The sequence below is a fragment of the Opisthorchis viverrini genome (assembly GCF_000715545.1).
Source record: "Opisthorchis viverrini unplaced genomic scaffold opera_v5_424, whole genome shotgun sequence".
Classification (NCBI taxonomy): Eukaryota; Metazoa; Platyhelminthes; class Trematoda; order Opisthorchiida; family Opisthorchiidae; genus Opisthorchis; species Opisthorchis viverrini.
Window position 1 is genome coordinate 327,962 of NW_008752084.1, and position 62,293 is coordinate 390,254.

Consider the following 62,293-nt stretch of genomic DNA (forward strand, 5'->3'; position numbering starts at 1 on the left):
ACCACCCATGCTGTTTCTTCGTCGCTTACGGTCTCAACCAGTGTCACTCACGCAAAAACACTCCACTCTGTTTGGCATGTGAAATTAGGAGTGTCTTGTTTCATAACTTTTGACCTAGCACTTGACTCGGGTTGGAAAAAAGTAGGTCGATTTTTTGTCTCTTGTCAGATAACCGAACTTTCAGTTCGGTGACTGAACTAGGCGGATGTAATGAGTCTGACCTTTTAGAGGTTGTTCCGGAGGGTTTTGGTTACTTCTGAGAATACAGACGTCCCGGATTAGTGCGCAGTCAACCGCCATTGACTTTTATTGCGCTGATCCAGACTGTATTTCTTACCCACCGCCTGAATTAGCATCATGGGTGATTCACACAGCTACTTGTGTCCTTTTGAGTGAAGTGTGCAAAGCTGTAGAATGCGGTCACTAAGTCTTCTAATTTTTTTATTGTCGGCTGACTTCCAGGAGGATGCGTCTTACCCGATTCTGACTGGTAGTGAGGTTTTTAATGCATTTGACTGCTTGGCTAACTAGTCAAAGTTATTTTGGGAGGGCATCCTCAGTGAGACGTTTTCAGTCTCTCGCCGGACATTCAGTAACTCCGGCAAGAAATGGAATGGATGATCCTGGTAACGTCACTTGAGGCGAGGCTGAGCGATGTTTTAAGATATGGACCATATGCAACCAGAGATTCTAGTTGTAGTAAAACTATTGAGGGGTGCGGAGACAAATTTTCAAAATAAACTGGTTTCACTCACCGTGGCTTGACATTGCAGTCCGGAGAATGCTGTCCTTTGAACAGTTCAGATTCACAAGTGGACTTAGCCTCGTTATATACCAGAATGGAATGTCATCTACTTCCGGTCTTCCAATGCAAGCGAACAAACTGGAAGTAACTTTACAAGATCGGACTTCAAAATGACGTGTACATCCGGAATATGGTGGTAGTGTTCCACAAAATAGTGCAAGAGACCACATCGATGGTCAGGAAAATGGAGCACGAAACGCTTACGCGCATTAGCAAGATAGACCTTATTTCGGGACATGCGGTCAGCTAACATTGTTTGCCTCCCGACTCATCAGAATTTGAAACTGCTTTTATGCACTCTAGTTGTCTGTTGTGCTGTGTAATAGTCCGTCACTTCTGCTTTTAAGATACTATCTTTTGGGGTTCGACTTAAATAATTAAACTTGTGTTGGTTGTTAACTTCAAGTTTACTAGAACTGCTTACCACCCTGTTCTCACCAAAGCATACGCTGTGTTCCCCGGAGGGAAGGCATAGTTAGGACAGTAAACGGCATTTCGTCATCAACGACCAGCTGAGTCTCCCTGTAGCTGATTTCATACTTCGTCACCAAGTCATGTTTTGGCATACCCTGGCTCGTTTCCAGTCTCTTTATGATAAAGGATGTCAGTCCATCAGCAACTAAAGATGGTTCACCTATCTTGCGCAAGTTGCTTTCTCCGAGCAGTAGTCGGTAATTTCCAGTATTCCTGATCTCATTTTCTCACCCGACCAGAGCAAGGTTTCCGACGCACCAATGACCAAGTACTCAAACCTTTCAATGCTTACAGCTGGTAATGACCAGCCTTCTGATCCATTTGGCTTGTAGCACTCGACTGTTCGTAGATATGTTGATATCAAATGCATGTCACAGATTTTGCAGTTAGCAGACCGCCTGACCTTCTCTAACAGGAAGTCATCTTCGACTCTAGATAGATAACCCTCGCTGATCTCCAAGTATGAGTCTCGGGCTTCATCCTACCTAGCCTTACAGGAGCATTTGACTGTTTCAGGCATAAAAAGCACGCTAAATCTCCAGGTAAAAATAGCTGCATTATTTGGTTCTGTGCACCTTTCAACCAAATTGAATATAAAGAAGGTTGCATCGTGTGAGTGATTGACAGTTGTGACCGAAATTCCTAGGAGGGATTACGATATCACAGGCGCAAAACGTTTGGAGTGAGTCCAAAGGATCGTGTCGACGATAAAGCCATACACAGGAGGTAACAGGAGACAGAGTTGTGTGAAGCCCCTAGATTGAGTGAAATTAGTATGGAACTTGCCACCCAACTACAGCTTTGTCGTTTAGGCCTTTAAGAAAGGTCTAGGTAACATCCCTTCACCATAATCAATGTCGTGGTTCCCGATCCTCACCAGAGTCAAAGACGTTTCTGAAATCAAGAAAACGGATCAACGTTGGTGGGTGGAACTAGTGCCGCTGTATCGGAATCCGTCGGGGAGTGTTTCTGAGAAACTCAGCTTGATTTTCACTCATTTGTCTCCTTGCGTGTTCAGTCAGCCTGCAGAAAATAAGGCCAGGGAGCATCTGGGAAGTCACAGACAAAAGATTGATTTCACGATGGATTAAACCCAGTGCATATGCACCCATTTTGAAATACGAATGATTGTTTTCTCTTCTATTTTCCTTCACTCCATACGTTATCAGTGAGCTTTCTCTGGTAAGTTATCAGATCTCGATATTTACTGAAAGAGACTGGATATGGACCGTGCAGGTCGGACCCTTTTTCGCACTTTAGAATAAATTTCAAGGCTTGATTTTCCCGCATACGACTATGGTCTGCATTTTATTCATAACCTGGTTTTGAGATGCCGACTAAGTTGATCTTTAAAATGCTGGGATCACTTACCAAACCTCCCTCTCAACTGTGCTCTTGCTGGCGGCAACATTCCTTTATCTGGTTGAGAGAAATAGACGAAGTAGGATACAGGTATTTCCTCCGACAAAAATCATCGTCTTCTTAACATTCCCTCTCCTTCAGGAAGCTAGCTTTTTCCTCGGGCTTTGTGTCTGAGGTATCGGTGTGCATCTTAGCTATGATGGTCCAGTAGTACGAAAACTCTGGAAAGCATCAGATCCAGCGTCTCTTGCTTACTGAAGTATTCCGGATAAATCTCGCTAGAAATTATCTTCCGCAGCCTCAGTAAGCAGTCTGCCGGAGCAGCACACTACGAATGAACTCTGGTTTTGACGTCGAGGTTACAAAAAGTTTGGGTGATGTCAATCCAACTTACCCTTCAGATGACCGCTTGATCCTGATTACACATAGTTGGAGACGCTGTAAGATATGGCTGAAAATCGATGTCAGTGGCGTTTTTCTTGTCAGTTTCTATCCGCATTCCTTGAACGAGTGTCTGGGGGTGCATGAACCTCGAAACGATTGAAGTAAGCCAGCACCAAGTCCATCTTTATTCTTTCAAATAAACCATGATGATACGGCAGCGCGGCATCATTGTCATGCTGCCCATGATGATGATGAAGACGTTGAGTAGCACTGAGTTTGGTTGATCTGGATAGTCAAACGAAGCACTGGAAGGAGGATTCGCAATGAAATTCAGAGAAACTCTAAATCTACGTGTACACTATGCACCATCGCTTCTGAATTGTCAAACATTCATAATTATTTCTAGGTGCTTCAAGTTGAATGATCAAATTGGAGACCTGTATACGTGTTTGGGACATAAATTCGGGTGAGTCTAGGGAGCTTGACAGCGTTGCATGATTTTCAATTCACCGTTGAGGACGAAGTTTGAAAGTTCCTACGCAAAAATAATATTTTGGACTTAGTAATGCCATATTCTGGCTTATGTCCCTGAGCAGCGGGTTGGATAAAGCACATTCGCCACATAAGTTATACTTAAACTATCCGACGAAGCTTTAGTGTGAGACAAGGACATTTCGAGGATGGACAGCGATGAAAGAAGAACCATGGGTGGGAAGTGATATTCGCCGTTCGACCAGGCCACCAAAAGGGGCTTAGCTGGTGTACTCCATTTGGAGCGGGTGACTTAAAAGGACGACTCAGGCCGCAGTGAGAGATGGAAGGGTGGTTTCAGGAGCCCTGCCCGTAAACTCTGAAGAATCTTGTGAAAAAACGCAGACGCAATCGTCCGGTCTGCTTGGCTCTAGGATGGCGGACTAGCCCAGAAGTGCACGAAATAGAGCACAGATCTCTCACTCTTGCACCCCGCGGAGGATTTTGGAGGCTAACCGGACTCTTGATAGGTTGACCGTATCGGAAAATTTACATTCGAATAAGTTCGGTGGTTAGCACTCATTTGTAGTCCTAAGCACACCTACGTACCATTATCGATCACCGCACCTCAACTGACCAGACGGATAATGTTTGGAAAAGTGTTAGGCTACGATACCTCCATCACAATCCTTTGGCCTGACAGCCGGACACTATAGGGATGGTTAGACCGCGGATGTAACGTCAAAATGCTACGTTACCACGCAGCTACGAAGAAAGCCTTATCATGCTTGGAAGCAACAATATTGACCCACTTCGGCAAGCCACGTACTGGTTTTCCTGATTCGGACATCTAGATAAGAGGAAACCCCATTTTGACATGGCCTCCCTACCAGCTTAGTACAGCTAGCCTGCACCTTATGGACTTGTCTGATTGTAAAATCGCGTATACCTTAAGGTAACTAGTATTTTCGTGAGGGGGACTATTGGACTAACAAGATACCACTCGCCATTAAACTGGAAAGAAAAAACATCCTGTTGTAGACAACCAAATAAAGGTAGGCTATTTCGATTATGTTCTGCATAACTCAGTGTTTAAGGCGTGAACATAATGACAGGCATCTGGTTTGAACCCAACATCGCCATGTCGACTGCACCCGTCTAGGCTTTGGCAGCCTGGCAATATCCTAGCGTTCTTCCGGGTAGCAAGGCAGCTGGGTACCGAAAAGACACTAGAGCTGAATGGGTGTACTTTATTTTGGCTATGTAACCCAGACTGATTGGTTTCTAGCACGTGGTGTGACCTTCATCCATAAGCCAGGATTCTTCACTTCGTCAGTGGCAATTTCGTCCACAATTGAAGTCAACCGATGCTGAAAAGCCTAGAAGACTTGTGCAGCTGCACTGTCACTGATGGGAATCGTGGTTAGTACAAATCTGACGAAAATCCAGCTGGTGGTTTTCAATTAATGAACTTCCAGCTTATGGTTTCAACACTTAAATGAGTGTCCGACCAACAGCATGATTGATTCGTAGGTAACAACCGTATAGTGCTTCTCGACTTTTCAAAAGAGGCTGGCTTCACCGAAAAGACGGAATCCTAAACGAGACTTCCCCAAACTCTTCACTCTGTCAACATTCTTTTCACTTTGGTTTGTCATAACTCCTGTCAGTAGGTTGTTAAGAGCTGAGATGCCCGTTTGTTGAATGTTTTCTGGATGCGTTAGAAAAAGACTTATCAGCACTCATTGCCAAAAAGTGATTTCGGATGGTGATGATGATGAAGACGATATTGATGATGATGATGATGATGATGATGATGATGATGATGATGATGATGATGATGATGATGATGATGATGATGATGATGATGGTGGTGATACTGATGGCCCTGGGATGCAGCGGCTTTACTGGGATATTTTGTTTTTAAACCCGAAAACTAACACCATGGAATCTTCTGCAGGTTAAGACTTCGCGAAGGTCCCCTTTACAGCCAGAAAAAAATCAACCCCGGTTTACTCAAACAATAAGAAAGATGTATATGTCTATCTTCAATTTAAAGGTAATACAGCTGCGCACCAACCGATTGCGCAGAGGAACAATTATGTTAAACAGGGCCGTGGGATTATGCCTTCACGACCGAATTACGTCGTATTGCATCATGTGCCAGAGAAAGGTCAAAAAGGGACACAGAAAGTGGCCAAGGCACCCCGTACACAAGCGCACAGGCGGCCATCTATGATCAACCGATACAAAGGAACAACCACCCGAGAACCAGTGTGGCCATGCAGGAGACACTGGTTGGTTGACAGTGGATCGATCATCAAATACGGTGACAAGTGAATCATATACGTAGAAAGTTGTAATTGCCTTAATGCACAGTTCCTTCTGGTCGCCTTCTTGTCTTCTGACTATAACCAAGTAGCGTCAGGGAAGGTGAAGAGATACAACAAAAGGCGACCATTGGAACGCACATCAGCATAAGGCACAAGCTCAGTTCTGCAGTTAAACGTGTTTCGGATGTACTTAAGCTACGTCTGATACCTAGCAACAGAGGATTAACTCTGCAGAAGTCTCAGACTGGGCTATTCACTCTATCTGCCTCTAGTTCGGTCTACCCATCAGCTGAACAGGCGCCTTTATCCGCAGGACCCGAGCCACGTGATGGAACGCATTCCAGTTATTGTCAGGAAAAGTGTTTGATTGGAGGTCAAATCGTAATCCTGCATTGCTAGTAGACAGGTATTTGTTTGGCACTGGCCACTAGATTGACCCGATCGACTCTTTCCGAAACTTGTCGCGCAACGTGAACCCTAAGGTTTTAGCGTTAAGCGATGGGCTGTTAATCAAATCAAGCCAGTCCAGAAACAGAAAACAGTTGGACCAGACGATGTGGTAAACCCTGGTGTCGAGTGGATAGATTTCAGAAGTCAGCGGGTAAGCATCCGTTCAAGACCGTTTCTATCAGGTTATACGTGAGCGCCTGAAGAGCGCAAAAGAAACTATAAGATATCTTCTGTCAGTTCTAAGGAGAAGGGTGAACCGAAAAAATTGTTTCAGGTAGGAATCAACTGATAGGCACCCCTTCGTTTCCCCATTTGTAGTAATACCTGACGACTCCTGGCTCCTACACTGATGAATGCGAACTTTGGTGGATGAAGTCATTCCAGAGCAACAGTCAGGATCTACCAGCCAACCGAATATCATGGTTTGAATTCCCCTAGTGTCGTACGTTCAAGAGGAATGCATCGAAAGCAAACAAATACTATCGGTCCTATTTGTTAACCACGAAAAAGCCTTTGACTCAGCGAAAATAGATGTGCTTCTTCGGAATTCAGGTTGCCCGAAAAGATTAGGTAACCACGCTGAGTCTTCTCACTGTGGATAACGGTTTGCGGAAACATTTCTACACGGAGTGAAATAAGGCTGCCCTGTAGTATCAGTCTTATAGACGATTCGAGATGTTTCGAAACTCAAAGCATGGTTCAGCTACTCAGCTGCGTGTGGATGGAAGCGCGTAGTTAATTCAAAATGAATTTAACCCAGACAATTTGAAGGCTCGTATGTGGCGTTCACTGAAGATTATGCCCTGATGATCATTTCCGAAGCGGAATCTCGGCAAAATCTCGCTTCGGGTAGAACCTAAATACCGTTAGCCTCCAGCATTCTGTTACGCCGTCTCTGTAGATTCGGCACCAAGTGTTACGAAACACACAGCTGAATTGTACGGGAACACGTGTCGCTCAGATTCCTGCCAGCTGGACAGCACCGTAGTCACGGACATCTCAATAATGGGCTACACCAGCCACTGTTGAACGCTTGACGAGATTTCATACCAGAGTAGGTCTTCGTTCATAAAATGTGACCTGCCACCTGGACCGGTGGATTTCCTTCTGTATAACGGGAATCCATTATCGAATCCGGACTATTTAGAAACCCTTTGGTGACCAAATCAAAATGCACGTATTCAGAGTTAATTTCTTCGCAGGAACTGTCAACATTCACCAGTCATCGAAACGCGCCACGTTACAACACGCGACTCTGAATACCCATCTGTGACCAAGGAATAAGTAAGAACTGGCGAAGTTGTATAAATTCACATACTGTTTGCATACTATTACCGGTAAATGAGATTTTGGGCGACATCTAATCACCCTTCTTCACGCAGCAATCGCAGCAATCGCAACCGCATTCGCATCCTTTGCACTGGCAGTGACCAGGCGAACAGCTGCATTTCCCTCCCGCTTTACAGCCGTCACAACACACGCATCCGTCACCACCACAAGCTGAAATGTGAACAAGATATGAATGAAAGCCTAACAGTAGGATGCAATTATCCAGTGACAATCAAAAGCGAACTCAACGACGGACTCCACCACTCACGTTTCATGTCACTCGGGGAATGTTTTTTTGATCAAGCATACAATAAGCGTGAAAGCATGACTATTTATTGACTAGGTTATTCCAATGTGAAAATAATGTGAATTGTCATAACCCTGTTATTGTTTCACATTAGGCCAAATAGTTTGGACTTGTTTTCTCACGGATCACGGCTTCATGTGGCAAGCTGGTCACCTGATCAGCAGATACGTGTGGCAGCTTATTGGTCCAGAAGAATAGCTCTAAGGTCTGAGCTCCTATTTCCGCCACGTTACAGAATCCTGACCATGGTCCATTTCGGTCAACCTTTTGGTGAAGCTAGCTGATAAATTACCCGAATGAACTAAATTTAAACTTTGTGCAAAGTTCAAAACCCTTTCGATTTTCGTAGTTTTCAGTATGTTCTTTACTCCCTTTACATCTTTGCACACATGAACGGTAGTCCACCCAGATCACGCTTCAATAGCAAACTCCTGAGTCTTCTGAAACAATCGCCGTCTCCAGTTAGGGCACCCTCCAACCTCTTACAGTGTCAGCGACCTCGCTCTTGAGATCCGGCAAACCTCCGAAGAAACGTAGTGTGCACAAAAAGGTAGCTGGGGTTGGGGAAGGTAGATCAAAATTATGCATATTTTTTAAATGGAGGATGACACCTTCGAACGGTGCAAATTTGGGATGTCAATAACCCGGTTTGCTCTTGTAAAGTGCTCTAAATTCAGGATACACTGACTAGACCAATTATGATCTGGGATCTCCTCCTGGTTATTTATTACTCGGTGCAATTACTCTAACACTGTAAAGGACGAAACGCAGCCAGAATTCCCTTTACCATCAACTGAACTTTGAGCTCCTCGATCCTCGGTCTAGCAAGCTGAAGGAAGAGTTGTACATTTCGCCTATGGTGAGCTCATGAGTATTTGACGTTTGGCCACAGGTACTGGCGAAAAGCTCAAGCGTTTCTCGAACCCCGAGAAAAAACGGCCAAAGAAACAACGTTGAATCAAACGGCTTGATTGAATCGCGCTGAATTACACTTATTCCTATACGAATACAGTCACGCTTTCAAAAAACACTCAACTGAATCTCTAGTTTATGATCTTCCTCAAGTGAATGTGCTGCACAAATGTTGCCTCATGTTTCAGTTGGTACTATATTCGAGATATCGAAGTATAGCTTCATAAACGAGAGATTCAGTTGTGTCTCTCGTGAAAACCCAGTTGATAGGCAAATGGGCGTAGTTGTCAAAACCCGTCCAATTTTGGTTCAAGTAGAACATAAGGTCGATGAAAACACGGAGACTCTGCCTATCTGATGAGTACTAAGAGGGGTGAAACTGGTCGTAAATTGTCGAAGATTTTTCAGCAACCTTCTGAGTAGTTCCCTTCTGGGAAATATACTGATTCCTGTTCCTGTTCATCACCGCATTACCGACAAGTGCTGTCGACCTATCAGGCGCTTTGATCTTTTTAGCCAGTACGGTTCTGATATTCCAGCCGGGAAGGTTAAGTCGTTAAGTGACAATGCTGTTTATACAGGTTATTCTCGTGTTGCTCAAGTTTTGGAAGACCGGCTTGTGCCCCTACTACCAAAGGTCAATCTGGATTGATTTGAAATAATCCATCTTGGCATCCTGGAAGGAGTAGCATGACAAAAAATGACAATGGTTTCTTGAAGAAACCTCTTTGAAGCCAAGGTTCCGGAGCTCTTGTATACTTGGCTGTGGGTAGCAAGCCCCAAACGAGGGCCCTGAGTGTAGGGATTGCGTCTGTTAGGCTTGGACCTGGCATGCACGTAGGTTGCATTGAGCCACATCAGTCTGCTCGTTTTTAGAAGAATTTCAACCGTATTAGTTAGCAGGTCAGCGAACATGGCCAAACAGTAGGTGACTAATGGAGGGGCAGATTTATCGGGCAACCTTTCTCCAGGAGAGGCGGCATCGCCGATCGCGTTAGTGAGAAAAAGGCACTTTTCCCTCACAATTCTCTAGACTGCACAGTTGCATGACCAGCCAAATCAGGAGGTATCGCCGCTGTTCGTCTACCTGTTCAACACCAATCGTGAATCCCAAGGAACAAATACTCAAATCATTTCAGCATCCAAGCCCGAAAAGTACGAAAAATTAGGAGTCCTATATCGGTTGTTTTGCATGGTACAGTTATCCTACATTTACTTGACTTGGCTTCGTGTTGGGCTGGATACTGAATCATCATCGACAGGAGTATACTCGTGGTAAAAACTGAGACCTAGCTTCTTTGCGTAAATAAACGTCTGACTCAAGAGTAAGGAGAGGAAAGTAAAGGATAAAGCAGAAATTCTTGGTGTTCTGTGAATAAACTATCACGAACAACGTGCTAACATCGTTTCAGAGGGGTTTGGTAAACAACCAACCTAGTTACTCACTCACTTGGCTTGACGAAGCTTTTGTGTCAAGAGCGAAACGTTGCTTAGCATTTAATCCACCGATTGTTTACCAAACCCCTCTGAAACTATGACTTCCCAATCGGTCCAAAACATTTTCCAATTGATTGAGAACGTGCTTACATCTCCAAGCAGCAAGGAAATCTGAGGATCACACTGTAGTAAATCGCCATCACAAAGAATGACTCACCAAATTTGAAAAAAATTGGGACCGATTGAGAACTTATCTTTTCATAAGAGCGTGATAAACAATCGGCAGTTTTTTTTATTCGGGTTACGTTTCGTGTCTGACACAAAACCTTCATTGGGCCAAGTGAGCAGGTCACCAAATCGGCCAGGTTATCAAACAGACGGGGAAGTAATCAGTTAGTCCTCTCCAGATTATCACAATAGATCAGTGTTGGGTGTCAATTAACGGCTCTTGTCGGTTAGTGTGGTTGTCAAAATCTTGTGTTAGTGGATTGGAGGAGTTTCAGATTAGTTCTGATCGGGTTAGGTTCCTTAGTTTTCCAGCTCAGTTGATGAATCACCTCGGGTGCCACTGGTAGATTTTCCTTTGTCTTTGTGGGGTTGTGGAATCGATCACCTACAATGTGCTGTGGGGTTTTGAACCAAGCGAGTTGAGGCCTACATGATCCTAAGTCAGGAAAATGCACATTTTGTCGTGTCAAGATTGTTCTCGACAGACTACCTACGTAAACTTTCACCATTTACATGGTTGCACTATGAAAAAAATCTTCTGAACTTCGGAACGAGCGATTGGATCAGCCCTCAGAACAAACTGTCGACTTGAGATCTCGTTCCAAGACCTCTGGATTACTAATCAGCCGTTTCTACCATACGACGAGAGCGCCTGAAAAACAACGACGGTTTGTCATTTGAAGGTTCTTGATGACTATGGTTGTTAGTGGTAAGATTTCTGAACTATGCAGACGTAGGGAACGCACCGTGGTGTCGATGGTGTCTGATGGTATGTCAACGACCTTGTTATAGTAAAAAGTGCACTAGCTTATCGAGTCCAAACGACTAACTCGTCTTCCTTCAGGCAGTTGGGACTTACTCCACTGAACATTCAGATCAGCGGGTCAACTGCATCAAACTGGGTACCGGAAAGTGAAACGATATGCTTTGGTTCGACGGTAGTTCGATGATGATGATGATTATGGTGATGATGATGATGATGATGATGATGATGATGATGATGATGTCAACGGATCTTCTTGACTCTCTCAGAGAAGGACGATCCAACCGATCCGGGCATGGAAAGACTTCTCTACACCGGCATCACGACAGCACACAACCAAACACACCCAACTTGGACCAAGTAATAAATTAAAGCAGTGAATCTACACACTGTTTACAGACTGTCACCGGTAAACGAGATTATTCGCGATATCTGATCACATTACACGGAACAGTCGAAACATTCACTCGTGTACGTGCTCTTACATTGACCAGGCGCACAGCTTAAAAACAATGTGAATTCTCATGACCTTGTTATTTTTTCACATTAGCACGAACCTTACGTGTGCGTGGATCACATCAAGTCAGATCACTAAGAGTTTCACGTGCGACGCCGGTCAGCGGATTAAGTAATCTTTCCGGAGCGGTTTACTCCTGGTTGTTTTGGTTAATTAACCTGCTAACTCAGACTTCAAAGGTCATCAACACTTCATTCTCTTAGGTCTAGCGCTGATGCCAGCTGATGTATCGCCTGACTGGGTTCACCCTTTGCGGTGTCCAAAACTTGAGGATTTCCTTGTTGCTCATAGGCTTTTTTCTGCGCGGAAAAGCGCTAATCTTCTCATCCCGTTCTCTATATCGCTATTCAAAATGCCACTGAGAGCAGCCCCATCTAAATGCAAGTAAAGATGAACACCTCGGTAGGTGACCCATTTGTTGTCCATAATTAAATCATAGAGTGATATGCACTTTCCTTTCCTCATCCCTAGAGTGAACTCTGTTGATGCCCCTTGACGCACCTGGACGGACAAAATTTGTGAACGACCACAAGAAGAATATTCCATTGGGTGTCCTAGACAAAAAAGTAAGGTCACGAAATCCGAGTTCAACATGAAGACAACCCCCCTCCCTAACCAATTTATCATAAATACCAGTCATCTCCACAAACCACCAAGTGGGAACTTCGAACAGACACCCAGCGCTGATCAGTTCGGCTGGTCATAAGAAATCCCCGGATCGGTTCCCTGACTCCCTTAGAACTCGATCAACCTGATAACTTACTCACTTGACCTGACAAAGCTTTTGTGTCGAAGGCAAAACGTTGCCCAATAACAAATCCACCGATTGTTTACCAAGCACCTCTGAAAAGAAATATTACCCATTTCCGATTCATTAAATTGTAGTATCCTTCGTGCGGCTGCTCCTAGTATAGCTGACTTCCATCGTCAGTCGTTCTGCTTTCAGTCCACCCATCATACCTACTCTTCTGGTTCGATTATGTATAAACGTTGACACGGTAACTCACATGTTTCTTACTGGATTCTTACTCGTATCCGTTTAACGGAAAGACTGACACTTGAACATACGGGAGTCTAATGATGATCATAGAGGTCTTGTGGCGAGCTATTGTTTGTTACCACTTCGCCGCCTGGACCATCTACGTCCACCGAAAATCACTTACTTCTCTTCGTCATTTTCGGATTTGAGTTGGTGGTTCTTGTTCCGACGGCGAATAACCCCGAAGCCCTGTTGGATGCGTGCGCTTTAAGTAAAACTGACCATAAATTTTTTTCAATAAGGAATTCATTATATGGATACATAAGGGTCTCATCAACGGACATCTTCTAATGCTGCCTGGCCTAATTGGCACCTTCCTCGATGGTGTCAGCCACTAATTGTTCGAACTACTTAACTTTTTCATGCTCAATCAACTCTCAATACAGTAAACAGACTGGCAATCTCAGAATCCTGAACTCATCCATAGCCCCCTCCTGAAATTCGTCACCACATATGTCCTCCCACAGTACATTTCCTGAGAATAATTATTTCTTTAGTGTGAAGTCCCCGAAGCACTTTTTTCTATGGAATTTCAAAAGATGAGACACTCAGCGTTGGTAAGCAAGTACAAGAACGCCTGTTATGCGTTCTACCTGAGAACTGTAGTGGATAGCCAACCCCTCCTCCATCATTTTCTATTCGGGGTCAGAAGTCATCCTTACCAGTTATATAGCCTCGCACGACTCAGTTCTGCCATACGCGGAGCGATGTCTAGTTCATGTGGACCTTTTTAATAGGACAGGCACAGACAGTCATCCTGGGTTTGGTAGTCCCCATTCGACACCATATTACAGCATAACCCTGTCTTTTATCTTGTTTTTACACGCTTGTCTGACTCTGTTGTAAGTTTCTAAGCTGGAATTTCTCCGTTAGTCGATAACGGAAGCGCATACCTCGAATGACACACATGAGTTAGCAGGATGCCTAATTAGAGTGCCAAACATGAAGGTACATTCGACAATCATATCATAAAATTTGCCTTTAAAACGCCTCACACGCAAGCTACCGTTTAATAGGTCCCCTATAAATGAAATCAACTTTCGTTCCGCATTCACGTCCCTAACAAGTTGCTGAACAACTGGGTTCTTAAAGTTGATGAGAAGCGGGAAAAAAGGACAAATTACGGCACTGTTGGCACTCCGGTGGAACTGAATGCACTCATTGGTCGGGTTTTCAAAGTGAAGCCACCTATAATCCGACAAGTCCGAGTTTAGGAACAACCTTCATTTCCTTTTGGCGACCCCGGTGATCAGGGAATGAACGCCCACCGTAAGGATCACGGCGTATCAAGTAGACGTCGTGTCATGTCGATATCTTCCGTGAGAGAACGTTCGCGTGGTGGACCCAGGAAGCAAACTTCACAAACTAAATCGAGTTTGGCGGTTCGCGATGAAGTGCCGCATGAGTGCCGATTCAAACAGATGCTAGTTTCATTGAAAATTTATTTATCCATACGTAAAACCGTTTGTGTTCTGCAGACCTCTCGTGTCTAGCAAGGCGAATCCCATAACCACTGGAACCTACTTCTTTACCCCCTCCTAACGACAGTGCATTTAAAAGACGTCGCGCTTTTTTTTATAAATTTGTTATGTACTATTGTGAAAAAATGACAAAAAATCACAGCTTTTACCGATGTCTATTTGCACTCGGCGCAACATGCGCAACCACAACTGCATTGTTTGCATCGGCAATGACTCGGTTGGCAAGTGCATTTCCCTCCCGTCTTGCAGCCCTCGCAGCACACGCACTTCTCACCACCGCAAGCTGGAAAAGGAAAACAAACGATTGATCGAGGCAAAAAACACCACCATTCAACATAAATCAACCCCAAAATCACGACCTCTCAACTCACGTTTCATGTCTTTTGTCAGGGAGCCTTTCTGCAAAAGCATACGGCTGTTAACACATCACGCCTATTTATTGTACACGTGGATGCAATGTGAATTCACAGTGTGATTTCACGTATCCGTGACGGTGTTCCGCTTTGGCTTGTGTTGTATCGGACGCCTAGGTGACCTGTGGTAGACCTCGTGACCTTTTGAAAACATCACGAACATCTGGTCGGATTAGCGAAGTAGAACATAGGTCAAATTAGTCCGGTGAGGACAGTCACGTGACTTCAACTTTGAGCGGTCTGTCATGCAACGAAATAGCACAATCCACCATCGCTGATGTCTGCAGTGGGGGGAATTTTGAACGTCACACAAAAAGAATTGTCAGTTAGCGACCGTAAAAGCACTGGGTTTGAGGGCAAGTTCGGTCGGGCTAAAAGTGCCCAAAATTTTGATCCGAAAACTAGAAGCTGGTTGCTGTATAACTCTTTCCACAACGTATGCGTAACGCCACAGCATTTGTACTCCAAGCTACCAGTCACTAGGCGATAGATTATAATCAGTTTCCCCAGAAAAGCCGAAGATCCTAGTTATATCTCTCGATGATAGGAGACCACCTGTTACGCTGTAGCACTAAAAATGACCCACCGGGAACGGAATTCCTTTTTTAATGCACTCGTCTGGCAAAAACGTCCCAAATGCGCCTATGAATCTTTCAGCCAGTCGGCCACATTCAGCGGTTCTGCCTTAGAACTCGAGTAATGTCTATCTTTGTAATGTACTACTCATAGGGTTGCTGAAAATCCGCCGACAGCCCACGACCGGTTTCGCCCTTTTCGGGGTTCATCCGGTAGGTGCAGTCTCCGGGTTTCTGTCAACCTTATGCTCTAATTGAAACCAAATTGCACGAAATCAGCGAATATACACTCATTTGCAAACTAATTTGGGTTTTCGAGAGACTCACCTGGAACCCAGATGAAACTCTCGCTTGTGAAGTCCTCAGGCAACTGAATGTGCTGCGAAACCGGTCCTGGGCTGTCGACGGATTTTCAGCAACCTTATGAGTAGTACATTAAAAAGATGCACATATATCGCGATATCTCAAGTATCGTAGCGACTGAAATAGGAGGCGGTCTGGTGCAGCACATTCAGTTGCCTGAGAACATCATAAACGAGAGATTCAGCTGGGTTCCAGGTGAGTCTCTCGAAAATGAGTGCATATTCGCTAATTCGAGTAATGTCTGTTTAAAGATGGAGGTGAAATCCTCAGTTGATGTTTCTAACTTAGAAGAGGATATCTTTCCAAACAAGTGGGAGGAGACGAAATTGAGGGTAGCAGTCAAATAGGGAATCACATGATTTTCAATCTAGATTTCGCCCTAATAGTGAAGCCAGCCCATGATAAAAAGCCGCGAATCAGTATACAGTTATTTCATCTTTGTGGGGAGTCATCGTTAGTGTGACCCTCAAGAGTCTCAACGTTTCTTACACGCGACCACCCGGCTACTGGTTTAAAACCAAACTGTTCGAGTCCTCTACTTACGTGTCACGGTGTCTAAGTGACATTCCAATACCTCGTAACAGATTATTTTCTCCCAACAAACGCATTCCTGAGGCTCTACCATCCGAGGATCACAGAAGTCCACTTTAATAGAACGGGGCTAAATTTCCTCCCCCAGCTTCGTATACGCCACGAATTCCTGGATGCATCTTACTCTTAAAGAATGTTGGACTAAATTCAGTAAGTAGTCTATCCCATTCCAATTCGCCCTGCACTTCCAGCGACTGAGGAGCATCGGATGAGGTTGAATGTTATATTCTTGGATCATATGTAGGGGATGACGCGGCGATATTGTTCCAAATGACAGCTTCAAAAATTCCAGTGAAAAAGTGCTCTCTTAGAATTCAACCGGTGTTCACCGGTTCGACTCGAGGATAATTTTAACCCCAGTATCGCAGAGACAGACGTGTTCCTTTGCAGTCGAGTAGTTTCGTAGATAGCGCACCCTTTCGCCATTCTGCACATGATTAATAAGTTTGTAAGAGCTAGTAAAGGAATTCTCAGAACATGATCTCAGTTTGCGGCATTTTCCCTGACACGACCGCCCTCATAATTCTGATGAAAGGTGTGGACAGGCCATCAATACTTTCCATATTTTTGTGGCTAATCAATTAAGTTCCGTAGTTGATGTCCAACTCAGGCTAGTGCCTATGTAACCAGATATTTTGCCATACACAGTGCCATTGACGGTAAAATCAAGTGAATGCCTCGTTTCTAACACGCTGCTGAATTTGCAAACGGGTTCTAGTGGACAACTCGTTCTGCAAGTGAAGATGCCCTCTGCTGAAAGAAAAACAGAGAAGCATTTCACAGCTTCCTCATCTTTGTGGAGATCATCAGTATTACGCATCTCACGAAACTTCAATGTGTTCCTAACCCGCGACCTCCAATCTAGTATAATGAACACTTACCGGTTCTGCCGCTGGTGGCTCATCAACTGTGTGATCACATTTAGTTCATGTCGTCACTCATTCATGAATCACGGGATCCACGTGACGTCATCACACATGCTGACTATCTCGTCAGTCAACTACTCCTCAATTTGAAGTTTCACTGAAGGCAAGAATTTCCTTATTATTACCCCATCCCTCACTCCTTTCGTCCCAAGGGAAAAAGTCTTTGTTTTGGAGAAATTATAATGAATGATTCAAGGTTAACGAGCACACCCTTCGCAACACTTGCATCCACACGGACAGTCTTTGCATGTGCACTGACCAGGTTGACATGTACAGTCTTGACCTGTCTGGCAGCCTTCACAACAGACGCATCCTTCAGCACCGCAAGCTGAAAACAGGAAAAAAGGGAGAACTGTTGAGCAAGCACGTTTCAGATAGTGGAGGGCATCCACAAAAGGGTTAGTGTAGATAAGCAGGAAGTCTGGATGGGGAATGTTTCGCGAAGAACGTACCTGTCATACTTCCGCTTAGCCAATATGTTTGAATCGGTTGTCACTCCGTACGCAACCATTTATTTACAACCGACATGTGAAAGCAGTTATGTGAATTCACATAACGTTAAGTGCGGACGTATCAGGTCAATCCTCGGAATTATGCATGTTCGGCGAAGGCCACGTGAACGATTTGAGTGGTCACGTGCTGTCAGTCGAACCGTTGACTTGCCAAAACAACAGAAGGCATGCAATCTTCTAACCGGGCGTTATGTTGTCATGATGGTATTCTGGGATTGTTTCTTCTTTGGGGGAGAGACTAAATGGAACCACATAGGCATGTATCACCCTGGCGAAAATCGAGTATTTTAAACAGACATTAAAGGCCTGTGGTGGTGGAGTATAGCGCTCGCACTAGAGTAAAAGTTCCCGGATATGTGGAGAAGTATAGTTTCGTAATGCAATACTCATAAGGTTGCTGACAACTCCTTAACAGCTCAAGCCGGCTTTGCCCTTTTTGGGGCTCATCAGGTAGGCGCAGTCCCCGAGTTTCCGTCAACCTTATGTTCTACTTGAAACCAATTTGCACGGAATCAGCGAATACACACTCATTTGCAAACTAATTTGGTTTTTCGAGAGACTCACCTGGAACCCAGCTGAATCTCTCGGTTTCGATGTGGCCTGGCAACTGAATGTGTTGCACCAGGCCGCCCCATGTTTCAGTCGCTACGATATTTGAGATATCGCGATACATATATTTTTGTAAAGCACTACTCATTAGGTTGCCGCAATCTCCTCGGCATCCCACGACCGGGTTCACCCTTCTTGGGTTCATCAGGTAGGCGCAATCCCCGAGTTCAGTTGCCTGGAAACATCAAAACAGAAATTCAGCTGGGTTCCAGGTTAGTCTTTCGAAAAACGAAATCAGTTTGCAAATGAGTGTATGTTCGCTGATGTAGAGACAGTTTCACCCTTGACATCTAGGTCACTTTACCGCTTCAAATGAGGAGTAATTACTTCTGTACCAGGCTAGCCAATCACACGGGCAACGGCAGTTTTCCATTCTCTCAAAAATGGGTCCACACCTACCGCTATTGCAGAAGTACAGAGGTCGGATCAGTATGTATAACATGCCATTGGGATGAGGTGTAATTTCCCCCTTTTGCAGCGCTGTACGTACAGACATGCGTACGACAGTGGGGAAAGCATTGCGAACAATAGCCAAGATTTCGTAGGATAATCATGTCCGTCGACCAGTATCACCTCAGCGCGACTGAGTAGTACTCGACGATACGTCATGAACTAGAGGGTTGTCCCAAACAGGATAAAAGTGCATGCTTGTTAGGGCAAGCGGTGACGCGTACGGTATGAGGCCCAAAACAGATGACTAAACTGCTAGATCGATCGACCGAATAACAACGAATCCGCGTGTAGATCTGTTGGATAAAACTAAGACACTAAGCATGCATGCTTAGCGTCATTCGAATCGCCTCAATTTCGCAATTCATATGGACATTCAGAGAACTTGTGTGATAAATTAATGACACTTTGGTTTTTCATCGCAAAGGCGGTCCCGCTAACTCTCAGTATAATAATAAAATGGCTGCATGACAACACCATGTTTCACAATGACGAGGGGAACCGTTAGTTTGCTTGTTTCTGAGACAGTCCAAGGATGTCGGATGAATGTAAGAGGACTAATGTTTTAGATGAAATTATCAGAGCAGAGTGTACCAGAATCCGCACGTTTAGGGGGCTTCAGAGAGCCGGCATACGGAATATTGCAATGGGCAAATTCCTGGACCCTTTCAGCGAGATGGGATAAAAAGCTTACAACGAATAGCCCAGAAGACGATGTGTGTACGATGGTATCCTTTCGAAAACTCTTGTCAAGTGCTGTAAGCATCATATCAGTATAGAAGAAAGGAACGTCCAAAGTGGTATTTGAAAGGCGGAATTCCAATTCTAACTGGAAAGTGAACAATGCGCAAACACATCACGCGGATCAGGCTACACGCCACGCCCAAATCAGACGTTTTTGTAAACAAAGGCCTGTCTTAACTCAGCGAAGCTTCAAAATGGTTTAACAAATGCGGTCTCGCACGTGCATTAATGATATAAAGAAATTTCAACCTACTGGCCATAGTTCACAAGATGGCTGCTGAGAGAAAAGAAATTCAGGACAGCGGTTACTTGATATGAACGTGTTCTTCCACTCGTGACTCAAGTCGCATTCCAATTTTTCATATATTGATGTTGTCAGATATGCGCAAGTGTTACTCAGGCACTTCAAGGAAGAACGTCTAGATCCGGTTATATGAGCTGACAGGTGGGTGTTCCTCTGAACAGAGGTAATGTAGCACAACCCTCAGCATACACCATCAATCGATCGATACGCATGAGAACCAGTTATGAGGCGGAATTCACGTGAATTAGTCAAACGGCAGCCCTGGTAGACTGGCTAAGCGTACACCGCACAGTATCTAGTTCCAAAAAAATATCTTTAGAATGCTATGCAGCTCATCAGAAGTAAAGCCTCTTGATGGATGGACTACAATATTAGGAATAATGTAGCCGGGGTGTTGTGAGGCTTGGTCGAGAACACTGGCTACAAGCCCGGTCTCCGTGATGGTTTGCCCGATATCGCTGTCACAAAAACACTGGTATAAATAACAGGATGCGAGTGGCACTCCTGAGTGATTCTGTCTCGTGTGCATTGAAGTCTTATGTCGCAGGCTAACGAATTGTCAAATATTCCAGGTATCCACACAAACGGAGGGTGTGCCTCTGAGGGAACTACATCTAGGAGCACTCGCACCCGTTTTCCTTGAAACACTCCTGAACATTGCTGATTGGGCAAGGAGTGAATGATTGTCGCTCGACATGACTGAAAAAAAGTAGTACAGATTTGTTTTGATATACCCTTTGCTTCCCAGCTATACACGTCCTTGTCTGAAGGTATCGACAACGCGCTCAGTTTAACCATGGTGGTTCTATCTCGTCGTGTGTCCTTCAGTTTGCTATCTGGACAATGAATTCACTGTGTCGCAATGTTTACTATATGATCACCTGTGCGGGATCAATCGTACGAATAGAACGATACTTTGGTTACCACAACGAGACCACTATTTGATCTTAGGTCGACTTCCCTATCACGTGCGGATGACCTTCAAGATGTCGTGTGACATCTATGATCGGTCACTTGTGTCTGAGCGACGTATCGATCGCAAGTTCGAATCTCCTGAAAGGTCCGTAAGCAGATGAAATCTGTGCTAAGGGTTTTCTTAGCCTAGACTAGCTTCACTAGCGGTATGAAATCCTGAGTGGAAGAAAGGTTCCCACAGTTTCCCTTCTATTCTCTGTTTGGTTGATTACCGTTATGACTGGGAAAGTGGTTAGTCAGTTTACTCAATGAGCTGAACGGCAAAATAGCTTATCTATCGTTCAGTTCATCTAACAGATAGTCATCCATTCCGTGCAGTCTAATGTGATGCAAGGAAAAAGGGGAAGAGAACGGTGCAAAATGGTGTTATTCTCGCCCAAAAGTCATCCAGACAGCAGTAAAGGAATATGCGTGAAAATAAAATCAATACTCAGGAGTGAGGCAGGTGCGTCGTGGCAATGGCAAAGTGGTGCTACAGGATCCAAGTCTCCAAGGCACATACAAGCTCAGGAGTGAGCACTGAGTTCTTTTTCTGGCGACGTAGCTGTGGTGTATGAGGTTGAACTAGCATTGACAGGCAGAGTATTCACAAGCCCCTGTGCTGGAAGATCAGCTGTGCCAAGTTCACAAGTTTCAGTTGGTTTTGTTGATTTGTCTTTTTTTGGATCTTGTTTCATGTCGTTAAACATTGGTACTGCCAACAAGGGCCTTAACCGGTTCCCAAGACCCTGTCTCACTTCTTCAGGAATAAACTTTGCTAAAGAAGGGTTTCGATTCGATACGGTTTGGCTTAACGCATCACGCGAATCTCGAACCACATCATTTAGTGAAATACTTTTGCGTAGTAGACTATCGTGCAAACCATTTGTGGGTACTCGGAATTTGGGTATGAAAGCCTGGGTAGCTTTCACAGGTCTATCAATTTGGACAAGTGGGGCTGGTAAGCTAACCTGTCGTCCAACGTGTTCTAAGTTTAGAGGAAAGGCCTTCTTTTGACGAGTAATCAAAGATGATTCACGCCGCAACAAGGAATTGCGTATGATCTGTTCTCCAAGCTGGAATGATTCAACAACTTTGCTGTTGGTCCTCAACCGTTTGAGAGACAGCTGATTGACTGAAACATAATCTGAGTTTTTGGACACCTTTCCTTTACCTGTATCCTGACCACCGATCTCTGGTCGAGCTGATCGTGGGGTTCCGGAGCAGGAGCGGTATCCTGGGGGCACGGGAGGCTTGAATCTAGGGGCTACCCAACCCCTTAAAGGTGTAGACTGAGCCATGGGCCATCTGGCTCTGAAGGCTGCATCTGATTCCTTGTAAATAAGAACAAATCCTTCTGGTAACCCCAAACGATCCAAAAGTTTGGAGCGATCGGTTTTTTCTCCCGTATCGACATCTTCCGTAATTTCAAGTCTAACGCTGTGGGATGAGCTGTTATGGTTAGGCAGTCCGTTCATTGGAAGGAGTGGCTCTCCTTGCTGTGCCTTTTCAAAGCATTCAAGGATGATATCTGAAACAAAACGAACTGTCAGTTACAGACGTTCAGCAAGGCTATAGTCAAGAAAACAAAGGGTGGGTATTTTTATAGTAGAAGCCTGCGTCATAGGTTGGGTATGTGTGTAGCTACTAAGCGAAGCAAAAGAGTTCAACAATGCACTCGCCAATACTGATCACCTCCACATGGGGATAGGATTTGGGGGCGAGATAGTTCAAGTAGGTAGAGCACGGATTTACTGGCCGGAAGTTCCATGGTTCCAATCCGACCTCTGCCTCTCGAATTAACCTATCTAGGCTTGGGCAACCTGGTTCCTCCGGGTGGCATGGCAGGCACCGAAAGGATAGGATCGACTCTGGGCTCACTGGCCTCTTTAGATTGCATGAAATTAAAACTAAAGCGCACAAGAAGCCAGATGATAATTGGTAAATTTCGAACTACTCGTCTGCTCATCCACAGTCGGTATTCTCTAGTATTGTCTTATCGATATGTAGGCACTGCGCACAGAAGTTGGTCGGACAGCGCCCCGAATTGTAGTGGATATCCCAATAGTTTGATTAGGCGTCAGTTGCGAAAGGTTTTGGTACCGGTGACGAAACTCAATAGGGAATGGATTGGGACTGCTATTATTCCATATAAACCAGAGACATCGGAGATCATTCGAGGAATTCTAAAAACGGCTTACGTAAGAATAGTTTTCCAGAAGGGGAACATACTGAGCTCTGCACTGATGCAGGTGAAGGATCGCCTACCGGTGAACGAAACCAGGGACCCTCTACAAAATAGGATACCATGACTGAACTAAGATGTATATAGGACAGACTGCCAGAGAACTTCACGCCAGAATCGTAGAGCACGGGAGAAAAACGGGCCACCGAGAAAAGCAGATAAGTATCGAGCATTACTGAAAAATGAACGATGACGGAACATGTACGGGATATGGGACATAAATTAGATTTGGAAAATGTTGAAGTTTTGAGGCAATTAGCTTAGATTTAACTTCCAACTAAATTGTCAGTGCAATTACAAGCCCACATAGACCAACGAAAGTTATCTTTGGCGTCCAAGCTGAATAATACATCATCAACTGAAGCACACTGAATTGGAAGATTGAAGGAAAAATCCCGATAAAAATCCTCCAACCCGTCAAGATTTAGACCTTTTAACTTTACAGTGTTTTCGTGTACTAATCAGAATAAATTATACTGAGTTAGGAATACACTCATTTGCAAATCAGTTTGGTTTTCACGAGAGACTTAACAAAATATCTCGTTTATAATATAATACAATTTAATGTGCTGCACTCAGGCCACCTCATGTTTCAGTTGACACGATATCCGAGATATCGCAGTATATTTTCTTAGAGTAGAGGACTCACAAGGTTGCTGAAAACCCACAACAGGCTTCGCCCTTCTTGGGGCTCATCAGGTGGGCGCAGTCTCCGAGTTTCCGTCAACCGTATGATCTACTTGAACCCAAATTGCACTGTTTTCGAGAAATACACTCATTTATAAATCAATTTGGTTTTCACGGGGTACTCATTTGAAGGACATCATAAAACGAGAGATTCCATGTAGTCTCCCGGGAAAACCAAACCGGTCGTGGGCTGTCGAAGAAATTGCAGCAACCTTGTGAGTAGTTTCCTTTATGAAAGTTATACTGACTGGTTATCTGTCTGCCTTAAAATCTGGCAAGCTAGTTGATCTGCTTACTTGGTCCGATGTAGCTTTTGTGTCGAAGGTGAAACGCAGCCCAGTTAAAAAACGATCACCCTTTCAAAACCTCTCTATCTACCTCCTTAGTTCACATTATGTGTGATGAACAGCTGGCGAAACCCAGTGGATACACCTTGGATTTCCGATAAAAACTATGGATTTTAAACGGCGACTCAACTCTTATACGCAAGGTAGCATAAGTGTGAAGACTAAAAAACACAAAATTGTTAATAACTATCGATCAAGCTGCTGGTTTGAAGATCACAGGTTTTCTGACCGGTATTCTATTAGTCGAATACAACAGAAACCATGAACGTCTCTCAAACACAAGTACAACGTGGACAACTTGAGAATGGTCCGAAACCATCGTGAACAAGCTTCTTGAAATATCCGCACCAGTAAAGTTCGAGCAGCTGTTGGGGATAAGTGTATTCATAGAGTCGACGAAAGTTTTGAACCATAGTCCCTGTGCATACATGACCACCTGTCCAAACGATAAAAGTCTCAGGCTGGAATTTCGTTGCAAGATCGAGAAGGACTTGCTATGTCACACAGGTGGCCGCCCCGATTGCACCTCAGGTTATCAGTGAATCTGGTCATGTGACCGATTGTCGCTTAGGCTTGACCGTTACTTGTACGCCCATACCAAGCCTTTTAGAGAATGCAAGAGTCTTTTTCGACTCTACCGATTTCGACGTCACTGGAACTGCTGGTGAACAGACGGATAACAGGCGAGGCAGAGATAGGACGCATTCTGACAACCAGATTGAAATTCGCCAAATACACTAATTTGTACGCTAATCTGGTTCTTAAGGGGGAGACTCAAACGAATCCAACAGGATTCCTCGCTTATGACGTTCTGTGTACCAGCTGAATTGCTGCTTACTTGATGTAGTCTCTTGGATGGTCCATTACTACAAGCGTATACTGATTTCAAACGCTAATATAAGTGTTTTATTCTAACTGTATCTCATTGACTATACGACTTTTTACCGAATTAGCCCAATCAGCGTCCGTTTTACGTCAACAATAGATCATTTTTCGTACGCAGATATTTCTGAAAGGGTGGGATTTCATCATCAAGATTTAGTGGTATTCATTCTCAATAAAAGGGAGACAGATTTGACCCATGCAGATACTCTCAAATCATAGAGCCCGTTGGGAACTCACGTATGGATTTCTCAATTAGATCTGGTAGGACTGATTTCAGCGCATCACAGTTTGTGGCCATTGCAGGGTTTGAATTGACTTCCAGAAGCCAGGGCTGGGTAAACAAAGAGGTATTGATGTGAACCTATATCATATTCATCTGAACTCATGATAGACACAGTCCCGTTCAGGCTCCAAAAATCTGACCAGAGTTCATTTTAGGGAGAAACGCAACAGAAATAAAAGCTACACATTTCTTACACTTTACATTAAATCCAAATAAGTTAGACCGGATAGATCCCAGTTAAGGTTAAATTCAGTGGTCAAGGGTCAAATCGGTTCGGTTTTTTGAGTCACCTGACTTTATGGAATGGCGGGCAGCACCATTTCTCAAGGAGATCGCTGGGAATATCCCAAATCTAACTGATGGATATTCATTTCCCCCAGCCATCAATTTGTTGGCCTTCAATTCACCCCGTCATCGTCAAATGAAGTGCATGACGTTTAGGGGAATGGGCTGATGGGAAGTCTCCACTTTAGTTTGAGGGCTTTTTTTTATAAATCGCACAGTTTATTGAGCTGTGATGACCTATGAGAGATCCGGCACTGCCACATAAAACACTGGTGAAAGGTTACAGAATATGATGAAGAACACCGTTGTATGCAGCACCACTTAACATATTTTTAGTATCGTCCATGATTTGCGCTTGACTTCATCACACACAAAACCAGCAACCTGTGTGACGTTTCCACTCCTCTTTATATCAGGCTCGTTTTGCTTTCAAACGTGTTATCCAAGTCTCATCCATTTCTTCGAGATCTAATCATCCTACGTGATCGGTCTACCTGTTCATCTGTTCATCTTTCTATTGGTCTATCTGTCTATCTACCCTTGCCCGGCCGTCCGTCCTTCTTCGTTCCCTTGCGTTGTATCTTCGGTAATGTTGCTTACCCCTGGCCCATGAGTTACCGGCCCCCAATCAAAGCATGAGATCAACCGCGGGCGCGCAACCAGGTAGGCAGGGCTTACCACGGGACATACAGTGTGTCACAAGCCCACTGGTCGCCAGCTTGGCTGACGTAGGTCACGACAGGAATGCCGACGCACCATTCAACTAACCCCTCATACATGAAAACCTCTGAGAGCTTCATCATGGACGGCATGACGTGTTCAACAACTGATGGTCCGTACTGTACTCGTGGGCGGCCAGTCAGCTAGGCTGGGCTGGGCTGCCAGCTGCAGTCCACCGAGTGTCACGGTACACTTTAATTGGCAGTACAGTGGTGTTCCATGACTCGGGAAGGAGGATGTGTCATATTTGAGCTTTCTGTCTTTCTGGGAATGTTAATTTCTAACAGTCCTCTTTTTGGGCCAATCACATCGGAGAAGCACACTGCGGCTTGTTTGACAGCCTCACAAAGGCAACTAACAGCAGACGATCAATAAACTAGAGGCGCTTCATTTCAGTGGCTTAGAACAATGCCAGCCCAGCAGAACCAGCCTCAGCGGTTCCTAATCTACCAAAGATGCGCTGCCAGAAGAGAATGAGAACCAATGAAGTCTGTTGAGCAACCTTTTCTTGGATCTTGAATCGCTTGACACATACACACACAGCACACATGAACAGAAATCAAGCGGCTATGCAGACTGGGGTTCACGGTATTAAGAGGGCATCAGGAAAACTACGGTGCACAACAATTATGAAAGTGTCTGGCCATTCAGAAGACGCCTACACCACTGATCCGTGTGGTGCTCTATCCAATAAACGTTATTCACAAAGCTCTGCTGGTACTTACCTGGAACTGGTCATCCAGGAGAAAGTCCAATCCATACAGCTGGAACATGCCCAATCGCGTTGCCAGGCGGTTCTTCACAGCGAGGAAGGTTCGGTGGATGATGCGCCGAATGCGATACTGGAAAAAAAGTGATTTTTTTACTTGCAGAGAGGGAACTACACCCAAACCGACTGGAATGGTTAGAACGCTTTGGATTGGGCTGCCAGTGAAGGACAGGGTTTTTGGTAACATTCATGAGTTGTATAAACTTAACTTGAAAATTCAGAGCGATTATCCTCTTCCTACGAGGTTACGATACCCTCGTTTAAGTAACAAAACATTTTATTATGCAGTATTATTATAGTCTTCACACAAACTATTCCAGTACCACCTCGACAAGGGATGTAGTTTCTGACGAAAAGACAGATATGATGANTTAATTATATTGTACTATTGTTATACTGACAAACGTAGGAATAAAATATCCGCATCTGATGTTCTGTTATACTTTGTGGCTTCGGCAGCGCTACTTCGGGTTACACGCGTGGTACACTCTCGAAACTGATTCCCCCTTCAGAGGAGTGAAAGACCAAATCAAGTCACGTCCTTCAAATCGATAAGGAGACTGCATGATGTGCGGATTTTTGGACTTCTTTTGTGTGACAGCCAAACAGGATATGTTTATCAACAGCCAAGCTGATGTTGAGTTTCCTTGTCGGGTAATATATTCGCCAGGGCCTTTGTAACCAAAGAGTGTCCTTCATTCCAAGATGTGAAGGAATGCTAGAAAGACATTGTGCAGTGACTGCAGCAACCGTAGTAGGGTGTGATGGTTACAAGTATCCTTGGATGGTGTGCCTGGCGAAGCAATTTCCCGCTAAAATTTCATCCCTTATTCACAGTGGAATACGGGAATCAATGAGCTCAAGATAGCTCAGTGTTTATGGCACGAACTCACTGACCGGAAGGTTCGTGGTTCGAGCCCAACCTTTGCTCCTACCCAGGCTTGGGCAACCTGGAAGTGTTTCATTATTCGTGCTCCTTATGAGCCTAAAGGGTGTCACAGCTGAACGATGACGGGAACCAGCACGTTAGATTTTAGTTATCCCTAAAACGTTTTAAATCGCAGTAAAATGCTGATGGCTGAACATCAAATCTACTACGTGAAATGTTTCGACCACTGCGGGTGACCTTCATTAAGGAACAAGTGACTGGCATCAAACAGTGCCAAAAAAGCTGGACGAAGACTGGTCACTACGTTGTCACGTGATACAATCGGTGTGAATATCACACCGCTTGCACGTAGTACGATGTCCTGTGTATATTTGACGCCTGGTCTCGGGACTGGTCTGCTGTGTCAGTTGCGTCTTGTCGTCCTTTGGTTGCCTGTTCATGATGGATTTGTTCGGAACGAATGAAAGGGGACTCGACGCTTCCAGATCCACTGACGAACGAAGACACCACCGGAATAACCGCTGGATCAACACAGCACCTGTGTGCGCACACATTGAGATTTCGCTTACATCACGTACACGTTACCTGACTTGACACAGTGATTTTCAACACAAAGCATAGAGCGCGACAGCCGAGTCACGCTCACATTTGTTAAAACGGTCCGATAATGTGCTTTGTCTTCACTGAACTCGACCTTTAACTGTCTGCTGGTTCGGCCAGTTAAAACGCAGTCAACTATCGGTGCCATCCATCTGTGGTGTAGATACACTTGGTACAGTCATCAGGATCAAGTGAACGTTTCGTGCAAAAAATCCAACAGTGCAATTGGAAAAAGTTTGAAAACCGATTCGGAAGCCTTCGTTTCAGAAGGGCTTGGTAAACAATCGGTAGTTTTTTTTCATTTGGACAACGTTTCGCTTTTAACACAAGTGGACAGATCACCAGCCTGGCCAGGTATTAAGGTAAACGGAGAGCCAATTAGTAATACCTCCAGATTATCACACTAGATCAGTGTTGAGTGTCAATTAACGGCTCGTGTCGGTCATGTGGTGGTCAAAATCTTGCGTTGATGGATTAGGGAGATTCAAATTAATTATAACCGGGTGTGGTTCCTCTACATTCCACTCCAATGTGTTTCAATTCAATCTTCAGTGATTCATCGCGGTTGTCCTTGATAGATTTCGTTGATCTTTGTGGGATTGTGCTTGTTGCGACAATTTAGTTGGGGGTGGGTGGGTGAGTTGAGGTCAAGCGGAATCCACATGATGACTAATCCTCCTTCTGATGACCACACACCAACACGTGTCAGCTTGACTGATCAGAACCGTTCTCCACACATTTGTCAGTTCCGTCCTTTTAACACTGGGATGCTTGGCGAATTCTGCCACCTCGACCATCAGTCTCTGTGATGTGGACCGTAGTCCTCGCCTAAAACCTCAACATTTTCTAATTCTATTTTGTGTCTCATGTCCAGTGCATGTTCTGCAATTGCCGAGTCTTGCAGTAACGCTCGATATTCTTCCGCGTTTATCGGCGGCCTGTTTATTTTCCTCTTATGCTCACGGATTCTGGTGTGACATTCCCTGTACCGTCAGGCATTAAGCAGAGTTGTCATTGGCCGATGGCGTTTAAGTGCTTCGGAACACGGGCCCGTCTGATTCATTTCACTAGAAGGGCCAGAAAACATAAACCACGAACTTCCAACGTTTCAACGCACTTTCGTCAGTTCTCATAGATGCAAACACTAACAAGAACAGAACTTTGGGGACAACTAATTAAAGACAGTATTTTATAGTTTATTTTAGGGGGACTTAGAGAGTCTTTTCAATCAACTGGAAAGTGTTTGGGACTGATTGGGAAGTCGCCGTTTCAGGGAGGTTTGGTAAACAATCGGTGGATTTATTGCTGGGCCACATTTCGCTTTTGACACAAAAGCTTCGTCAGGCCAAGTGAGTAAGTATGTAGGTTGATTGGGTTTTAAGGCAGTCAGCGAACCAATCCGTGAGATTTCTTACGACTAGCCAACTTGATCAGTACTGGGTGTTCAGTCTGATGTTCCTGTTTGTTGGTTAGTGAGAATGACTAACATTCACGATAGATTGGTTAGGGGGAAGGATTTGTCTTCATGATGAACCCAGATTTTTCGTCCTTGATTTTTTCAGTCTAGGACACCTTAATGGAAAATTCCTCTTGGCATCGTTCACAGATCTCGTGCACCTGTGTTCGTCAAAGGGTGCTGGGACAATTGGTTTGGAGATAGTGGTGGAGGAGGTTAATTGGATCTAACTCTACTTGGATTCTATACCTGTAGACCCAAACTATAAACTGCACAACCCCTTGTGTTATCTCAACTGATCTAATGCAGCCCTCCACATGTTCGCAAGTTTTATCCTCTCTATTCTATTCACGCTGGGATGTTTGGCGATTTCCACCGCCTCGCTGTAGTGTGAATCTTAAACCCCGTCTCAGGATGTCCACACTTTCTAAATCTATCCTATGCCCAGTGTCTAGTGCATGCCCTTCAATTGCCGACTCTTTGACTATTGCCTGGTATTCATCTACGTTTCTCGGTGGCGTAATAATTGAACGCTTTTGCCCACCGATTCTGGTGTGCAATTCCCTGGCTGCCTGACCTATATAGACCTTCGTACAGTCGTTACATTTTATTTTGTACACACAGTTCCTAGTCCTATCAACCGGAAGCCAATCCTTCAAATGCACCAACACCGAGCGTAAACTCTTCCCCTTCTGGAAAGCTACTCTAATGTTAGCCGTATTCAGTACCCTTCTAATGACCTCAGATGTCCCTGACCGCTGTTCCGATCCACTCCTTGTTGGGCCTTGGTGTTGGCACCAATAGCCGTCTTATTTGCCGCTTAACTTAATCCCACTGGGTATCCGTTATCTTGAAGTCGCTTTTTCATCTCAAGTTTTGCTGCTCTTCGGTCGACCTCCTCTGTAAACAGTGCTCTCACTCTCCTAAACATCGCTGAAACTGTAGTAGCATATACTGCCTTCAGATGCACTGAGGACTAGTTTAAAACCACACCGCTATCTGCTGATTTCCGGTAAGCAGTGGTTTTCAATTTCCCACCACTCTTGTGTGTCATGCAGTCAAGGAAAGGTATTGTACTCCAACCGAAATCTAGCTCCATGCTAAATTTAATGTGAGGGTCCAAAGTATTCAGATACTGAAAGAATTCGTTCCTCTTATCTCGCTTTATCACCACGGAAGTATCATCTACGTAAGGCTAGAAAACCCTCGGTGGACACTCAGAACACCGGTTCAGTCTAATTAGTGATGGCTTTGACGGGTTGTTTTGCGTGGACTGTAGCAACCGAGGTAGAATATTTTTCCAACATTCTTTGAGAAAGTAAGCAATCAATTCTGCCCAATGAAACTACCCCAGCGTCTGGTGGTGCGTTCCGAAGGAATCTAGATTTCCAGCTTGTTTAAGCCGTTCAGACAATCAGGGTTATTTCGGTCTTTGTTCTCGCTAAAGTGCTACTATGTGGATGAGCATGGTCTTTAGTTCAACTGCCAAAAAAGAGAAATCGGGATATCGCTATATATGTAGTTTTGTAATTCACTACTCATAAGGTTGCTGAAAATTTCTCGATAGCCCACGACAGGGTTCGTCCTTCTTTGGGTTCATCAGGTAGGCGCAGTCCCCTAGTTTATGTCAACCTTATGTTCTACTTGAAACCTAACGACAACCGACCGAATAATTGGATCAAAGAAGACAATCACCAAAACAGAAGGCCACTGAATCAACCAATCAAGGGAACAAACTCATACCACAAAGCAAGAAGAAAACGACCGAATCACAAGAGAACAACCACCCACAGAACTGCCGAACTGAATGCGCCCAACGAACCAGTCAGACACAGGAGGTTGAGACCACGTCAGATTCACAGGAGGCCAATCAAACTACGCGAAGACTGCTTTTAGAACTACCAGATACTCTTTGGATGCTATGTAATCACAGGCAGAAGGGAAGGAATTCACCCACCCAACCCTACACTGATGATGTCGTCTAAATTGTTGATGAAACATTTGCAATCCAACTGTCAACCTCGGCGAACAGACCAACAACCAAGCAGCGCACCCGAGCTACCTACATTCCACAACATTGCTGATGGTTGTTAGAGAACTAAATGTGCACGGCCTAAGGGGTTAACAGTTTCAAAAATGGAGATATTGTATATGAACACCTTGGAAATTTCCAACATTCATAACCCAAAGATAATCGACATAGCAAGAGAACGGGAATGCAAATGTCGGTCACTTACTTGCAACACGGTCTTCACCCAATCGAAGGGAAGACATTTTGATACTCGGTAATATCGATTTATGTAGTCATTCAGCTGATCGATCGTCCAAACCGTCTCATTCTTCACCTGAGCATAGTTGGGGGACTTCTTTTGAATGTACTGAATGGTGAAGTAGACCGTGGATGGAAGTTTGACGATGACAAGACATGGGACCGCTGTACATTTTATGATTGCAATGTAACTACTAGAAAGTTTGCAAGTAGTACACCTTCTCGGACAAATCAAGTTCATGGTGCCAATGCTCAACCAGGAGGACTATGGTAATGCCGCATTAGGAAAACTGACACTCCAAAATCCTACTCTACTCACCTTTAAGCGAAGAAGAACAGCCACTAACTTTAAGTCATCTCCTTCATTAGAGGTTCTGTGAATATTGCTCATGCTATCCAACCGTATATATGATCTCCGTTCCTGGAGCTAGACACGGACACCGGTATCAGCTGCTCGCAACCGAATGGTTAAGTGTTCAAACGACTGGCCAGGAGGTCGCGGGTTCAAAACCTCTTGGTGTATTGCAAGATTGCTGTACAGTGCTTCCTGCCTCTTCAGCTGGAATTGTATTCACTCACAGGAGGAAATCTCACCTGAAAGCCTAGAAACTTTGTGGAGAAAGTCGAAAAACCGCTATGAGGAGTGCAGAAAACACTTGAAAGGTTATATTCCATATTGTATTCTCAATGTCTCTTCTCAGTTGAGACGGACCTGTCTTATCAGCGATTCGAACTTGTTCTAGTCCATTCGTCAGTGCGGTCAATGATGTTACTCACACGATAGCGACATCATTGTTGATACTGATGCTTCACTGCCATATATCTATGAATTTCATGGTTGTACGAGGGCTGGGATACTGGCAGGACGCCCACACCTAGACAGGGGGACAATTAGGGTCCTCAAGCAAAGCCTTTTGCTCAAATGCCCAACCGCAGGGCAGCGGTGTTGGGCTGGGAGTGCAAGTAAAAAACCATTTTTACAGAACACGTCGCCACAATTTTCCGACCCCAAACCTGGAAGGCCAGGAGACTGAGTTCGTCAGACCTCTACCCATGGACCAAGCTGGTACGAGAGATTCTGTTAGTGCCATGTGGACACTCCCCAGTATAGCTCAATGGGCCGCCACACCACGGTAAGTTCCAGTCTCTTCTTAACGGCCACAAGCACTCGGTAATGTACGAATCGTTTATTTTGTATTCAATTCTGGTAGGTAATATCTGTCACACCATTTTCCCGAGCATAGTTTCCCCTTCACAGTTACCTTGATAAATGAGTTCTTCGTATCTTGACCCAACAGCATTCATGACATTTCTGAAAACTATTCAGCAACGCTTTCCACATGGCTTATTTTGTTCAGTGAAATCATAGCATTACCTACTTTAAACGTTTCAGTCGCCAGATCGTGACACAATTTTCGGTTCCCTGTGTTCTTCAACCGTTCTTGCGCAAAACCAGTCGTGTGGTGTTTGCTCACACCCGCGCCGGACGAGGTAGAATAGAATGAAAAATACTGGCTCAGATGCAGCACCCTTCCTCTGCCCAGCTGCCATACCAACATAAGGAAACCCGAGGACTGAGGTAATGCCGCGTTGCCAAACCTAGACCAGAGCAGCTGAGATGCAGATGTCGGGTTCGAACGATGGGCCCTCCGATTATTAGGTTTATGCTTTAACCAGTGAGCCATCTTGAGATGGAATGACCTATAAGGATTCTTTCTGCCTTCACCAAACTTGTATTCGAAATGACTACGATCAGCAAGTTGATATCGATCAGATTGCGTTTGGTGAACGAAGTTTACTACAGTACCCATTTGAGTGTAAATGAGGTGACTTCATTAGAAAACGGATAAGAATACAGAAATACTTAGCGTCGATAAAACAGAGCGTAGCCACGCAATCTAACCAGGGAGAGCAAGGAAAGTCGACCAGTATTACCAAGGCAAGAGTTCGGGTAAAAAAGTCTGTATGAAGGACTTCGTGGTGACAAAGAGAAACGAGAAGTAGGCGAACAGATCGGTACATCATCCGAAAATGCAATGACAACCACACGCATCAAGACCGCTTAGCTCAAACACAAGTCGGTGTCCCGTTATTCTCTCTCTCCTCGAGGGCCGACTACTCAGAAGGAAGCTTCCACCGAAATTACTGTTCCTCTGAGCTACTTATTGATTATAAGTAGCATGGTAAGTTTGCAGACTGGAAGTTCGGCACATCAGCACCGTGCACAACGTAGTGATAATTTATCATCCATCAAGATAATCGGCTATTCTACAGTTCGAGTGAAAAACAACAGCCGAGAAAGATTTCTCTCTAACAAACTTCAACATGTGCTATTATCGAAACGTACCGACTAGTCAGTTTGCGTTGGCTCACTGCTGTCGCTGTGACACCTTTCTCAAAAGATTTACTGCTCTTACAGCGAATTGCTTAATTATGTTTGCTTGATGTGCCGGAGGATCATTCCTAAACGGTTTGGTTCAGTGACCAGATGGCATTTAACAGATGCCGTAAAACCGGTGTTAAGTCGCCTGATTCATTCTTATACGGTAGAAGCGAAGTCTAATAAAATGCATTACATTACCCCCTTTATGCAATCGGTTAGTCAACAAGGATCAGCTGGAAGTTGAGTAGCCTGCCATTGTCTGATCGTACACGCTCTCTTATTTATGTATGTTTTCCGTTCGTTTGTTTGAGCGGTTTTCCTAAATGGCTCGACTGACTGAAGTAAAAAACGGTCGATTCTCGCGTCCTTGAACCGAACCCCCTACAACAATCTTTTGGGTGGTGCAGTACACTGAAACAGCCAATCAGAGCTGTCCCTGCGACAAGTGCTGTGGCGTTGGTAGCATGGACTATGTTGAGTGCTGATTGGCTGATGAAGAGAACTAGACTGCGCACTGATATTGTGTCTTCGACTGGGGGCGAAACGTTGACAAACCAATTACCAAGCTCGGTGAACAGATCAATGCTATCTGGTCACCCTATCATGAACGAGGTTTTATGCGTATCCGCCTACCTTGCGCAGCTGGAGCTGAGAATAACTTAAGTAATTCACTACTCATAAGGTTGCTGAAAACTCTTCGACAGCCTAAAAACGAGAGATTCAGCTGGTCCCCAGGTGAGTCTCTCATCAAAACCAAACTCGTACGCAAATGAGTGTATTTCGTCAACTCAAGTAATTCATATACAAAAGTCTGTCTTCTGTTCGGTTGATGCAACTCCTTAATGAATTGTTAACCCGAAATTAGGAAGACATTGTGATGGCAGTATCCGAATATCCGAGGAAGAGACAAGGATTCACCATTTTACCAAGGTCCATAGGTAAAGATGACGAGAATCTGAGGAGCGGAGAGTGAACGGGGACCCAAGCGACCCAAAAAAGCATACGGCGCAGTTCTGTTCGACCAAGAATCTGGTAGCGTATTGTACAAACAAGCGTGGACCCAGGAAGTGCTGAATTTGATTTTTTAAATAAAAAACTAGAGGTTGCGCAACTTCCGAACCTTTCATCTTCAAGGCTATTTGTTAAATCATACTTAAAGTTCTGTATACTCGAAGCTGGTGGAATGAGCAGATACTGTGTTGGGAAGACTGTGCAAACTCTACGAAGTCTGTGGTGTAGCAACATACGAGTGATTCTGCTCTCCAAAAATATCGAGTATAAAGCACCAGTTATAGATTCATCAATAAAAGTCAAACCGAAACGCTTCACAGCGACGAACATCCCTGTGAGTCTGCATCAAATAGACGGATGATGTGTAAAAAAAGTCTGCTCGGTATAGCTGGACAAGATTCACGGTCGTTTCAGAAGAGCTTGGTAAACAACCGGTGGTTTTTATTTGGGAAACGTTTCGCTTTTGATACAAAAGCTCAGGCCAAGTGAACAGGACACTAAGTTGGCTAGGTTATAAGACAGACGGGGAACCAATCAGTAAGTTCTCTTCACACTAGGGCAGTGTTGAGTATCAATTAACGGCTCTTGTCGACTAGTGTGGGTTCCAGAATCTTGAAATCGATGGGTGGAGGAGTTTCAAATTAGTTCTGGTCGCTTTTCGTTCCTTAGTCTTCCACTTCAGGGTGCTCTACTTGATGATTCACCCTGGGTACCGCTGGTAGGTTTTCCTTGATCTTCGTGGGCATGTGAATGTTACGACAATTTAGTTGGGGGATGGGAGGTGTGTAAGGTCAGGTGGAATCCAAGTCAAGTGGAATCCCTCTGATAATCGCACACCAACACTGGTTAGCTCGAGTGACCCAAGACCGTTCTCCACACGCCTGCCAGTTCCACGCTTTCCATTCTGTTAACACTGGGATGCTTGGCGATTTCTACCGCCTCGGCTATCAGTCACTCTGACGTGGACCGTAGTCCTGGCCTCAAAACCTCAACATTTTCTAAGTCTACTTTGTGCCCCGTGTCCAGTGCGTGTTCCGCGATTGCCGAATCTTTAAGTAACGCTTGATATTCACCTGCATTTCTCGGAGGTCTGTTTATTTTTCTACTATGCTCTCCGATTCTGATGTGTAGTTCCCTGACCGCCTGTCCTATGTAGACCTTGGTACCCAAATAAAAAGCCACCGATTGTTTACCAAGCTCTTCTGAAACGATGACTTCTCAATCGGTTCCAAACTTTTTCCAATTGATTGAAGATTAACGGTCATTTAATGCGTTCTATTTCAGCCAATCGGACCCTACAAGAAAAAAAACTTTCTACGAGATCAAATGCTGTTTTCAGACAATCACCTTCATGTTGACGCTGCAAGAAGCAAAGGCCAACAATGCAAGTGTGAGCATTCCCTTACCTGATTAGTCAGATGAGTTTGTAGATTGTCATCCCTGAGGTGGTACGAGTGCGCTGAGAGTCGAACATAGCCCGGATGATACAAAACCAGATAGGGCATTGTGTTGGCAACAAGAGCATAGCAACGGATGTCGAATTTGTGGCCATTCACAAGAAGCGGGTGTGCAATATATCTGGGGCAAAAAATATGGTTGGGGGAGGGGTTAAACATGCTTATTCAAAGCGAATGAAAATCTTGAGTCCTGATGGGACCAAGTACTCACTTTTGGATTAATCTGGGAGCAAGTCCAATCGATAGTGCCTTTGCTTCATTGTCACGATCTTCCAAAATGGTTTTAAATACGCTGATATCACGTACAAGGAATATTCCTTTGCCTTGATTCATCGCGATCGGTTTACTGATCCAGACTTTTGTCTCACTGCCTGAAGGGAGATACAGACAAACATGAGTGGTTTATTGATTTGAACTCTTCATTGGGGATCAGTATGAAAACGGATAAAAACCTCAGTCATCTCGGAAAGTCCGGATGGATCGGTTTTACCCAGCTACGTTTGTTATGAATGCTCTGCTTCTGGGCAGCCAAGAGAGAACTTTGCTCTGTTCTGTTCTGTTTTCCAACCACAAAATTCCTATGAGACCTTCGTTATTCGGGTAGTCAGAGACCCCTTTCACCAGTAGGAATGACAAAGTCTTACTTGGAGCAGTTACGGAGACGAACGGGGCACAGCAGATTTACCAAACGAAAGTATCTGAATGATCACAAGAGTGCCACTTACCTGGCGATTTGGATATATCAGATAGGGTCTGCAACCAAGGGTTAGGTGAGACTTCAGTTACCTATCCCAGTAAATGGCGTGTGCGATCTTGACCTTGAAAATCGATGCTTCGAGCTGCTTTACTATCACGAAGGTCAGCTTCCTGAAAGCAACCACTGAATGCCCGAAATCTACCGAGACTCTCAGGTCCGCTAGATGTTAACCAGGTAGACAACGCCCCCTCAATATGCAGCACGTCGCTGCCTCGTATTAAAGCCAGACCGCGTGCGTCAGCATTGGACCAAGTTCAGACAGTGTCCTTCCAATAAAAAGCTTGAGGCCGTTGTACTTTTCGCACTCGCACGCACCAACGCTCTCGCAACCACTTTGTTGGAATATAGCTATTGTGTTCCCTTCCGTGAGCCTTTTTCTCTCCGACACTAGGCACTTGAGCGGCTCAACAGCAGATACCACAGGCCGGTTAATCAGCAGATATAACATTTACAAACTCAAAACGTTTCCATCGGTGACTTCATTTTAGTCACTTTCTGAACTAATCGGGTGTGTAAACGGGTTAGGAGCACGTGTTTACATTGCCGAGTCAACAAAGCTGATGAAATTTTGTGGAATAGTGCCAGTTGCTTGCACCGCTACTCATCAGCGCTTGGCCGAATGATGAAATGTGAAAAGTACCAGCCGAATGTTCGAAAACCTCCAAGAATTTTGTAAGATGCGCACGGCTGACCATTCCCAATGAGGCGAAGCAACTGCACAGTGCTTCTTGGTTTCTCAGCATAGATTTACTTCATTTACAAGGCAAATTCGCAGTTGCGAATGCCCTATAGAGTATCCCGACGTGAACAATAACAAGTTCCCGCAACACAAGCGTCGATGAACCAAGGCAGGAAGTCATCCGATATCATTTTCATTTTGCTGTGGTTGAACGACACTGGTTGCATCGCAGCACTCTGAGCCATTCTCTTTCCGACAGGCTCACATCACATCTGGGCCAAGTTTTAATGAATCGAACAGGCTATCCTGTTTCTAGTTTCCAAATCGTCAGTAATGCTACGGAAAGAATGACGTAGCTTCTAGAATAGTTGTACTTAGGACCTCGTTTAAGCAACACGGCAAAAAGCGGATTGCAATTGTGGAATGCTCCCATTTTGCGGTGCAAAATGCATCCCCCGACTAGGGACAAGGCATGCCAAATAGAATAATACAATTTGGCTTGTGCCGAAGTCTGGAACAAGCCGTACGGCATCATCCCCGTACTCTAAGTCACTGGGTTCCTCTCACTCCTGTCATCAGCAGCTGGACAGTTCCAGTGGTCACCACTGTGATTTCGCGTTTTGAAGAAACGGCTAGAGATGTCAGCCCTGCCGAAGGTCACTTTTTTGTGCAAAACTCTGTGGACCTGTACGGGTACTAGATTCGGTGAGAGGAAACATGAACATAAAATTAGTGGAATGTATTAGTTAGTTTGGTAGTTTCACGAAACAGCAACTGAGTGGGTTAAATACTGCTTTCAGATCAAGAAAACCGATCGTTTTTGACCACCTGTATGTGCGGAGATGTTCGTAAATTTGTCGGTTGATGCACCTATGAACTGGGTGCAAGCCCACCCGATTTTCGGTAGTTCGCTATTCTCGGGAGTTAGCGAATCGTTAAAGTTAAGGCCATTGAGAGTTTCCTGGAGAACCGCGATTAGCTAGCTAACTCCGTAATGGCCAGTTCCTCAGGTGGCTGTCAATTTGGTCTCCAAGCTTGGCAACTGACTTGCAAGCTAGATGATGAGCTCTGTGGACAGATCAACAGACACCTGGTGTTGAGATTATCGATGCGGAACTTTGAGTGACGCATAGGTTCTTCAATCCTGAAAACCAAATGGAAGAATTGGGTTCGTAATTCTATGGTAATATTTACACAAGTGTAAGTAAATGTGTACAACAAACCTCAATTGTTCACCTTCGTAGCGTCATCAAGTTTACAGGTTTGTCATTGACTAAAACAGTGCAGTGCCAACGTCCGCAAACCAAACAATGGCGAGCGGAATGGTGGCTTAGTAGCTTGGGTCGCGGTCGTCCACTCCGACGGCAGTCTCGTGATTCCTATTGGACATGTGATCCCACGGAGAAAACAAGGCAGGCTCAGCAAACGGGACGTGAGCGCGCATGGCTAAGTAGGTCAGCTGCGCACAGTCGCACACACACATGTCAATACACAGGTGTCAGACAGGACGGGAAGCCCTTTGCGGCAAGGTGGGTGATGGGGTGTCAACAGTACATAGGCGGAGTGAGCACATGAATGGTGAATTTTCAACAAGTGCAATTGAGCTGCCAACTTTTCAACACCTTATCAATAACTGCAAACTTTTCTACTGCCATTTTTGCAAGTAAGACGCAAATTTGAAGCTTCCGTCTCTCTCTAGGGCCTGTGTGACGCATCACACACACATCACCATGAAAAATGCTTCCACGCTTTCTCTGGACTTAAACGACGTTGTCGATTTTCACATATACTTGCTCCACGGTGAAGTGGAAAGCTGACATTTCATTCCACCTTTGCTGAGGATGTCAGTGGTGTCGTTAGAAAACGAGACTTACTGGACTGATATTCAAGGTGTCCTGCCCTCCTTTGTAAATAAGCCACAGGTGTTTATCAGATATTATCGTTTTCATTCAGCTGAATCCAGCTGAATCTCTATTCTGTGGTGGTATCCTTCAATTAGAAATGTTACATAAGACTGTCTTATTTTTCCTTTGGTATGATATTTCTGATATCGCAACATATCCAGACATAATGAGGTTGTTGAAGGAGTTTCAGCAACCTTATGAGCAGTGTTTTCAGCCCAGGCTACAGGTGTACTTTATGGGATGGCTCAATTGGTTAAAGCGCGAATTTACTGACCGGAGGGCGTGTGGTTCGAACCCGACCTCTGGCTCTCAACTTCCCCTGTCTAGGCTTGGGCAACCTGTTAGTATCCCAGCCCTCGTGCTTCCCTCGGGTGGCATCGTGGCAAGGGTCACTCGGCTTATTGTTGCTATCTTTGTACAGGTCTTCTATCCAACATGAAGGGGATAGAGCGGCTTTTGATGGTGAAAGCCTTTTCAATTTACTTGACTTTTCTCATTTATCCTTTTCAAGTCCCTTTTAAACTGATCGATTCAAACCTTCAAATTTTCGTCGCTGGTTCTGCTACTGGGTTTACAGGCGGATATGCTGAATAGTTGTAGTCTTCGGTTTGTCTGTCAGAGCCTCTTTTGAGTACGTTTTAGCTAACTGGCTCTGACACATTTGTTCTACCAGGGATTACTAAGCAGGTTCTAAATCTACTGGCGGAAACAGTAAGTTCAAGTGAACTGGAACCCAAGTTGGGGTCCATGAGGTTGTCCCGAAAGGAAAGACGGTCTCTAACACTCGATCGATAACGATAGCTGGAAATTTGTTATTTTTGAGGAAACCAAGGCACAAGTTCCAAGTGTTTTTGTTGAAAAGCATTTTTCCAAAAGACCATACTCTAACCAGCCTGGTTATATATATTCTCCTCGTCCAAATTTGGGGTAGAACGCCAAATTACGATTGCCACTTGGCGTTCACCTTCGCTGGTTGATTTAAGTCACCAGGAGCAGTTGTGATATCTGTGCTTTTTTTCGTTAGGCAATCTTCGAAGGTCTGCAGTGGAGTCTGTGCTGGTTGATTATTCTGATGAAGTTCGTTGTGGTATACTCAGAAGTACAGAGGTCCAGAAGTACAGAAGTATAGAAGTACAGAAATACAGAAGTTTGGGCAGTTTCGCCCGCTGACGGTGAACTCTGATGTCTCTAACTAGATGCACGATAAACAGACACTAGTGGAATGCGATTTTGTGTGCAGACCTTGAAGTTGAGAACGTGGCTTCAAAAAGAGATATGGTACGAGTCTACAATTTGGCATTTTTGCCAGTGCCGTCATGGGATACGATCATCTTTGGTTTTCTAAACTGAACAAACAAGGACAGTTAGTTGACAGCACACTGTGAAAAGACAGGGAGTCGGAATGTCACATATATTAAGGCGATGGATAAATATGGAATTTTACTTTTATCTTTTAAGTAAAGAGTGATATCCGCAGAGAGAATGTGAGGTTCATCCTGGCGGACTGTCCTCGAACATCATGACCCAAAGTTTTACCTACTTGTCAGCGGAAGTTTGGCTATCCTGACACTACTGAGATCAAGACATAGAAGTCTGATTTCCAGTAGTGCCGCGTCCAGCAGATCTATTTCAAGACTCATCGGGTGTAGCCTTATAAGTAGTTTCATTAAAATAAATAATTCAGTGGCAGTATTGATCTTCCAGTCGGCAGCTGGAACTGGTGGTTTTAGAACCGTCCTCTTCTAACCTGTCCTTCCTCGGGGATAAGGAACGCCACAACTTACAACAACCTGCTTAATCCAGTCGTGCGGAGGAAACGAAATTGGACTTTCACACCCGTGTATCAAGAAGGCTCCATGGTCCAATTACTCGTAAAGAGTTTCGTTATTCTCCGTCTAGATATCTTGTTAGAGTTTCAGTCAGACGCTCACCTCGCATGTCACATACCCAGGGCTCACACCCCGACACAATCAAGGGCATGCACTGTTCAGGAACGAAACTCGAGGTCAGTTCTTCCACCTCGGCATAGATTCACCAGAATAACTGCGCCAGAAAAGGAGAATAACTTTTCAAACGAGATCCGTGTGAACTCGAGTTATGCAATCACCTGCAACTACTCTAAACCTTTGAGTAGCTCAAGTCAAAAATAAAATTCCGACCTGGTTATAAGTTTGCCTAAGTTGTTAGTTTGTGTAACCAACGGGTTTCCAAAACAGTGGAAATATAAGATGAAGTAGCGCTTACTTTCGTAAGCTGCAAAGAAGGCGTCACGTTCAACTGGGTCATCCGCAATGTAGGTTTCCGGGAAGAAATCGTGCATGCTCACAGATGGGGCTCTTCCGTAACGAAGCTGATATCGGCGTTCATACTCACGGAGACTGAGCAGGAGTCCCAATTTGTTTGTCAGTATACCACAGTTGGGTATGTGGTTAACCTGCAGAAAGAGAACAGATAATCCTTGGATTCTGGTTTCTTACAGCAGTGAAAAGCCCATCTTTGAGTAAAACACGTCAACACGTGATTCAGAAATTAAACCCGCAGTAGTGGAAAGATTTGTGAGGGTCATCCACGTGTACCAAATAACCAGAGGATGGTAACATCTTTAGACTAACAACCTAAAGACCGTGAGGCATGTCTGAATGAAGACTGTGCTCAAAATGACTGTACCTGTAAACCCTAAAGATGTTACCGACACAAAGAAATCGAACAATCGGATACTAAAGATTTAAGTCGGTATATTACAAAATGACAAAGGATGATTTGATATTCACAGAAAGGTCTTATGTTCTGCCCAAACACACAGTTTCTATATTGATGAGGCTGGGGAGCTATACGAGATAAACTGGACACTGAAGCACATCTCCAGTTGCTCAGCAGAAGCACTTCAGCAAGTTGAATTCTTGGTTTTGTTTCGTGTTTCAATCTAGTTTCGGTCATGGCACCCAGCGAACTTAAGCGAGCTCGAAAATGTTGCTGATTTTGGGAAGCTTTAAACACTAACTGGGCTGCAAGTGGTTCAGCAAAACTTTACTTAGATTGAACCGAAGTCCATCATCAAATGAATGATGGCAGTGTCCTTGTATCGGTTGTGCACAGTCATTTTTAAACTAACCGCGATATGACCTCGAGTGAAAAAGTTCAACTCGGTAGCATAACGAAAAAACACTCAACAACCCGGTTCGGGACGATCGATTGAGGCATGTGATCGATGGATCAGTAGTGACATTAAAAAGTACAGGCTGCTTTGCGTGACGGATTCTGCAAACGCCTCTATTGAAGTAATTCAATGTAGTGATCGAGCCTCCCGAGGGATCAACGAACTACACTCATTTAGACATTAAACTGGTTTCAAAGTAACAATCCCAGTCAAACCTCTCACTTATGAAATTCGTCAACTGAATGCGCTGAACAAAGTTCGTCTCGTCTTTCAGTTGGTGGGATGGTCGAGTTATCGTGGTATACTTCCGAGGTGACATCAGCAAGGGAACAGACAAATAACCAAATACTGCTATGTTGCCGAAACGGAAACAAGAGCAGTCGAGTTGCTGAGGTTATCGTAGTATAATTTCAATGTGACGTCGTTAAATGCATTGACCTTGGGTTGAAACCGACCCAACGGTCCTCTATTTACGCTAGATTTCTGGGACGTCTGAACATGTGGCATTTTTTGTTACAAGTTGAAATCATCCCAAAGTTTAACCTTACAGAATGAAACCCGGGCGTTGAAAATATAAAAACTAGCTGTCTACAGACATCTTCAACCTCATGGCCGACCAAGTTGACCCACGGTGAACGAAATGTTCAGTTATAAGAAAACTTCTCTTAATGTACATATTTATAAAGTACTACTCATAAGGTTGCTGAAAATCTGTCGACAGCCCACGACCGGTTTCGCCCTTTTTGGGGTTCATCAGGTAGGCGCAGTCCTCCGGTTTCCGTCAACCTTTTGTTCTACTTGAAACCGTATTGCACGAAATTAGCGAATATACACTCATTTGCAGGCTAATTTGTTTTTTCGAGAGACTCAGCTGTAACCCAGCTGAATCTCCCGTTTGTGATGTTTCCAGGCAACTTCTCTTAACGTTGCCCACCCACAAGTAATCGACCTCTTTAACTCAGCTGTACCCAGCTGAATCTCCCGTTTGTGATGTTTCCAGGCAACTTCTCTTAACGTTGCCCACCCACAAGTAATCGACCTCTTTAAGGACATATAGAAGGGCGGTCACCAAAAGACTACCCTACAAACCTTAGGAGTTGATGATCTAAATTGTCCAGATAGGACTAATGTTGCCTCAATAGATCCCGCTTTTCAGCTGACCAAGTGAAAATAACCTTGGTGCTGGCAATGCGCTCCACACAACAGTCGTCACGGTCGTTGACAGAAACACCAACCAGATGAGAACACCGGTGCTTTAGTACCGCAGAACCATGCTAGTTTATCTCAGTAATGCCCCGTAATGGAAACAAGAAAGAAATGGCACAGAGGGGATCTGGAACTAGCCAATTACAAACATTCAAGGTGCCTACGCCTCAAACGCTCAGCCAGACTGCTGGATGGGACGCGTTCGCCACACTATCTCGGAGAGGCGGAAGCCATCTGATCCACCCGGGTGGTAAGCAGAAAACGGTTCCAAGTAAACCGAGGATCACACCGTTCGAAAAGACTCTTGTTGCGGAATTCAGGCAGTGTCCGACAGCCTTTGTTGCGTATGTGTTATATCGAATGGACGCCATTGACATCGGTTAACCGCTATATCCTTCAGTGCTCACAGTCAAGCACACATAGGGTCACACGGACCACATTTGGATGGCAAACATCACCAAAAAGCACCCAGATATTTCGTAGCATCCTTGATCCCATTCTCTCAAATCAAATTCTATTTACCTACCACTCCGAATCAGGCAGGGAAAACAGCAATGTTCTCGGCACGCGGGTAACACATGGCCCAGCCTGCTACTTCATCAAAGACCAGTTTCCTGTTCATCTTACTCAGAACTCGTTGGCCATACACCGAAAAAGACTGAACGAACGCAACATTCGTGTCTGACCGCATCGATTGTGCAAACCTAGAAGTAAAGTCCAGGTCCGCTCACGCGTGAACTCGAAAGAAATGTACGATTCCGAACTATTCTGGCGGAATCAAGCTAGACCCCGAAGTCTTCTCATTTTTTTATTAACAACTGTCGCTTCACCCTCGTTCCATTTTAGTGGTCTCTGTCCGTCTACTCATCTACACATTGAGCGAGAAGACCGTCAGATGGCAGTTAAATGTTCAAAAAAACTAACGCTAGCCATGAAGTGGGTCCAATCGACCGGAACTGTACCATTAAGGCAACAATCAGTATCATTCAGTCCACGTAAATCTCGATTCGGTTTGGTGAATTCAGTCCGCGTGAAAGCACTTAACTAGAATGGAATGATGAACGATAAAGCGTCGGTTTTTAAAAAATCTATCCGTAATAAGAAGAAATGCGATACACTTTAAACAGTTTTTCGGACACAAGTACAATTTTCGTGTACATCTTTTAAGGGAAACTCAACCTGTCTGTTCTGTGACTGTCTATCAGTCCCACAAATTCGGCTAACAACTACTGAGTTGCGAATCTTTCAACGGTTCTATCTGCACTATTTGTAAAGTATTCCACGTGATTGGTAATCCGTATTGAGCCGGTCAACATGCTATCGATTTGGTAACACCCAACAGTTTCCAGGATAGCGCGCACAACTTTGTAGATGTATTCATACCAGAAAGCTCCTAGATGTACTTTTCATCCAGGGCTGACCCATTTTTCTCAAGGTCATGTGACAGTAAGGACCGATGGACGTAGAAGACCAGATGAGCTTATCGTTCCTCCTTATTGGTATTCATCTCACTGAAATGGACTGGAAACAGATACCGCGGTATGTCACGGAGGTAGAACATTTGGGTGATATAGAATAGTGGAAGTGATTTTCTTGAACGAAACTACTCACTGGAAACTCACTGACAACACACGACCTGTTTTGACCTACTTATGGCTCATTTGGCAGGTGCAAGTCCTGAATTTTCAGCAAAGTTAGGGTCTACTTGAGCCCAAATTGTGGGGAATTCGCGAGCTACATTCAGTTGCACACTGATTTTGACTGTGGGCTGAGAACCACAAGATGACAAATTGCTTGTTTTAAATGAAACACGTAATATTCCGCTCATCTGACAAAGTGTTACCTCTATGAAGAGAGGTGAATACCCAGAAAAGAGAACGTTCTTTCAGACACCGGGAATTTTCTGAATGACGGTGGTTAGGAAAATTGTCAATCTGTAGAACAACACATTATCAGATACTACAAATTTAGACTTCAGAAGTTATCTGGAACCAGTCGCGTGGTTTTCCTTTAGAACGTGAAATAATAGTACAGTCCTAAGATCGGTTATGTTCACGGGATATTCGGCCGATCTCAGATGCGCATCGTTCGGTGAAATTCTGTTCCGGTACGCAAATGTCATTCATCTGATGTGGTTCTTTAGTCGGTAGTCGGCTCGGTTGCTGAGCTTGGCCATTTCGCTGCACTTGAGGTGACATTTACAGACAGAGTGAAAGAATTTAAAGTAGAATTTTCTGTCCAACCTCTGAAACTACACGGGAAAAAGTCTACGGAGATTCATTCTACCCTCATGTAACTGATAATAGGTTGTTGGGAAACTTCGAGGCTCCCTGCTACAAGTTTTTTTCTGTTCTCAGTCGGTAGCTGATCAAAGTAACTTTGAGCAAGAAGTCCCTCTGTGTCGTCTGACGAAGACTGCGACTATACGTCGCCGTGTCACGATGACGTATTTCTGATGGATCCAAAACTACATTGACGCTGAGTAGAACTCTGATCGAAGCGAGACTGACTCTGTTTGGAACTATAAAGCTCATTGTGTTGTAGAAAATACTATCCATAGAGTTACTTGTAACCGCCTAACGATGCTTCTTGGAACTCATAGGTTGAGCGTAACCTTAGAGTTTCCCTGATTGTTGATATTTTTTGCCGAAGTTAGAAACGTCATTTCACAATCAATCGAACAGACATCGTCAGTGAGGGGTTGAGTGGGGCTTCCGTCAACCTCCGCTCGTACGAGTTTGCGAAATGAACCCAAATTGAAACTAATTTGTCTTAAACGAGATACCCAACTTACCCCAGCGGAATCTCTCGTTCCTGATGTCCTCCAGCTGAGTGTACGTGAACTAGATCTTGACAAAAATAGTTCAAACCGATGCCCAAAACTCATGTTCCCATCCTCACTTTCAGTGGGCGTAAGTCAACTCGTGCTACAACACCATTAAAGCATTGTGCCTCTCAGAACAAAGCATTGAAAAGAACGTTACCCGATAAATTCAACTCACCGATACGTGTAAACCGAAATGAATTGAAACCCAAAACGGGGTTGGTTGTATGTCTATATAGTGAACCAGTAAAACTAAGGTAACACTCAGACTGATACTCGGGCCTTTCTGATAGTATAAAACATGCCTGAATCGATTAATTAATACTGCCTCAAGAAACTTCAGCCTATGCGAATGGTTGATTCGTGCTATGACTCGAAAAGATGGCCCCGTGTCGTAGTGATCGGCTGTTTATTTTTTGACTGGCGCAAAGATGAATCAGTGCACGAATACATTCTGCTCGCATTTCCACCCTTTTTGTCATTTCCTCACAACTGCAGATGGGTTTCTATATACACCAGTACTCAGAGCTTTGAAATTCCGAACCATCTGTTAGAAAAGGAGACATTTCTATGCGCCAACATCAAGTTGTCACTACCGATATGCGGTCTGGAATCGAGCTTTGTCCAAGAACGATACAATTATTAGGACAGTAATCATAACCGTTCAGCTGCAAAACCCTTTGGGTGCCTAGTCGCACCAAAAGGGAGCCTGAGGTTGGGTCCGTACCACGTATCTTTCGACAAACAAGTTCACGCCTTAACGACTGAGCTATTTTCGCGTAATAGAGATCGACTAACATTATATTCAAAATGACGTGGTACAGAAAAATAATGGATTTGTCATGTGCTTCCAGGTCACACCAACCTCGATGGGCAGTTTTATCGGACACTTAGAAAGACAGATGCTGAATCGGATCCCACGTCTGCAACGTATCTGGCGTCACGTTGATGAATTTTCAATAGCGTAAGAAGATTTCCCGGCTTCCCTTAGCCTCTTGGAATGTCATTTCAGAGCCAACAAACCAGGTATGGTGGTGACGTTTCATAGTAAACCGACTCGCTGTGGAAGATAGCTGAATTTAGTTTCACGATATCCTTGGAACTGAGGATAAATCGCTGTAAGCTCACCAATAAATAAAGCTTAAATGATACGTTCTGGTCAGGCCTCTATAGCCCCCGAGTTAAACAACGTAAGGGATAATCTGCAGATGAACGGCGCTCAGTATTCGTACAATGGAAGTGAACTTTCGAAAGCTATGATGTGTCCCTGATGGACCAAAGCAACCGGACAACCGAGTTCAGAGTACCAGTCCAAACTTTCGAGCCCCATTTAAGCATCCCAGCGATGCTGGAGAATTATTCCACCAGACTTTTCCTCTAGAGGTATGATCGCTTCAGTGGACAATGAAAATACATTAGGTTGGATTTTGTTTTGAGCGAACACTCATCAAAATGCAACATTTTGGCTCAAAAAGTTTTAGTCCACTCCTAAAGGTTTTGCACCTAGGAGCATTGTGCGGCTAATGGATCCCGCAGATGAATAACAAGTGAATACCTCTCAATGAGAAAGCTCTCGGTCAGTGGCAAGCAGAGCGAGACTCAGAAAATAGAACAGTCATATCAGCTGTTCAGATCGCGCAAGGACGAATTCGTGCTAATTCTTCAGGAATTTACTTACACACAGTCTTCAGAATTGACAGTGAGATTAGAAGACATGTGTTGCACCCTGAGCATTCCATTAATTCGGGGAATAAGACTGATCTTGTGTTGAAGGTCTGTTGTGGGGATGAGAGTATTTGTTCACGCAGGGCAAACAAGCAGGCACCTAAAAATGTGCATTACACTACACGAGGGATTTACAGGTTTCCCACCTCGAATTCCCTCGCGACTCAAAAACGAGATGTATAGCTTGGTGGTTGACCACGATGATTGATCTGACCAGGCTCAGTCAGTTTACAAGGACTTAATGGTGCACGCAGAACAACGCTACACGAAAGCTTTGGAACCACACGTGCAAACTGCCGTCGGCCCATATCCGCTGCGCGGTCGGGGCCTACAAACACCAAAAAATAGCGTAACCACCTGACAGCTTTTATCACACAAACTTGATTCTCACTTTGAACAACTGAACAGTCTCTAAATAACTGATTGCACAGAGGCAGGTACCAACTGACCTCTGTTTCGTCTAGATTTATTTTGTCCTGAACAAGGTCGCCAACGGTAGTCGTACCAGTGAGCGACCTTTAAAAAACCCGCTGTTTTCGCCCACAATCAACCTAGGTAGATCCAATGACTGCTTCATAAAACAGTTGCCTTGTCGTAGGTGCTGCCTGCACATGTGTTGTGTGACACTTAGCCTTCTGAGGTCCACTTGTGCAAAAGCAAAACGCGTTGGTATCATTTGGTCAAACCGAATTGACTGCGGTCGCCTGAGCACTGGAGGTCCACCAAAAAACATTTAGTCGCATGTCAACGATATACAGACGGACGGACAGAAAGACATTTCATCTTCTTTCCCTCCATCCAGCATTTGCTATCAAAGTTAAGGTCCCGTATTTCTTCCAAAATAAATCAATAACTCGTCAGATTTTGATCAGAACATTTTACGTCTTGGATATTGTAAACCATACCTAACAACTGGTGTCCAAAGTTAGCCAAGTACTCCAAATACACTCGCTGGCAATTTGGATTCAAGAAGAAGTTCACGGAAACTCGGGGACTGCGCCTACCTGATGAGCCCCAAGAAGGGTGAAACCGGTCGTGGGCTGTCGAAGAGTTTTCAGCAACCTTGTGAGTAGTTTCCTTTGTGAAAATATACTGCGATATCTCGAATATCGTGCCAGCTGAATCATGAGGCGGCCTGTGTGCAGCACTTTCAGTTGGAGGACGTCATAAACGAGAGATTCAATTGAGTCTCCCGTGAAAACCAAATTGATTTGCAAATGAGTATTTTTCTCGAAAACAGTCCGGCACTTTCAGTTTGGGGACATCAGAAACGAGAAATTCAATAGAGTCTCCAGTGAAAAACAAATTGAATGTATGTTATAGTTGATTGTGGTCAGCCGTACTACCTTTTCTGGGTGATTACTTGTGTCAACAGATCGCAAGAGGTAAAAAAGCGAACCCATTTGTTTCTTTCAAAAATTTTGCAACGAAAGTCAACCAAGCGGTATTGATCATAGTTACGTGGTTTGAAATAGATCGATATTTAAATGCAACCTTTGTAGTCGTCCGGGTGGTAAACAGTTACTCCTTTCATTCTCACCAAAGTGTGATGATCGATAAACGAAAATAAAATGTCATATGAGGTAGGGTTGCAGTACGAACAGATTTACCTAGAAAACTCTGAAAACTGTATCAGTAAATGATTCCAGCATACCAAATTCGGCTTAATAGTAGAAACCAACTCACCAGATGTAAACCTTCTTTGAAGTCGGCATAGTGAATCTGCTGATGGCATTGAACCCAGCGAAACTGGACCGCGCTCTCCTTGTCCAGATATCGGACCCAACCCAGACGGTTCAACACTGCCTCAACCCTGTGGTGTTCATTCAGAATAGGGAACAACTTCGTCACTGCAGTGTTACTACTGGAAGCTTCTGTCTTCAACAACAAGCGTTAAAAACAATTTATGTCTCTACAAACAGTACCTATTCGATTCGGCTTCCCTGCCAGGGAGGCACCTCTCTAACAGAATAGTAGTGGATGTTACTGACGTCACTACGATGTTTTCCGTGTCAAATTTGGCGCTGAAGTGTGACCACCTATCCAGTCTGACATGAAACAGACTTTCCAAACTGATCGTCCCACAGAAACTCTCGAGTAAAGTCTAGCGGTCACTCACTGAGTCACTCGTCACAAAAACTCAAATTAAGTAACCATTCCTGTTCACACTTGCAAACTTATTCGACAACATGTGCACTACAATTTCTCATCCATTTTCGTCTCCGTGACTACCACCTGCTTCACGCTCCAGGCTTACGAACTTCAACCACATCAGGTTGTATTCATGTTCGTCCAATTATCAAACACGCGCACTTGTAGCCGAAATTGTAGGCACATGTGTGATCCGTCAGACAAAACACAGCTCCTAGACTCACAAAAAACGTTAAAATTGGTTGTGTCGTCATCTCCGAGTTTTTGTCTGACCAGTGTAACATTAATAGTACTGATCAAAATAATTGTCCGGCGCTCAGCTGTCATCCACCCCCACCCCCCGAAGGAGGCACTAAAAGGGCTGAAATGCTGCCGGGTTTTTCATGTCTAAACGGGAGCAAAAGAGATGCTGAGGTGGGATTCGAAACACTGACCTTTCGCTCAATAAGTCGCGCCTCAACCACTGAGCCATGTTGAACTCCAACTTATGGAGGATGTATGGTTTTGTGCTTCGAAATGAAACTCTGTGCGCCGACAAATTCTTCTCAGATAGAGAGAATATTTTCAGATATCTCAACACGTTTCTTCGACGTAAGTGATTCCACTTTGGAGACCAAGACGAAGGAAGAACTGTATCTTCACTGGAGCAATCAGAATCCATATGTACTCGGGTGTTGACGAGCAAACTTTGGGAGGGTGGGGTACATTTCGCCATATTGTATAAAGTGCGGGCTCTTGGTATTCAGGAGGTCTCGAACCCGGCACCCGCCGGTTATCAGTCAAGAATTAAACCGTTCCGCCACAAGCTGATGATCACCAGTGTGATAAGACGGGATGTAGTATCACCTACTCTTCAGAATTCTCCTACAGAACCACCGGCTGTCCTTTAAGTTACCAAGAGTCAGTCACTTACCGTTCAGCTAAACTCGACGAAAAAACCTTTAAAACGTTATCAATGGGACGAATCTTCATATGAAAATGAACACACATGATAAACATTGGTGAGTGAAAAAATATTGCCTTGCTTCACGCTATTCCCTAGCTTCAACCCTTAATATTTCAAACATGAGAATGGGTATTTGAATGAACCCCAGGTTCATGCACTGCATGGAACGCGATCCACCGGGAGATGTCACAAGTCCTCTTGAGTAATAAGATGGCACCGTTACTAAATGCCTTTTGCTACTCACTGAGTATAACTAACAACCGCAGTATGTCCTACGCGTCTGTCTGGCAAGGTGTATCAGCATACAATGTCTGTCCTGAAGAGAAAACATCAGAGGGGAGATCATTCTAATTCAACTTCCACCTGAGGGGGAATGGTTTGTCTTGGGAATCTAATTATTCAGATTAGATGTGAGCCGTTTGGCAGGTCATCCACAGTGTGCAGCTGATAGAAAGTAAGCCAAAGTGATTCGCAAATGTGTGTTCCTCGAAAACTGTCCAGTTTAGGTTCAAGTAGAACATAAGCTTCACGGAACTTCAGGGACTGGGCCTACCTGATTAGCCCCAAGAGGGGCGAAACCCGTCGTGGGCTGCCGAAGAGTTTCCGGCAAAGTTGTGAGTAGTTTTCTTGATGAAAATTTTACTAGGATATCTCGAGTTACTTGCCAAATGAAACATGAGGCGGCTTGTGTGCAGCACATTCAGTTGAAGAATATCATAAACGAGCAATTCACTTTAGTCTCTCGTGAAAACTAAACTGATTTTCAAATTGGTGTATTTTCCGAAAACAGTCCAATTCGGATTCAAGTTGAACATAAGACTGATGGAAACTTGGGGACTGTGCCTACCTGATGAGCACCAAGAAGGGCGACACCGGCCGTGGTCTGTCGAAGAGTTTCCTTCAAGAAAGTAAGTCTGTCACTGAATCTAATTTGATAAATCTTCCATTCATTTGCCTACTCCGCCCATGTGTCTATTGATCTCCACCGCTTTTGCACCGTCATGGTCCCTGCACAACTTGGTCGCCACAACTTGACAATGCTGGTGTACTTACAGTGCCCTGTCTTCTGGGCCTGCTGTGGCTTTCCCAGCCCTGATTTTCACGTGATCACACCGCCATTCAGAATCACGAGACCAGCCTCTGGAGGGACAACTGCAACTCAAACTGTCGAACCAACATTCCGTTCATTGTGGAGTGTAGGCTTCCGCCTTGTGCTCTACAGATCAGCAACAGCGCCACTAAATTGTTTAAGCGATGAACGTAGACCATGGACGCAACATACTACTCATGAGGTTGCTGAAAACACTTTGACATGATAAACCAGAGCTTCAGCTAGGATTCAAATGAGTCGCCAGTGAAGACCAAAATTGTTATGCAGCTGAATGTATTTGTGGATAATCAAGGTTTTCCGTATGATTTTGCTTACTAATTTATAAGTAGTACCATAGACTTTGGAACCCAATTCTTCCTTTTGATCGTCAAACCTACCCCGTGACGAGAACCTGAACACTTCGAAAGGCTCGCGGTACTCATATTATGTCTATTTGTGGATGGAGTAATCCCTGGAGGTTCGCAAATACGTTTCGTATGGGTTTTAATCAATGCGTTTAGTTTCTGTCTTAGCTCACCTATTCTCTCGGTGGTTACTGAGTTCATCAATGTTTCAGTCAGATGAATGCAGCTGGATGAAATGTACGTATTTACATCGCCGTCGTTCGAACATTCCACTTCTTGTCCCATAGCAATAACTCTGGTGAGTTCACACCAAATGGCGGAAGCGCTAGATTGGAGTTTCGGTCTTGGCAAAGTTTATCAGGTACGAATATGTTTGCAAGTGTCTAGGTTTTAACTCACTGCCAGTTAGCAGGTGATTCCATCGTGCAACGTATATTTGACCTTAAGCAGATGGACCCTAGTTGAATGAACTGACCACAGAATCCTCTGATTAGAAGATCTCATCACCGCGTACTTCTTTCGTGGTCCACCGGGAAATATGTGTGGCCTTCATAACCCCTATTAGCAGATTTCTTCCGACTCGTTCAGTTGTTTAGTTCCAAATTCATGTCATGCAAGTTACGTAAACGACTTTACGAATCCATGAAAACTTCTGCAGTTCACACTGCCATGTCGGTGTTGGGTTGAAAAAAGCACAAAATGTTACAACTTGGTATACTGTTCCGGAGGTAATTGGTTGCATCATCCCGGTCACCTGCTGCAGGAAAATTCAGAAGAAAGTGTTCAAAGAACGCTTCTCTTACAAAGTGAAATAATACGTTCGATCAGTTGTCCACGGACATTTGTACGGGAAAAATATACGGGAATTTCCAAAGTGGTTAGGGTGCTTCAAGTTCCAAAACTCACTGGGTTCCGGTGTTTGAAAGTGCAGTGAGTGAGTTAATGCAACGTCACCCCGAATCGGCGGCAAAACGCGCTTACTACGCTGCAAGACTAGGCGTCCTTCACACTAAAAACTGCGTTCAGGCCTTGCCCGTCAAAATAACTCCTCCATTAAATCCGATCCAGTCTGCTGTTTCTCTTGTTTGTGCTTCCTGCGGGTGGTGCGGCGGCTAGGCACCAAAAAGTTGCTACAGCTGGACGAACAGGCAAACAGCGGTGTGTGTGTGTGTTTGGCCACCTGCGTGGGTAGGATGGTGAGACGACTTTGACTAAGTTGAGGCGGATTAACTTAGGGAAACTGATAAACTGGTCGATCGGCCCACTCCCTACACTTATCAGTGGCCATCTAGCCGACGCGTGTTAGAAATCAGGTCGTGACGCATGACAGCTGATTTCGGAAATCGCTGGTCCTTCGATGTCTTTAGAAAATGGAAACCAGAGATATGTGGGCAGGAACACATGTTTGGTTTCCCCAACCCCGAAGTCTTGGCGATCCATTCACTGAACTTCACTCTGTTTGTCAGTAATTCCTCCCACTTTGTGTTTATCAAGGCTAGATAATCATTCATCTGTAGCACCCCTTCGGTGCCTAACTGACACGCCACCAGAAGGAAGCACGAGGGCTGAGATAGCGCCAGGTTGCCCAAGCATAGACAGGGGAAGTCGAGAGGCAGAGGTCGGATTCGAAACACGGACCTTCCGGTTAGTGAATTCGGGCTCTAACCACTTGAGCCATCAAGTCTAGTTCAGTTCAAAGGCGAGAAATTCAGCGCACTGAATCTGGGTGATTGTCCAGAGGTGTAATGATGTGCGTACTTTTAAGACTGCTAATGGGAACAGTTTACTCGAACTCCTGGGCTTATGAACCATTAATGACCTATCTTTGTAATGTACTACTCATAAGGTTGCTGAAAATCCATCGACAGCCCACGACCGGTTTTGCCCTTCTTGGGGCTCATCAGGTAGGCGCCGTCTCCGGGTTTTCGTCAACCATATGTTCCACTTGAAACCAAGTTGCACGAAATTAGCGAATATACACTCATTTGCAAACTAATTCGGTTCTTTCGAGAGACTCACCTGGAACCCAGCTGAATCTCTCGTTTATGATGTTCTCAGGCAACTGAATGTGCTGCACCAGGCCGCCTCATGTTTCAGTCGCTACGATTACTGACCTAAGTGAACATCTGATTTGAGTATGAAGGCATCTCACAGACCAACAATAGTCTCGTTGTGACAGGAGCTTGATAAATTATATAAACGTTGGCAGGCTTAAGAGGTGCGCTGTGGAAGGGCTTGACACCAGTTTGTGAAAACTACTGCCCATAAGGTTGCAGAAAACTCTGCATCGAACCACGGCCGGTTTCGACAACTTTAGGAACTCATCAGGCAGGCCTGGTGTCCGAGTTCCCCTACTGCCCATAAACTCTTCAGCGAACCACAGCCGGTTTCGACAACTTTAGGAGCTCATCAGGCAGGCCTGGTGTCCGAGTTCCAGAAAGATTCGGCTCAGATTCAGATGAGCCTTTCATGGAAGCCAAATCAGTATGCATATGAGTGTAAGAGTCGAATCCTCTGTGAAATATCAACAGGGAGTTAAACTCCCTTTAAAGAAACCGAACTCACATGGCTGATCCATTTCCGCCGCTCACGTAATAGGTCTTAGGCTGTGTTGTTGGGGTCCGTATTGATTTATTCCAACGCACTGCATGCACAGAGCCATCATTCGGATTGGCCAAAATGTTCCGCTTATTTTTATCACCCAGTTGGTACTTCTTCTCTGCTGATCGATCACAGATTATCCGGGTAGACTTCACGGGTGTGGGAGAAGGGTTAACCTTTGTCAGTATGACCGAATCTAATTTCACTCCACGATTTCCAAGAAGATCGGTCATTTCTTTACTGGAGCTTGGATTTAACGATTCCGCACTAACCGACACGCAGAATTTAAATCAACTGAATGGAAAGTCCTTGTGATCACTAGATTAAAGTGCTTTGTGAATCTGAAGAAGACAGTTGATTGGTTCTCTAGTGATGCACTTTTATATACGGAATGTACCAACACCTTATTGGTTTCAGTTTGAGACATCTTCTATGGGCCAGAGAATAACAGAGATAAAATGTGTGAGAAAGGTCTCTTGAACCATGTAGTGAAAATATGCGGGAGCTGAATAGGCAGACAAGTGTGAGGAAATCCAAAACTGCGACATTTTGTTGACAAAGGATAAAGTGTGGTTCAGACTCTACACCCTGGATGGGTAACCAGGACACGTAACCAAGGCAACGAGACTGGCCTAACGAAGAGAATTACACGAGAATTACATGAAAATTAAAAATCCATTAGGATGTAAGTGAGATAGAGAATGTTCGGAAGTAAGTCATGCGCCAAATAGACAGTGTAATGAGCCTTGCACAAATTGTGCCGACCAGAAAAACTCAAAAGAAACCATGAAAGCAACATTAAAAGCAGATGAACCAACACAAAAATTCTGCAAATGAGCGAGGCTGGTGTAATGGTTATCATGGCAGCCTTCCAAGTTGTCGATCCGGGTTCGATTCCCGGGCCTCGCAATCCGCTTTCACAAGGTCGTTTGAAGTTCGCGTTTTTCGCTCACCCGCCGTTTTTTCACACCGATCGCTTTTTCTACTGCCTTGATACCAGTCCCGTGCCGGTCCGGTCGCCAAGACTCAACATCACGCACCCAGTTCGGAAAACTTTTTCAGTTAGATAGGTCGAAGTGCGCTGCCTGATGCGCGCGGGCAGTTCTGTGCTCGCACGCTATCGGAGTACTGTGTGAGTATGGTTCTTTTGCTGCACTTATACCAGTCTCATCGCCGGTAATCAACAACACCCAGTCCGGAGAACGGTATCAGTGAAATAGCTGGCAGTTCTGTGCTCGCACGCTATTGGAGGACTGTGTGAGTATGGTTCTTTTACTGGAATATGACTATCACCACAAGCTTTTTATTTCTCATTTTCGTGCAGAAATTTGAATGTTTTTTCTCTCTTTTAATTTACACTACTAAATACGCCATGAGTAGTGACCTTCCATCAAAGATATTGGCTGATTACCCATTTTCGTTGGTTGATGCTGGAAGGAAAAATTCCAATGCTCGCCGAAAATTTGATCTTGGCGAAATTACCTCTCACGTCAATTTAGATCACTGTATCCGACTTTTGGTATAGAAATCCAAATTAATTGAATTCTTCAGGCCCTATAGCGTTTGTCTAGATGTGGTATGTGAAATGATCATTGTCGTGCTTGATGTTGATTCTCCGTGACCAGACCGGCACGAGACTAGTGAACTGGCAATAGAAGAAGCGATCGGTGAGAACAAAACGGTGGGCGAGCGAAATACGCGGATTCCCATCGGCCTTGTGATAACGGACTGGGAGGCCCGGGGATCGAATCCGGATCGACAACTTGGAAGGCTGCCATGATAACCATTACACCAGCCTCGCACATTTTCAAGGTCTCACGAAATGCGTTGCACAATCATTCCAATTACCCAGCTCCTTGCCACGTCTTGTTAGTAGTATCTTCGTATGAGAATGCCTTTTAGAGACTCATGAGTATTTTGGACAGCTATTGGATGTCGATCATTTCGAGATTAAAATATTGACGTCATAAATGACTTCACATATCAGTGTGAAGTGTGTTCTTGTGTGTTCTTGGATATTGGGGATGAAGCATCCGAGTAGCATGTGATTTTCCGCTTCGCGTCTTTTGAAAAGTGAGATATATCACGGAGATTTTGGAGTCGTTTTTTAGTATTCGTTTTCAGTCAACGCGTTCGAGAAGAAGACGGATATTCAGTTCTTATATGCATATGAGAATTAGCTTCACTATCCAGTCATCTGTAACTTTTCACTTATTGTTTTCCAATAACTCCGAAGGTGAAAACTTCTTCCCTTTGTTGCCGTGACCAGGTTAAGGATGAAGATCCCGTGATACAGGAGCAGGGGTATCGCTGAGGCGGTGAGAGAACCAAAAAGAATGCAGAGTGTGCGCTTTAGACCTGAGAGCAGTGGGTGGATATCGTCTGAAGATCGACGGACTGTCGGTGCACTCCATACGCCTAGGCGACATGGCCGTGCAGCAGTCGTTCTTGAACAGCCCGGACATAGAGCAGACAATATTGGGGGCAGATTCTCCCAAGAGCACAGATTCCGTGGTTGACCCAAAGCGGGGAAGACTGGTGACTAGTCAAGCTTGAGGGTTATCCAAGCGCTGCCGTGAGTGAGCTGCATGTCCGAAAGCTTCCGTCTTGTAACGTGCCGTCAGTACAGTCTGTGGTCGAGGAATATTCCGAACTTTTCACGGGCGATGAGGATCCGTTTGGCTTCTGCCTCTGGATTGAACGCGAAATCACTCTCTCGTCAGAACGCTTTCGTCATACGGCCCACGACCGCAGCCGCTCTATCTACGGTAAGAGGTCCATAAACAAATTCGAGAGAAGTTGAAAAATGGCATAACCGAGGGAGACAATGGTGCCTACAACTCCTCGGTTATGCTTGTAAGGAAGGCGAACGGAAAATATAGGTTTTGCGTGGATATCCGGCGTCTGAATCAACTCACCATAAACCGGGTTGTAGCTGTCGGTTCGGTTGCGTAGACTTTCGATTTTCTCCAGCATTCCTCCTATTTCACGGTGTTCGACTTGCGTTTCGGATACTGGCAACCATCTACCAAGACAGAGGACCGGGAGAAAACAGCATTCACGGTTGGAAACACTCAGTATCAACTTAGACGAATGTCGTTTGGTTTGTCTGGGGCACCATTATATTCCGGTGCTTGATGCTTCGTTTAACGAAGTGACTCCAGATTGTTGCCATGTATGGAGACGATATCGTTGTGTACAGCAATTCGGAACCAGAGCGCGCAGTTCATTTGAAGGCCGTATTGAAACGGGTCCGGGAGGCTGGCCTGCGGATGAATGAAGCCAATCCACAGCTCACTCGGTGTTCGGTGACACNACTGTGCGGGGGCATAAAGTGGGTCAGGGAGAAGTTAGTCCACTGTAGGAAAAATTGGCAGAGATCGAGGATTGTGTTGTTCCCAATTCAAAGTGATCTCTATAGCAGTTTCTTGGACGAGAAACATAATACAGCCGGTTCGTTAAGGATTTCAACAAGATCGCTGCGCCACTATACGATTTGCTCGGTCAAAATCGTAAATTCGAATGGACCGGAGACGCACATGAAGATTTGAGCGTGTTGAAGCGCGGATGTCGGATCAACAACTGACCCTCAAATTTCCCAGGGTCGGAGAGATGCTCACTGTTGTAACGGACGCTAGTGATCGCGGCTTTTGCCCAGTCCTAAAGCAGAGCGAATATGCCAGCCGTTTCCTGACTAACGCTGAACAATCCAGTACGTGCCAGGGAAGGAGAACCACTTGGATGATTGGCTGTCAAAACCAGAGGCTGAAGATGAGGCCCCCAGGATCATGGTTGGGGCCAGTAGCCTCGTCGTCGAACTGGATCCGGGAAGTTTGGTGCCACTCCAACGGTAGGATCCTGTGTTGCAAAAGTTTATAGCCGCCTCGTTGGATGGAATGAGTGTTGAGAGCGGAGAGTGTGGTCCCAGAGTCACACTGGTCGGCTAAGTCTAAACGGAGCTGCATAATTTCCTGGAACGCCACCGATTCCGATGTTGGGCTGCCCCTGTTGCCTCGCGTCCTGAGACGGAAGCTTATCGTCGAATGCCATTAGATGGCACATACAGGGTGCACCAAGACGTAGACTTACTTTGGCAGAGGGCCTACTGACCTGGGATGAGAAGTGAGGTGGTGTATTATGTGGTGTCCTGTAAGCGGTGCCAGCCGATGAAACGGGACACGAAAAAGGCTACCCATCCCATGGAACCTATTCCTGTCTCAGAAGTTGGCGAGTTGTGGCCTGTTGACGTCACGGGTCCCTTTTCGGTGACAACCAGCGGGAATCAATACATCTTGATAATGATAGAACACCTGTCGCGCTTGGCGGCGGCGGCTGTGCCAAACCAACGGGCAATGACGATCAGTGGAGTGGTATTGCATCGCATCGCAGCCAAGCATGGGTGTCAAAAATGATCCAAACAATCAGGGGCCTTACTTCGAGAGCAAAGTGTCTGGGAATCGCTTGCAGAAGCTGGATATCAAACGGCTAAGACCAGTAACGGCACCATACCACCCACAAACAAATGGCCTAACTGAACGTAATAACCGGACGATCAAGGAGTGTTTTGCGGCCAAAATAGGTGACTGGGAAGTGAACTTGCCAATGGTGTTGCTAGCTCATCGTACTTCTATACAGCGAACCACAAGCAAGTATAGGTTTATGTTGAGGTACGGTCGACATCCGCACCTTCCGGTTGATCAGGGAATTGGGTTATGGCCTATCTCGCTTATCTCCGGAGGAGCAGCAGGAAGAAACAAAGAGAGCTCGAGAAAACTTGACTGCCGTTCAGGAAAGGACCAGGCAATAAACGGCAAGTAGAAATGCTTGACTATTCCCCATAGGTGCGAAGATCAAATGGAAGGATCGTCATAATCCAGTGAAAAAAACGTGAACTGAGGTCACAGAAGCAGGGAAATCGATGGCATGGGCCGTTTGTTGTTACCGACCGCCGGGGGAACGTCTACACAACCAAGGCGGTGGTGGATCGAAAATGGTAAATGGGACTCAGCTTCGTGAGCGGCATGCTACACACGAAGAGCTGCGAATAGATCAACTGCTGGGGACGACCTTAAGGAGGAAAGTGAAAATTGGTGGCATGCGAACGACCTTTAAAAGCGAAAGGTGGGTAGCGTTGGATACTACTGATGAGACTTCCGAGTAGCATATTCTTTGTTCACTAGTAAGATACACGTCTAATGAAGAGTAAAATCTATCACAGAATTTCTTGAATCGCTTCATAGCATTCGTTTATATGTGACTGATAGTGGGTAAGTGTCCAGGAAAGTTCAGGAAGACGGGTTCGTGAAGAAGACGAACATTTATTTTTCATAACCAGGATTCATACGAAAATTTTGATTGCATGTCCAATATTCCGCAAATGTTCTGTTGGTGTTTTCCTACAAAAAATCTACGTGAATTAGTTTCACAAGACTAAAAATGGATAAAGCCATCTTCAATGACGCTGCGAGCTACTTCAATTGGTTAGTTGATGACGATTCGAAAATCACTATTACTTCTCTTTTTTCGCTAATTTCGAACACAATTTTCTCTTTTAATTTACACTACTAAACACGCTTTCAGTAGTGACCGTGCACCATAGATATTGACCGAGTACCCATTTCCGTTCGTTGATGCTCAAATGAATGAACAATTAAATGCCTGCCGAAAATTTGATCTTGGCAAAATTGCCATTCGCGTTAATCTAGGTGATCGTATACGACATTTGGCAGAGACCTCCAACTTAGCAGAATTCTCGTGACCCTATGGCGTTTGTCAAGAACTAGTGTGTAAAATCATCAAAAACGAGGAAATTTATATCTCGAGAAGATCGACAAGAAGTGGCCCTCCACTCTACTCGTGAGTCTGTAAA

General features: G+C 44.7%; 4 protein-coding genes across 4 annotated transcripts in view; 2 read left to right on the top strand and 2 right to left on the bottom strand.

The window, feature by feature from the left end:
• Positions 1-794, bottom strand: part of T265_10937 (hypothetical protein) — a gene marked incomplete at both ends in the record, with an annotated part of 2,466 nt that extends 1,672 nt beyond the window's left edge. Inside the window, one exon of the mRNA XM_009177454.1 lies at positions 756-794. Within this exon, the coding sequence (XP_009175718.1) occupies positions 756-768 (13 nt within the window). The remainder of the gene's footprint in view (positions 1-755) is intronic.
• Positions 795-7,620: 6,826 nt separating this feature from the next.
• Positions 7,621-9,054, top strand: T265_10938 (hypothetical protein; the record flags this gene model as incomplete). The annotated part of the gene is made up of 2 exons (XM_009177455.1): positions 7,621-7,883; positions 8,928-9,054. 2 exons carry the CDS (start codon positions 7,621-7,623, stop codon positions 9,052-9,054), a joined length of 390 nt encoding a protein of 129 aa, XP_009175719.1.
• A 12,206-nt stretch (positions 9,055-21,260) lies between these two features.
• Positions 21,261-56,657, bottom strand: T265_10940 (hypothetical protein; the record flags this gene model as incomplete). The annotated part of the gene is made up of 8 exons (XM_009177456.1): positions 21,261-22,264; positions 25,135-25,258; positions 26,911-27,027; positions 32,137-32,362; positions 37,231-37,390; positions 42,604-42,793; positions 50,958-51,084; positions 56,389-56,657. 8 exons carry the CDS (start codon positions 56,655-56,657, stop codon positions 21,261-21,263), a joined length of 2,217 nt encoding a protein of 738 aa, XP_009175720.1.
• Positions 26,815-58,204, top strand: T265_10939 (hypothetical protein; the record flags this gene model as incomplete). Its single annotated transcript, XM_009177457.1, has 5 exons — positions 26,815-27,038; positions 30,006-30,114; positions 36,245-36,280; positions 39,743-39,905; positions 58,050-58,204. 5 exons carry the CDS (start codon positions 26,815-26,817, stop codon positions 58,202-58,204), a joined length of 687 nt encoding a protein of 228 aa, XP_009175721.1.
• Positions 58,205-62,293: the final 4,089 nt, after the last annotated feature.